The 71797-nt window shown below is 36.2% G+C and overlaps 6 protein-coding genes across 9 annotated transcripts in view; 2 read left to right on the top strand and 4 right to left on the bottom strand.

Moving 5' to 3' along the window:
• LOC113754473 (pyridine nucleotide-disulfide oxidoreductase domain-containing protein 2) overlaps positions 1-1594 on the top strand; it is a 7003-nt gene extending 5409 nt beyond the window's left edge. Inside the window, exons 13-16 of one of the 3 annotated variants that reach the window (XM_027298902.1) lie at positions 276-355; positions 576-696; positions 1030-1096; positions 1185-1594. In XM_027298902.1, coding sequence (XP_027154703.1) covers positions 276-355; positions 576-696; positions 1030-1096; positions 1185-1317 — 401 coding nt within the window. In that variant the 3' untranslated portion in view covers positions 1318-1594. The remainder of the gene's footprint in view (positions 1-275; positions 356-575; positions 697-1029; positions 1097-1184) is intronic. The other 2 variants (XM_027298903.1, XM_027298904.1) reach the window with 2 other exon arrangements.
• Positions 1595-17353: 15759 nt separating this feature from the next.
• LOC113751761 (DEAD-box ATP-dependent RNA helicase 35) lies at positions 17354-25638 on the bottom strand. Of its 2 annotated transcripts, none has more exons than XM_027295881.1 (3): positions 25288-25638; positions 22147-23069; positions 17354-18369 (listed from the first exon to the last, which is right to left on the bottom strand). In XM_027295881.1, the coding sequence occupies exons 2-3, from the start codon at positions 23052-23054 to the stop codon at positions 17505-17507; spliced, it is 1773 nt and encodes a 590-aa protein (XP_027151682.1). In that variant the 5' UTR covers positions 23055-23069; positions 25288-25638; the 3' UTR covers positions 17354-17504. The 2 variants fall into 2 exon arrangements, with proteins under 2 accessions (XP_027151682.1, XP_027151683.1); XM_027295882.1 differs by having other exon boundaries at positions 22147-23060.
• A 6594-nt stretch (positions 25639-32232) lies between these two features.
• Positions 32233-34659, bottom strand: LOC113751442. The gene is made up of 4 exons (XM_027295456.1): positions 34648-34659; positions 34071-34213; positions 33757-33823; positions 32233-32811 (listed from the first exon to the last, which is right to left on the bottom strand). The coding sequence occupies exons 1-4, from the start codon at positions 34657-34659 to the stop codon at positions 32728-32730; spliced, it is 306 nt and encodes a 101-aa protein (XP_027151257.1). The 3' UTR covers positions 32233-32727.
• A 1673-nt stretch (positions 34660-36332) lies between these two features.
• Positions 36333-38062, bottom strand: LOC113751441 (phytochrome-associated serine/threonine-protein phosphatase-like). The gene is made up of 4 exons (XM_027295455.1): positions 37948-38062; positions 36983-37093; positions 36821-36871; positions 36333-36470 (listed from the first exon to the last, which is right to left on the bottom strand). The coding sequence occupies exons 1-4, from the start codon at positions 38044-38046 to the stop codon at positions 36333-36335; spliced, it is 399 nt and encodes a 132-aa protein (XP_027151256.1). The 5' UTR covers positions 38047-38062.
• Positions 38063-57012: 18950 nt separating this feature from the next.
• On the bottom strand, positions 57013-58151 carry LOC113751439. The gene is made up of 2 exons (XM_027295451.1): positions 57645-58151; positions 57013-57522 (listed from the first exon to the last, which is right to left on the bottom strand). Exons 1-2 carry the CDS (start codon positions 58149-58151, stop codon positions 57013-57015), a joined length of 1017 nt encoding a protein of 338 aa, XP_027151252.1.
• Positions 58152-67025: 8874 nt separating this feature from the next.
• On the top strand, positions 67026-67895 carry LOC113751522 (18.5 kDa class I heat shock protein-like). Its single transcript, XM_027295559.1, has one exon. It carries the CDS (start codon positions 67209-67211, stop codon positions 67689-67691), a length of 483 nt encoding a protein of 160 aa, XP_027151360.1. The 5' UTR covers positions 67026-67208; the 3' UTR covers positions 67692-67895.
• The last annotated feature ends 3902 nt before the right edge of the window (positions 67896-71797 follow it).

Here is a 71797-nt window from a genome sequence, read left to right as displayed (position 1 = left end):
ATTTATTGTGTTGTCTTCGTCTGTATGACTGGAAATGCAAGGGATTAGGGATTCAATGAATTTTTGGGTCAGGGGACGTAGCACTGTGAACTTGATAATTTTCTCTATCAAGCAGTTGGAGGTAGATGAGTTTCATTATTCGTATGTTGCAAATTTGAATTTTTCATTTTCTCAAGTAATTTATTCCTCTTTAACTTACATTATAAAATAATTACATGCTACTAACTTTACTGTGAGTACCTGGATATCTCATTGGAATTTGATTCATCTCATAGGTAAGCATGTCATCAACTTATTTATTCAGTACACACCTTATAAACCTTTGGATGGCAGTTGGGAAGACCCTGCATATAGGGTGAGCGAAATTTCTTAGATCAGTTCTCCTTTTCTGTACCTAGTTGATAATTTTGGCTATGCACTACCGTTAAAATTCGTACGTTGTTGGCTTCTTTCTTCTAATAGTCAACTTGCTTCAGTAATATTCTATTACTTACATTTTCTTCAAGTTTGTTGCTATTTTTTTTTTAACAGTTGTAGCAATTTCCCTGGTCAAGTTTGTGACATATTTGCTGTAGGAATCATTTGCACAAAGATGCTTCTCCTTAATTGATGAATATGCCCCTGGCTTTAGTTCGTCAATTCTTGGATATGACATGTTGACCCCACCAGATCTTGAGAGAGAAATTGGTTTGACAGGTACCTTCACTTTTGAGTTTCAACATATTGTTTGGGAGAAGCTGCGGAGACCATGCAGCACTGATACCGGTTCTCTATACCCACATGTTGACATTATATCCGCATTATTTGATAGTGGATACTTGTAGACATACATACAAGTTTCTAAATTAAATTAAGAAAACAGCTAGTCACTCGGGGATGACAGTCATAGAGAATGCATTTGAACTATTTGGCTTGATTTTTCTACCTGATTAATACATTGCAAGAACGGGTTCTTGGTATTTGCTATTAAGATAACAGTTTATTCTTATGATGCTTAGTTGCTTATTCAGCATTTTTAAATTTTGACAGGAGGAAATATTTTTCATGGTGCCATGGGGTTGGATTCTTTGTTCCTTATGCGACCTGTTAAAGGATGGTAACAAGCATGTAACAAGTGCTACAATGAAGAGTCCGCTTTCAGAATGCATTGTCATAATGTCATATGCTATATTTGCAATTTGTAGGTCGAATTACAGGACTCCAGTACAAGGCCTATACTTATGTGGAAGTGGAGCTCATCCGGGCGGAGGCGTGATGGGTGCTTCTGGTCGTAATGCTGCAGGCGCAGTCATTCAAGACTGGAAGCAGATGGCTTGATTGATCTCCTAAATTCATTTCAAGGCGTCACAGATGGAAGCATCCATCATTTTTTGGCCTAGGAAGCTTATTTTTCACTTGTAGATTAGCCGGTGAACAGTGGCTACTTTACCTTTCCTTGTTTCCTCTCGTAATAGGACAAAACCTTTTCGACACCCTGAAATCTGAAAAGTTCCATCTCGGCCAAATTAAGGGCGAGTGGCTTAATTTTTTCCCTTGTGCAAATTGCAGACAATTGCTTTCTGAAAAATATAGCATGCAAATGTGCTTTTGCAGAGCTGATTCTAGTTTGTCTATTTTCACTTTTTATTTTTTGACACGAGCTGATACTAATTACTAAAATCAAACTTTGAAGGAGAGGGACAGGCATTCTAGTATTCACAAGACAAGCCTTTTCAGTCGCTAATCAAAGGTATCATAAGGAAAAAGGAGTTCATTTTATCATATTGTTGCTTCCAATCAACAGTCTGTACACGCTTACAATATAACCATCACTTACATTTACTCCATAGGAGCACTTACCCTAGCAACCAGTTCTGAATTTGTCAAGAGAGAGAGAGAGAGAGAGAGATTGTCCCTTTAAATCTACAATTCTTGCTATTGAACTTTTAGAATATTTTACTTTTGGGTTGCAATTCTAAATCAGGGCAAATTTTATTCAGAAAAAAAGGAGGAAAAAAAGAAAGAAAAGAAGACTGAGAAAATTTGTAAAAAGAAAATTTTCAATTAAAGATGAAAATTGGGGCAAGTTTTTAGTTAATGATAGTTTACACTCGGGCAAGTTTTAAAAAGAGTAATTTCAAATTGATTTGATAATGCATTCAAAATTCGTTTTCGAAGTCTCCCATCACATGCACCGCTATTCGGCCCCTGATCCTCTCTAATAATTTTGAAAGAAGATTTGCTGATCAAGAGGAGAGCGACGTGTAGCATCTTTTCCAAATTCCTTAAAGGAAGCGTTTCACTTGTACTCCTCAGGTTCGGAAAACATGTGACTTTCGACTTCCCTGAAAAATTGTCTGCTTTTTTTTTTTTTTCTCTTTTCTTCTTCCTAAAATTGAAAAATCAAAAGATTGTAAAAGCCGCTCAAGTAAGCGTGTCATTGCATGCACTCTATATTTATTTAGCTTGCATTTTAAATTTCATTTTTGACAATCCAAATTTTGCATTTTTCATATCTCTCACTGGTTGTTTGGAAGTCCAATTCCATCAAGCAATTTAGGCTTGAGGTGTACTTTTCATATCTTCCACTAGTTGTCTGAGTTTGGGTTCAATCTCACCAGCAATCTCACTGGTTTAGGCAAATTTGGTGAGTTTGGGTTCATTTCTCCCCGTTAGTTATCTGGGCTCACATCCAATCCCACCAACAGTTTAGGCCTATGTGCATTTTTATTTCTCTTACTAGTTGCTTGGGTCCGAATCCAATCACACTAGCAATCTAGGTTTGAGATGTATTTTATAATTTTTTTTTACTAGCTGTCTAGGTTTGGATCCAATCCTACCAACAGTTTAGGCTTGGGTGCATTTTCATTTTTCTTGCTAGTCATTTGGATTTGGATCCAATCTTACTGAACGGTTTAGGTTTAGGAATCATATAACTTTTTAATTTACTGTTGATGAGTTTCGGTGTCTACTGCGCACTATTCTTTCTCCTACTTGATGAGTCTTAGCATCCACTGCGCACGCTTCTTCCTCATACTCGGTGTAGTAATTGTGATCCACAGTAAAATTTTCTTAATTTTAGAGTTATAATTGCGTTCCACCATGCAAACTTTTCAATTTACTGTTGGCGAGTTTCAATGTCCACTGCACACTCTTTTTCCTTCTTTTTGGCGAATCACGTTCACCCTTCTTCCTCCTACTTGGTGTAGTCTCAATGTCTACCACACACCTTTCTTCCTCCTTTTGGTGGAGTAAGTTAATCAATTGATAGAAAAAAAGAAAAAGAAAAAGTAGTATAATAACTAATAAGGTTTTTATGACGGGTATGCACCCATTAACATAATTAAAATTCACCTAATCTACCATTTATATACATATACTAGAATTATTACCCTCCCTTTTATTTATATACTTTCCCTATTTAATGTTACATTTCCTCCGTTGTATTTATTTACTTTCCCTAATTAATCTTATATTTTAAAAAATATGACACTCGAAATATTTATTAGCCGGTGCTCGATACCCGTTAAACAGACCCTAACTAATAAGTATGTACCTTTGAGTATTACTCTTGCTTTTGGATCTAACTTCCTTGAAATATTTATTAACAAGTGTCTGTTGGACACCCATTAGATAGACTGTAACTAATAAGTATGTATCTTTGAGTATTAATCTTGCTTTTGAATCTAACTTCCTACAAATTTAGGGTTTTATGTACCTTGATGGCTCATTTTTCATGGTTTTTCATTACAAGTGCCACGGTAAATTGCATTATTTTGGCGATAGAAAGATAAGTGCTAGCAGAAGATTTGTAATATTTATTTTAGGGAAAAGGTCAAGTATGCCATTTAGCGTGTAAATTCCTTAAAAATACATTCATTATGCAGGTTGTTTTTATTTATATTAATGAGTGCCCATTGTTAACCCGTTAGAAAATCCTTTTTTCTTATACTTATCTGGACAATAAAGGCTAGCAATGATGCAACGTCAATTTAAATACACATCCTACTAATATTATTACCATGTGTGGTTACAAATATTGACAAGATAATGATGGTATCTGTCATATTGAATTCAAATCTTGAACTTGAGTGTTTTGAAAATATGGTAAGACATTTAATTGATAATTATGTAATTGCCATAAATTTTTTCATCTAATCCTTGGCCATTGTCATCTTCAAGTTCTACTCTTTTGTCTTCTGTATAAAGCAGTAAGATTTCTGAATCACATCTACAGTTGCTTAATTAAGCATTTTTCTTCTTTTTAGAACTCTTTGAAAACCAAAAATCCCTTTGTAATAAATTTAATATACAGAAAAGCTTTCCGTGGTTTCAAAACATACAAAACAATACCTCATGCTTTAAATTAAATTGTAAAGGTGACGGAATCCGTTAAAATTAACGGAAATGACTTATTGGAACCTAAATAAAAAAATTTTATACCTAATTTTTAACAAATATACCTGTTCTACTCCTTAACCCCCAATTTTCTCTCTCTACAGAATGAAACAAATGATTTTATTGAACTGTCTTTTGCTTAGTTATATCAGGGCATTTTTGTCATTTCGTTTGTTCCCGTTAATTTTAACAAATTCCGTTACCTTTATAATTTAGTTCAAAGTATGAGGTGTTGTGTTGAACGTTTTGAAACCATAGGGAGCTTTTCTATATATTAGGTTTATCACAGGAAACTTTTTTGTTTTTGACCCAAAAACATATCATTATTATATAGGAAAACCGGAACAAGGTTTAAGGTACGACTTCCAATGAAATAATTGTACGGGTTAAAAACAAAAAAATCCCATGTGGTATACCTAATACACAGGAAAGCCTCCCATGATTTCAAAACATACAAAACAACACCTCATGTTTTGAATTAAATTGTAATACTAACAGAATCCGTTAAACTTAACGGAATCCGGTAAATTTAACGGAATCCGATAAGTTTAACAGCCGAGACCGTCATTTCCGTTAAGTTTATCGGATTCCGTCAGTTTTACAATTTAATTCAAAACATAAGGTGTCGTTTTGTATGCTTTGAAATCATATGGGGCTTTTCTATGTATTAAATATATCATAGGAGGTTTTTTTGTTTTTAACCCTAATTGTACTTTTGTTTACCAGTCTAGCGTTCAGTTTCGTTCTCGATCATGGAGTGGAAGGCAAAGGTTAGGCAGGAAAGATAAAAGTACAAACCCAAAAATATCAGCCACCGCCAAGGTATTTGCATCAACTTGAAAATACTACTAAATCAGCTTAAGTGTACATTTTCATTGAGCCAGTTGACAATCTAAATTCTACCGCAGAATCACTATGAAGACAGGGTTACATTTTTTTTTTCAATACATTAAATTATTATTTTCATGCATTTAGATGAATTCAAAATGTATTTCATTGCTAACTAATTAAACGACAACGCAAAAAAAGTATCGTCATCTGTTTAAAAAGTTTCAAACTCCATTTCTTTTTGTAAAAATGATTCAACATTAATTTGACCATCCGGCATTGAAAGCAGTTTTTAGCATTCAGATACAATTAACAAACATTCTTAGCAATCCATTACTCCCTAATAGTAGACAATTTGATTCTTTAAACATGTGAGGTCAATTAGGACCGTTTGATAGCAGTTTTTTCATTAAATATGTGAGGTCAATGCTTGAGTTTTTGAACCAAACGCCCCATGTAATAGATTTTTCAGATCCTAGATTTCTGCTCATATTTCGCGGTGAGGCGGCTATCGTTTATCTGCCCAAGCTTTATATAAAACTAGAGTGCATGATGTGAGTAGATTATACTTTAAACGGTTTTTGAGTCGATGAACTTCGAATCTAGTGTACATGTAATCATCCAATTTAAGAAAGAGTTCTTGTTAATTCATGGAGTTACAATTATTTTATCTCATTTTTTTAAATTTGGAGTTTTATAATGTAATTTTATCTATTCTTCTATTCTTCAAATCTACAGTATCTATTTTTCAAATCTGTTCTTTGGTATTTGTGTATGTTTGATGATCTAACTTCAGATTTTAATGGAATTATGATGTTTTATCAATATATATATATACATATATATATATATAGTGTGCATATGGTGTTCTTTTGGCAAATAATTTATACATAAATTTTGTGCTAACAATTGTTCTGTTGTATTCTTTCAGCTATAAAGAGGAGAAGGAATCAGCTGACATACCTTAGCATACAATGTACTACTTTTTGGAAAAAATGAAAAGTCGGGAAAAAAAATGCAATGAATAGAGAGGAAGATGGTGGGAGCACCCAAAAAAAAACGACGATGGGAACGGCACTATTCTTTTCATTGAGACGTTGATTTATTGGAGGGAAAAATTGAAATTTTGTATTATAATTAGGGAAAATCGTTCAAAACGTTCGTCACATTTTATAAAATAATTTTTTTTGTCCCTTACTTTTAAAAGTGTAATTTTATGTCTTTTACAAATTCACATTGGTTAAGTTTGGTCCCTACCTAGATTTCCGACTAATTTTTGGTTGGAATCCACCACATACTTTGCATGTGATCATTTTTTAGGGACAAAATTGTTAAATTAAATTTTATATAATCAGATTTTTTTTCGTCCTTCACATTTTACAAAATGAATATTTTTGTCCCTCACATTTTAAAAAATAAATTTTTTCATCCCTTACATTTTATAAAATGAATTTTTTGATCTTTCATTAATCATGTGTATTAATAGTTTCTTTTTTTTTTAAATCCATATATATTTCTATTTGATTTCACTTAAACAGTACAAATAGCATGTAATATATTATAAGATGAAATCAAATATAGATATATTACATGCTATTTGTACTATTCAGATAAAATCAAATAGACATATACATTAGTTTTCAAAAATAAGAAAAGATTATTCGTATACATGATCAATGACGTATGAAATTTTCATTTTGTAAAATATGAGGGACGAAAAAATTTATTTAATGAAATGTGAGAGACTATGGATCTGATTATGTGAAATATGGTTTGACAATTTTATCTCTAAAAAATGATCACGTGCAAGACATGTGGTGGATCCCGATAAAAAACTAATTGAAAACCTAGATATGAACCAAATTTGATCAATGTAAATTTGTAAGGGACGTAAAATTACACTTTTAAAAGTAAGAGACGAAAAAAGTCATTTTACAAAATGTAAAGGACGTTTTGAACGATTTTTCCTTATAATTAATTTTGTTAATAAGCTAATTTGCATAGGGTTACTCGGGCTTATTTCTTAATTCACCACTTAAGATCTTCATCAAGCTAAAAATCACAGTGACGGCAGGTTTCTCTACCCAAACAACCCCCCCCCCCACCACCAAAACAAAACTTTTCAGCCAAAAAAAAAAACCTTTCACTTGGCAATCCATTAGGTTTTTTGACATATCAGGAGAAAAGAAGAGAAAACTACAACCTTGGGTTGTGCCAAAACATTAAAGATGAGAAAACGTTACCAAAGTTTTGTTGTTTTGTTTAAAAGGTTGGGTAAAAATGAGTTTCTATTTGTTTCATTGATTTTTTTTTTATGGGAGACTCTAAACCTTTTCTGATAAAAGAGAATAAAGGAAAGGTCTTAAAAGTCAAATTAAGAATCTCACTATCTGATTAATGTTCATACAAGACCAGTGACCTGTTAAACCAGACGATTTTTGATGAATCAGGCTAGTTTTGGAAATTTTTTTGAAATTACTTTTTTACCCAATTTTTCAATTTGACCAGCCACGCCAACATGGATATTGTCGTCTTTTTGACAATTAGATGAGAAAAATTAAAATAGATTTGAAAATTAGGGTTTCTTTCTTTCTTTGACACTTATATTTATTATTTATAGTTGCGTATAATATCAATATGGATTCTAAGGAACACGTGTGGTGTGGGTATGACTTGTGTGTATAAATTATGAAATATGAATAGGTTATAACTTATTAATATTTAAGAGTTTTTGTTCTTAAAATATGATTTATATGTTTATTTAATTATATTATATAGTGTGATCCAACGATTCAATCAATGATCCAGCAATTAAACCACTGACCCGCCAATCCAATCCTCCTGTCGGATTGATGCTTGGTTTGGTTTTAATAATTATGCTAAAGACATACCTGCCGGCCCAGAAGGTTTTCTAGCGGTTGATTGCACTTTAAATCCATATCCAAGCACACAGTGTCCTTAATGGCTCCTACCACAGAAATCCCACAAGTTTCGGTAACGGTTTATAAAATCCAAATCCAAGCCCATAGTGTCTTTTATGCTGCCTATTGAATAAAACAACCAATGTTACTGAGGTATAATGTTGACTTAAGGGAGGATAGTTGCAGGTTCGAGATCTCTCACTTATGTTAAAAAAAAGGATAAAATATTAAAAAAAATTTTGTGATTTGTTAAATATTCAATTTAACTCCCTTTGATTTTAAAACCTATAATATAGTTCTGTGTGATTTCAACTAAATTAAAAATTGGACGGAAAGCATCCAATCTAACGGTTATACGTGAAATATAAATATTGCCCCTATATAAATTAACTCCCTATGATTTGTCGAATGTTCAATTTAATTCCCTTTGGTTTGAAAAATTACACTATAACTTCCTATGATTTCAACTAAATTAAAAATTGAATGGAAAGCATCTCAAGTATGGTAGGGGCAATATTGACATTTCACGTAAAACCATTAGATTGGATGATTTCTGTTCAATTTTCAATTTAGTCGAAACCACAGAAATTTATAATATAGATTTCCAAACTAGAAGGAGTTAAATTGAACATTTGTCAAATCATAGGAAGTTTTTTGGTATTTTATCCTAAAAAAATGTCAACTTAAGGGTAGATATTTATGCTTGTTCTTCCATAGTCAAATGTTTAAAGAAAGAAACAGAAAATTAATGTTAAGATATAACAAGCATATAATCGTCATTCTCCCTATCAAATTCCACCCTTTTCTTGTTAAAAAAACAATTAAACAAAGAAGCATTTGTTACAATGAAGCGTTTCCCATGTACTTTTCACTATGGACGACCACTCCCCCCCCCCCCACAACCCAACCCGAAAAAAAAACTCCCCTGATAAAATGTATTGAAATCAAATAAAAATTATTTGTCCAAAATTATAAATCTTTTTCAAACTTTTCTTTAATTCAAAACATTCTTGTTCTAAGTGAGTTCCTACTCTCAGAAGCACCAAATGAGATGCGCCAACCAAAGAAAGTAGGTGCAAACTATATTGAACACTCAAATTGGATAGTTGGCAATGTGGACTCAATCACTCGCTTTAAAACCGGATTAAAAAGAAATGTTCCGACCCCATTGCAAAATATCTTTTAATTTTCAAAGATCTCTTCAAACAGTTATTTACCTGTAACTGATAATATGCATTAAATCTATTTTTGAATGAAAAGGTCAGCTGCAGATGTAAAAGAATTTCAAGGCAGAGGTTTTTGTTGAGAAGATACAGGCCGAATCCACCACAATTAGGTTTGGGCCTAAACCATATAAGTTTTTGGGTGACATACCCGAGCTGCATTGTTGGACCAAAGGCAGCATGGGCTGATGCGGTGGCGGAGCTACATGTAAGAATTGGACCACTTAATTTTGAGAAAAATTAGTTTTTAAGTTTGGAAAATTCAGAAAATTTTAAAGTTGCATCTTATTTGCCCCCACTAAATTTTAGTAAATTCTCTTTTATATGTACATTGACCCCAAAATAATTAAAAATTCATAATTGTTATCATCACAAGAATTTCTGATCTACTTAAAGTTAATTGTGGAAGTTATTTCAAAGAATAAATTCTTTCAAAGTTTCCAAATTCAATTAGAGAATGATTTTCACTTCTAAATTTAAGCATAATATGAACTTCAAAGCACATAAAACTTAGGAAAAAAAGGTACGTTTAACATAAATTTCCATTCATTTTAACTATAGACGAATCTAATCAAATTGAACACTTTAGTTTTCAAGTGTTTTTTCAAGCTTATTTCTTATTTTAACTAGTTTGAGGTTGTGTTCAAATTTAGTTTGTTTATATACAAAGTAGGTTTCAAATAAGTTTTTATTGTGCCGAGCTTAAGTAGCTTGAATTGGCCTATAAGTCAATTTTATGCTAATAAAGCCAAGCTCATGTCGAATTTAAAATTTATTGATTTAAATAGTTTACTTGGTCTTTCATTTCTAACTGTATTTTATGTGCTGTCAGAGATTGGCCCCTTTACTAAGGTCTTGGCTCTGCCACTGGGCTGATTCCAAGTTGTGAGGAATCAATTCAAGCTACCTGTGAAAAATCGAGTAGACATAAAACTGTTTTAAAGTTTAAATAACCATAATCAACACTATAGTGATCCAAGGCTGTGGGTTCTGCAGAAGAAAGAAAACTTGATGCCTACGATCTTTGTTGCAGCACAAGCCTTTCTTTAATTTGGAGTTAATTCGGCAAGCAAAAGTTGTACATGGTCAATATGCTGAGTTGCTACTTTTTGAGGAGCAACTTGTGAAGGATAAAGCTTGAATTCATCCTTGATCTGTAGCCATCAGGCTCAGTGGCCATTAGGGAGGGGCTTAAGTCCCTCCTTGGACTGTAGGTGACGGTTCAAATTTCATTTGTAGTGAAAAAAATTTAATGGTTGTGTCAGAGCAGTCCCTTGATCTAGTTGGGTCTGTATACCCACTAGTCTCTTACCACAGCCTCCTTAGACTCCCCCTCCTCTCTAGATTAAGATGGAATAGGTTATACAGATGTATCGTTGCTGATAAAAAAAAAATTGAATTCATCCGTTTAAAAGTTGCTGATACAAAGCTGCTTTTATCCATAGAAAGCTGGTTAATTAGTCACGCAACTCGGCTTGACATAGAATTGTTGCTCTAAATGATAAAAATATAGTTAATTAAAGCAACAAGTTATGAGCACTTGAAGGCCATAGTTGTTTAATTTTTACCAGATTCACTTTAGCAACATGGGGAATCTTGACTACTCCGGGAAACCAAAGTAAGGTTGTCATTTTTGTTTTTTTTTTTGACTAAAAACTATGAGTGAGACAGCGTCCAAAGAAGTACTCCCTCCATTCTATTGTTCTTGCAATGTTTTCAGTTTATTGATGTTCCAAAATAAGTGTCATCATTTCAAATTTAACACATGTTTTTCAATTTTGTCATTTAAAAAGCAATTTTTTGAAATCCCCATACACATCTATCAAGATAATATTTTGAATTCAAAAGATACATATATAAATTTATCAATGCCACCTCATCTAAGCATAATGATTACTATGCCTCCATAAAAAGTTGGATTCTCAAAAAATAACTCTAATATCGGGACAAAGGGAGTATTTGTGTTTTTTTTTTCTTTAGGTCAGTTGGAGGCCGAAGCCGAATTACATAGTTCTAGTTCTGCTTTGGGTTACACCTATAGAATCTTCAGCTAAACATGATTTATAACCATATATTTTGTGTGTTTAGAAGAAGATGGCGTTCCTATTTGCATTTCGCTACTAGGCTTTTGCAAGAAATCGGCACATGAACTCCTGCCATAAATGACTTATAACATATCTCCAATTACGGCTTCTCAATTCTTTAATCTACGAAATCAAATTGTAGTAATAAGACTCCTCGGTTGCATGATCTACTATCTATATTAAGTGAACACCCATTTAAGAATCTGTTTCAGCCTCCAAATGTCTCGCATCAGTATCCCAAACCAATTGAAGTCTTTTCCAAAAGCAAGAAGTACCAGTACTGTTTTGTTATAGGGTTAAAAACAGAAAAGACTCGTGGTATAGCTATCATACAAAAAAGTCCCCTGTAATTTCATATCATATGCATCGGTATCCCATGATTTGAATTATTCTGAAAAGTCGATGGAAAGCGTCAAATGTAAGACGTTTGTATTAAACGCACTGGAAAGGTGCATATTTCTCACGAAAAATAAGTTTTTATCACTAACTTTCACTAGATATACCTATTATACCCTTCACACTTTCCTGCAATTTTGGCCGAAGACCCACAACACGGAACTTTCGAGATTGATGAGAATGGACGGACCTTATGGTTCAAATCCCACTTTGTTTTCTACTAGGAGGTGGTCTCCGCGCTACGCGCGGTGGATCAATGCAATTATGCCCTAACTTGTATTGGTTATTGAGAGTTGGTGTGATGTTAGAGTAAGAAGAAGCATGTAAACTATATAGGCTATTAAGTTTAGATTAAGATAAATATGGAATGATTAAGATGAGAGTTGGGTGTGGAAGTGAAATAGGCTGAAATCATACAATGAAAATTGAAAGTAAGAAAGGGACAAATGTAGGAGAGTGGTATACCCCCCTCAACAACCGCAAATAACACACACACCCAGCCCATAAGCGAAACTCACAGCCCAACCCAAAAGGCATGCTAACTTTCAGGCCACACTGAGAAACTTATGAGCTACGCACACACACCACTCACAATCGATGGACTGGGTGTGTGTGTTATTTGCGGTTGTTGAGGTGGATATGGAAAATTAAGGAGAGTGGTATACATGATAGCTGAAAATGGTAGAATGGTCCAAGCATTAAAAGTTATAAATGGAAAAGCAGTAGAAATGGCTTGTCAGTTGTTGATGTTGATTCCGTTTATATCTAAAGCTTGATCCATAAAGTAGAAAGTGATGATTTCATAAATTGCATATGAAATGGTGGATAATGGTAAAATATATTGTGAAAATTTTGTTGGTTTAGAAACGCATGCTACCATATTTCAATGTAAAATTTTTTGGTAAAATAAAAGATAGCTATATATGAAGTCGGTGAACTAGTGCTAAGATGGATAACAAGGTAAATGTTCGTTAAAAGGAAATTGTTAGTGGATGTAAAGTTCAATTTGTAATTGATTTTTACCATTTTTTAGTATTTTTATTTATCAAACCATGTTTATTGATTAACCACAGAGAATAAAGGAAATTCATTAGTATTAATAAATAAGGATAACATAGTTTATGAATAATGTTACAGATACAAAAAGTTAATGAGTAACTGTAATAATAAATTGGCTAATTATAATAATGCATATGAAATACAGGGTACCAAGGGAAAATTATAAGGATTCCCCAGTTGTACCTTAAAAGACTACTCTGAACACAAAATGGAGTAGGTAAGTTGCGGAATTTTGAAATAAATCTCTGTCTATCAATTTCAAGCATAATGCCAAAACTGAGCACTTCAGACTGAAGGACATGAAGCATGAGAGAAGACCTATGGGACTCTTATAAAACTCAATTACAGAAGTTCTTACCCCATTGCACCTACACACGCTTCTCCACTTCTCAAATTCTGCTTAGACCAATGCAAGTCTTCTAACGTTTCGGAAAAAAAAAGAAAGTAGGTAATACTAAAAAATAGCAAAAAATACTCATCTTTATCTCTCATGTAGTTGAAGTACTCTTTATAACAAGATTGAAGTATAAGATGCTACTGTGTGGCAAAAGCAAAAGATAAACATGCTAATTGCAATGCAATGCAAAAAAAAAAAAGCTTAAAAATGAGGCAAATTGTACTTACAACTTCAAGCATCTTGAGTTTTTGCAATTACATTGCTTCTTCTTCTTTGGAGTAGCATCTCTCAGCCCAATGCTACGCTGGTCTGGCAAATTGAATTTCGATCAATTTCGAAGCTTTTTCTCAATTAAAACTCCAAATTCACCAAAATTCAGTAATCATTTTGCAAACATGTTAGAAATAAGCGAGCACTTAGCTTTTCACATCACAAAAACTCCAAAAGGAATGACATAATTTTGAATATAACAGAAAAGAGCGCCAAATATTAATTAAAAAGCTTGTCAATTTCAAAAATTGAGAATCAAACTTACTTTACTTCCTGCGAAGTCGGCTGACGAACGATATCAATAAGAACTCTGGAACAATTCTCGGACAAACTCATATCCTTTTCCAGGAGTTTAAGAAGAAACAAAAACTGCCAAAACAAAAAGTAAAAAGAGGGAAAAAAGAACGAACATGTAACCTACAGCAAAAAAAAAACAGGTTGCAGAGTATATAATAGAAGATGGCGAAGAAACAAAAAACTGGTAGAGCAAAAAGCTATAAAAAAAAAAAGAGAGAGAGAATGATCAGCTAACCTGAAACAATACAAGCTGCTGATATGTAAGAGAATATGACAAAGAAAGAAAGTTCCTTACAGCAACCACAGACGAAGAAAGTTGCATGCAAAATGTAAATGGGAAACGGGGGAAAAAGTTAGAACACAAGAATAAAGACTCAAAGAAGACAGGAAATTTAAAATAGGCTTACCTTAATGCAACGGCAAAATACAAAACACCCATAAACAAAGTAAAGCTGAGTTAGTCCACGAATGACCGACCAAAAAACAGCATTATAGATGAGATAGTTCAGTAAAAGAAAAAGCTCACCTGACCAATCTGTATCAAGAAGAGCAAAAACTTTTTGGAACTCAAAATCTGAGCAATGCTAGGACACTATCGGGAGATAGTATCAAAAGTGACGCAAGTTCTGTAGTACTTGAACGTCCTGATGGTTTTGGAGCTGCACAAATTGATCTTTTGCTCACAAGCTCGGGACACGATGTATCAATTGTTCTTCCAACTGAAGAACAGAATAAGATGGAATAAACAGCATTATAGATGAGATAGTTCAGTGAAAGAAAAAGCTCACCTGACCGATCTGTATCAAGAAGGGCAAAACCAAGAAGAGGCTTCGAAGGAACAGAGCAATAAAAGAGAAAATAAGAACTGAGCAAAGCAACTGCCAAAGACAATCATGTAAGAAAATAAGAACTGAGCAAAGCAACTGCCAAAGACAATCATGTAAGAGAGAAGATAGGATGTCGTGCTATAAACAATGACACAAAAAAGGAATGCAAAGAGTAAACACATCACTAACCGTTAGCATAAGCAGAAAATCCGGGCAACAATGCATGGCTTTACCGGCAGCGATGGGTTGGACAGAGCAAAGAAAGTGCTACAGTCAAATCAAGAAACTCCTTTCAATAGCCGCCAACAGTAATGGAATTATGTTTTTTCACAAATACAACCCAAGGGTAAATAGAATTTTACCTCTTGACATGAGCACGAAGAAGATGAAGAACACCGTAAAACCAAAACCAATTTCTTGTTATGGGTAAGAAAAATGCGATAGGAGGGCAAAATTGTAATACAATTGTCCTTCAACCAAACTGGATTATTACAATGACCACAATCAAGTCCCAATGCACCTGGGAAAAGGGGAAAGACAAATGCCAAAGCGGTCCAATAGGATACAACGAAAGTGAAGGCAAATAGTTATTATAATAAATTAACAAATAAAAAAAATGTAGCATTCTTTTAAAAAATATAATAACAACATTTCCATTCGGAATTTTTTTTGGCACAAACACGTGCAGTTATCACGTCCAAGGACGACCACAAATTGTCCAATAACGTTTTGCCACATCACAAAAAATGGAACGGTCTTGCCACACCCCTACACATTTAGTACATATGTGTTAATGATAAAATCATGATGGCGTGAGGCATGACTGCACTTGCTTATTACTAGGTCAAAATACAGTTTTTCCTCGGACTATTGTGAACTGATGGAACTATAAAACCCAAAGCCTTGGAGTTCATCAAAATCAAGGTAGTTAATTGAAAGCGTATATATATAGTTTTGATCTCCATCTTTAATTAAATAATTTACTGAAGTCGGTAACAGAAAAGAGGGGAGGAATGAAGATCAAAACTATAGTCGGGTGTAGTCGGGTGTAGGCCCGGATACCCCAGTGATGACAAAAAAAAAAAAAAAAAAAAAAAATTCATCCATGCTTCTAGATTGTGGAAACATACATGTTGAGAGAGAGAGACCTGGGTTAGTTGTCTGCTTTCATGGTTTCCACGTAGTAGTGTAATAGTAGCAGGGTATCTGGCAGCAAAATAGAAATCATGCCAATGCATAAGTAACATGTCATAGTCAAAAACTAAGTCAAGCAGTAACTACGGGAACACTGAAATAGAAGAATTTACTACAGCAACTTACTTAGAAGGAGAAAGTGTCCACTTGGGAGGCGGGGCTGTTCGTGAAGGAAAAAGAAAACATTACCTGACATAACTCAAACTCTTATTAAACCCAGAATGAAAAATCTTGTCTATGACTTTTCCAGTAATCCTTTTCGTATGAGTCAAATCTTTCAGAGTTAGTCAAAACTGTCTCTGGTGGTACCACTTTAGGGTATTAGCAGTTTTTTGACAAAGCTAGACAGAAAATCAGTAAAATTATTGTAGAAAAGCTTTAGCAATTCTTGGGAAAATTGGCAAATTCCTCAGCTGAAGCTAAACATAATACTCAAACTAATGTTTCGGCACGAGTTATGAACTCATTATTGAAATCGTTAGCAGTTACTTTTCACAAAATAATAATCCCAATGGCTGATGAAAGCTAATATGTACAAATACTCAGAAATATTGCATGTATTCACAATTGCTAGACATCAATCATCAGAGTACTGGCATCAACCAGGGGCGGATTTAAGGTGGGGGCACGGGCTCCCAATGTCCCCCTTAAATTCTTATAATACTTATACAATTTTGACATAATTTTAAATGTGCCCCAGAGTTTTTTTAGAAAAGATGTGAAAGAATGGGTCACAAAATTTAGTTTAGTTACTTATATTGAGAAAAATAGACTTCGTGAAGTTCAAAATGAGAAAATTATAAACCGTTATCAAAATATGAAAACTCGTTGTGAGCAATTGTAAATAGTTTAGTTTATTTTTTAAATAAAATTATTATTACATTAATAATTTTGATTTTGTCTTTTTATGTTTTTCATAGAATATACGTATCATTTGTACTTGTTGGTGAATTTATTTATTTTTTGCTTAAAAAACTAGAAAAAGAGTAGATAAAAAATTTTAGCGTTATTTTTGCTCTTACTAAGATTTTTTTCTAGCTCCGCCACTGGCATCAACATAATCATAAAAATTTCATTCTAAAAGATGTGTTTCGCATAATCATCAGAGTACCTCTCATAATGCGCCTAAAAGATGTGTTTCGCATAAAGTTCACAAATGAAACTGTAGGCACATATTCCAGAGCAGAGCAAAACCGCCCGAGTTCAGCATGCCCCATAATTCAGAGATGATCTTCATCAAGGAGTCAGGAACGAGATCAGCTGAATGTCTAGTGGCCTTACCTCGTGTGTAATAAAAAAGTGACATTTTACACCTAAGTCACGTAACGTTCAACTGTACAAGAACAGCAAGGGAGTATATGATTGTCCGTGACGCCATGTAAAGGAGGGCGAGTGCATAACCGTTCCCAAATATTATCCCTCAACGGATTTGCAACATGGTCTTTTACCATTTGACAATAAAAGGAAAAGGAAATAAAGATGCACCAATGTCTAGGGCTTCCACAATATTAATCGCAAAAAAGAGAAGGAAAATTGTGATACATCATTACGTTAACAACTACAACAAAATATATTCTACCTTCAAACAGTTTCCATTTACAAACTCATTGGCACAATCCAAAGGAAAAAACTCAAATTTCCCCGCGATAGCCCCCAGATCCATAGTAGTCTCTTCTTGAACTTGCTATTTGTGTGCTCCTTTGATGTTCCAACTTGGGACAATCACGGATCCGATGACCAAGTCCGCCACAGTAAGCACAGCCTTTGACTCCACTAGCATTTGTGATTGCATCAACATCCTCCATTGGATCATTCAATTCTGCCAGCACTGGAGGTATTCTCTGTTTTGCCTCCTGTAGCAAATGCTTCAAATCTAGAAGTGTAGTTTCACTCTGATTTTTGTTGATAAATGTCGTTGCAATTCCTGTTTTCCCACATCTTCCAGTACGACCAATCCTGTGAACGTAATTTTCTATTTCTGCTGGCATGTCGTAATTAATCACGTGCTGAATATCTGGAAAGTCCAAACCCTTTGAGGCAACATCAGTGGCAACCAACACATCTTTCTTGCCTTCTTTAAAGGACTTGATAGCATACTCTCTCTCTTCTTGATCTTTTCCTCCATGAATTGCAACTGCTTCAACGCCCTTTAACAGAAGATATTCGTGAATGTCATCAACGTCAGCTTTATTCTCACAGAATATCAGAACAGGAGGAGGTGTCTTCTGCAAGCACTCAAGGAGGTAAACAATCTTTGCCTCTTGCTTAACATACTCCACCTCTTGAATCACATCAAGGTTTGCCGCTCCAGCCCTTCCCACATTAACCACAACGGGTTTAACCAATGCGCTTCTTGCAAACTTTTGGATCTTTGTGGGCATTGTGGCAGAAAACAAAAGAGTTTGACGCTGAGCTTTAAAGTGATCAAAGACTTCTCTTATGTCATCTTCAAAACCCAAATCCACCAACCTATCTGCTTCATCTAATGTTAAATACCTGCATAAGAAACAAAGTGGTAAGTTTGAGGTCCAATATTTAAGAGAATAGAAAAGTAGAAAGAAGCAGCTAACAATGGTGTAAAACATAACTCTATATGTTCTTACTAGTTTAAGTGCCATCCGAATAAATAGCACAGATCCAAAGAGCAAAAACTACACCCATTTGAAATTATGAATTCTACTCTTTCAAGAAACGTAGATCCTAAATCAGCACAACTAGAACGAATGCACCTATCACTATGTCCCACTCACCAAACCCAAAAAATAAGAAAGTTATATTTGCTTAACCACCAGCACCCCACATCAATGTCAGTTGAACTCATTCTTCAACCATACACACCATCAGTTATAAACGTAGCAATAAGTACAAGTTTCAGCTGCCATACACCTAGTTTTTGTCGTTAGACACCTCTAAGATCCATTGGAGTTGCAAGCAACAGGTATACTACCTTGACAGACATGAAAATGTAAATTCTCCAGAAATCAAGAAAAACATCATATTAGTTAGCTCATGGATCTTCTAAAATCATATGCAGCCACCAGTGTCTAAAACATCAGGTAGAAGTTTTAGTTAAATAGTTTAAAGCTGCTGAAGGATTACATGTTGGTCAAATTCCAACTCCAACTACTTGCACCAGTATTATGTTATTGTCTATTGATTACTTACTAACTTTTTATAGAAATTTTCAAATTGGAGAACCAGGAACAGAGAGCTCCCCCCCCCACCCCCCGCGCCTCTTCTTCCGGCCGACTCAGGTCTAATTCCAGCATTGAATAGATTGGCGGAGAGAGCAATCCCAAACCCAACGGATCATTCCTTTTTAGGCAGAAAGGCTTCTTCCGTCAGGTGGATTAACAACTCTACCTAATTATCAGCTCTCAGATGACCACTACCTGAAGTAGGACCCCTTTTTCTGTTTTCACAGGTCAAATGCTGCTGTATTATACCAAAATAGTTTTTTAATGACACAGAAATTTTGGTTTCAAATCTTTCTTCCAGTTCCCAGTAATTCTCCAATGATGTCCAGAATACATTATCTATACCAATTTTGAAGATCATATTGTAGCTTTATATTGTGTATTTACCTCCAAATCCAGATACTAGCAGTAGCATCTCGTGTAGATAATGATGATATCAACATATACTCTTCCTAAGCAGTCCATTATTTCAAGAAACAAGCTTTTTGTAAAAAAAAAAAAAGTAACAACACTACAACATAAACATTCTTTTTACTATCATTTAATTCATCACTTGGATTCAGAATAGAAACTTTTGCAACATAGTGAATACCAATAAGAACTGCTGACATACAAAACTTTTCTCTCCATGTGAGAGTTCAAACTTTTCTCTCTCGGGAAGAGAGCTTCTTTCTCTCTGTTCATGAGAGTTCAAACTTTCAAAAATCTAGAGATTGGCTCCAAAAATTTGCGCTTGAACCAGGCATTTGCTAGCAAAAGTATCTAATCTGCTAACAAGGAGGGATTCTTAGAGATACTAAACCTTTGTTTTCTCACTGAAAGTTAAAACCAGTTCAGACAAGCGAAAAGGAGGCATCATAGCTGAACCAGAAATAAATACGCATTAAAGTAAGGAGCACCAAAAGTTACGAGAAGAAATGTGGACAAGTTAGCTCCTGGTAGTGGAACAAAGAGGTGGATCACTTCCAACTAGCTGAGTATCCAGGCCACCAATTAATGCATGAGCCAGGTAGCTTTAAATCCAATTTACTACAATTCCTTGCAGACTAAGAAGGTGCATTAATTCAGGTATATTAGTTTTTAGCTTCCTACAAGCAGCTTCTTTGGGAATTTTTCTTCTTTTCCTTTTCTTCTCTGTTAAGCTTTGGGTTGTTGTTTAGTTTAGTTAGGATATCAGTGTGACAATCCATAAGTATTTCCTCTGAATGCGATGGCGGAAGAGCTGTCAGACATATTAAGGAAGTATGCCCTGTCTGAGGAGGAGTTAGGTGGAGCAGCTTTGGATCTTGGAGATGTGAATACTGCAATAAGAGAATGTCAGGCAAGCTTGGTAGGGAAAATAGTTGGGGAAAAAGTGGCTAATTTTGTGGGAGTAAAAAATTTGGTTAACACTGCTTGGGGGGACCCAAAGGAATTGAAGATTGTTGAACTTGGTCCCAACCTTTATCAATTTTTCTTATCATCTGAAAATGAGCGGGAAAGGATCTTAGGGGAAGGGCCTTGGATTTTGGATAATCAAATCCTGGTGATAAACAAATGGACTGAAAGGATAGAGGAAGATGACGGGGCTTTTAGAACTACACCACCTTACCAGGGGACATACGAGCCAACAATGCAGGAAAGGAACCAAGAAAAAGGTAAGAGGGAAGGTGAATCCGGGAGTATGGCAAGAGGCCTACTAGAACTAAAAATCCCAGGAGGAAATGGAAGGATCACACCTATTGAAGGGGTTGAAAAGGAGAGTAAAAAGCAATGTAGAGGGGAGGTAACAGTTCAGGATAACCTTAAGCAACAAGGGGATGAGAGCCAAGGGCAACTAGTGAAGGTAAAGGAGAATAAGGAGATAGAGGATAGAGAAGAAACAGTACAAATGGAAATGGATACTGGAGAACAGAAGCAAGAACCAAATATCAAGCAGGTCAAGGGAGGAAAGAGGCAGTATAAACCACAAGTTAGAGCCAGACGACCTTTGAGAGAGCTGAACGGAAATAGTGTGATGTTGGAAACTCAAGGAAAGAGAAAGAGTAGCCAGATAGAGATGGATATGGAGGATATTGAGATGACTGAGCTGAACTTAAAGAGGAATAAGCAGAGTGAAGGAATAGGAGGTGAAGAGATCATATCTGAGGGGGTAGAGGCCAGCCTAACCTGGCCTCCCCAAGGAATATGAGAGTGCTGGTGTGGAATTGCCAAGGTGCAGGGAGCCCCTTGACAATTCCCCAGCTGAAGGAGGCTAATAACCTCCTCTCCCCAAATATGATTTTCCTTAGTGAGACTAAGAACAAAGCAAGGTTTATAGAGAATGTTAGGAAGAAACTAAGTTTTGAGGAGAGTATAGTAGTGGAAGCTATGAACAGATCAGGTGGTATGGCTTTGATGTGGAGAAGGGAAGTTAAAATGGTAAAGGTACTCCAATCAGCTTTCACCTTAGAAGCTCATCTGAATGACCAGGAGTCACAACAAGACTGGTGGTTTATAGGTTTGTACGCTAGCTGTGATGCTCTTAGTAGAAAGGAACATTGGAAAGTTATTAAGGAAAGAAGCAAATTGTGGGGGGACAAGTGGATCATTGCAGGGGATTTCAATGATATCATTGCAAGTGATGATAAGTGGGGTGGGAGAATCAGAAGGGAATGGACTAGAAAGTCTAGAAAGTCCTAATGGTTGTATGTCCAATTGATGTCTACACATTCTACATTTAACCAAAGCATGCATTCATACATAACAATATCTGAAAAGAAATTATGCTCTTCTATTTTCCAATAGAACACCGAGATCACAAATCCTCTCAACACTTAAGCTTGACCTCTAACATGGCAAAGTATCATGCAAATCAAAAACTAATAGATGACATTAAAGAGCATATGCTTCTCACAGAACCAGTCGTCATCACAAGGACTAAAAACAGACACCAATTATATTTGGTGCCAAATATAACACAAAAAATACAGATAATATTAGCTTGGTACTTAGAAAGAAAACAGCTTCATAAAATGTGATTCACAAGGCAAACAGAGAGAGCAAAAAATACCAAGCACAACATACAACTAGTTAAGTCCAAGGAGAACAAAGTTACCTGCAACTGTCAAGATTCATTTTCTTCTTTGCAAGCATATCTTTGAGTCTCCCTGGCGTAGCAACCACAATGTGAACTCCTTTCTTCACAACCTCCAACTGAGACTTCATGTCAACTCCACCAATGCAAAGCAATGGCCTTAACTCTGGATAACCGTACTCCCTCATGGGTGCAAGAAACTGCTCCACAACTTCATAAGTTTGTCTTGCAAGTTCTCGTGATGGACAGACAATTAAACCAAATGGCCCTTCTCCAGGAGCAATTGGCATCATTATTTCTTCTTGAAGTGCCACCATGATCAGTGGCAAAACAAACACCAGTGTCTTACCAGAACCCGTAAATGCTATGCCTATCATATCCCTTCCTGCTAATATAACAGGAAGACCTTGAACCTGAATAGGGGTTGGTTGCACAATCCCCTTCGCTTTCAGCTTCTTCAAAATCGGGTCAGGAAATCTCATATCCTTAAAATTCTTAATTGGTGCAGGAATATCTTCGCCATCCACAATAATATGCCACTGCTTCCTTATTGCATCACACACTTTCTTAGACAGCCTCCTTATATTCAACGGCGGTTTCCACCCCGTAAACAATGGTTCCGTGTAAGTAATCCCTTTAGCCAACTCCCGAACAGACATCAAAGTTTTGCGATCAGAGAGATGCTCAATCATCTCTTTCTCCTGCTGTACCATTTGTTCAGTAGGGCTAATTTCAGGTTGTTCTTTTTTCAACTGTGAGGCCTTTACTAGCAAACTAGGCTTTGCTTCTACAAGCTTCAATTTTTCAGCTTCCTCTTCTTCCAGGGTAGAAGATTTACCTTTCCGTTGCAATATTTTCTGGGCTTCTAATGCCCTCCTCTTTGCAACTGGGATGTACTCAACATAATCATCATCTTCCTCCGTCATCATTATCTCCTGTGGAGTCTAAAATAGGCTAAATAAGTGAAAGAATTTGCGAAACAACAATGGAGTGTTTTATAAAAGGAAAGAAAAAAAATGTTGGCTTTTCTATCTAATTCGCTATTCTTCATAGGGCTCTATGTAAAACGGCAACCGGGTCCAAATCGGATGGTGGGTCGGTTGAGACTCGGATATAACAAAAAATTTGTTGACCCGAACCTGACCCGTCAATCCAAACGGATCAGGATACCTGACTCGAACCCGAAAATTTCAGGTTGGCGAGTTGGCAGGGGTTGACCCGAAATGACCTGAAACTTAATTTTAATTTATTAATTTACCACTATAATTTCTAATAAAACTAATTTCGCATAAGACTAATTACATAATCAAGTAATAAAATTTTAAATAAATCATTCCAAACCAAATCCAAAATAAATTAAAACACCGTAAAAGTGTTTTATCCCAAACCAAATACAAAATAAATTAAAACATTATAAAAGTAAAAAAATAATATAATACATTATTTGTCCAAATATAATAATTTCAACTTCATACATGTTAAATAAATTCATTTAGGATTAAGTGATTAATGTCTTTGCAAAAAAAAAAAAAATAACTTAGTTTAGTTAGATAAAATAATTTTTATGTTTATTAAATTATTTTTAATTCGTAAACGGGTTATCGGGTCATATCAGGTCACCCACGGATTGACCCGAATTCGACCCGTTTTCCTTTCAGGCGTAGTTATTAAAACCAACCCGGACATTAACCCGGCAAGAGGACTGGGTTAACGGGTCAATGGTTCAACCAGTGGGTCACTGGTTGAACCGTGGGGTCATAATATATAATAATATATATATAATATAACTAAAAAAACATGTAAATTATAATATTGTACAGAAATTCTTAAATCTTAACAAGTTATAACATGTTCATAGTTCATTTCACACACATAATCCATAACCATATGTGATCAACAATTCATGAATTCAAACCAAAATCAGTAAATTACATCTGTATGTTGCCACAGAGCTAGAGAAAAAATACCACAACTACTTAAGCTGGCAGCTTGGAGTATATTAACATCTGTCCACTTACAGCTGTGCATTCCAAAAATATATGCCACAAGAAGAATCAAATGAATAGCAGTTCAACAGCAACTGTAACTTGATTCATTTGTAAGCCATTCTGTTATGTGGTCTTAATACAAGTTCCATAATTGGTTAAGGCCGGCAAAAGTAGTTGAAGAGAAAGATGTCTCTGTCCTAATTCCAGTTGCAAACCACCTTGTTGAAAATGCAAAATCAATCATTTAAACAAAAAGTGCAGGCAATTTATATGCAGCTCAAAATCTATCTCTGATCCACAGAAATAAAGTGCAACATTTAAACAAATATAAAAAAGCCAAAGGAACAAGAATTTGAGAGAACATAAAGCTGGCTCCGCACCAATCACGTATCACCACATTAAAAATCTGGGCCTATGAGTGTGTATCTGTCTCTAATGCACCTAGCATCAGTAATTAACAGTATACATACATAGACCTGGTTCACAACATATTTTTCATGAACTCAAAGTTTTGAAGATAGTGAACTTACTCTTTCCAACAGCTGTACAACTGAATCAACAGAAGTGAACCAACCAGTGTTACACAATTATACTGAAGAATTTGCACCATTCTTCCCACAGAGCTAGAGCAAAAATTATGCTTTGGATGCTTATGATTAATAAGTGATGTTATCATTTATTAATAGCTAAGGACTGCAGAACAATTAACTGCTCCAAATTTGGTCCAATATGATTTCTTGAAATCTTTAGCAATGATATCGTGCCTTCTACCAGCAAGTCTTTAGCTTTAGCAATGATATCGTACTAACATTTTGTCAACTTGGCATTGCAGGATTTACTATTTAGTCCACAAAGACAAGCCTGACTCCCGTACGTGGCACTTTCACCTTTGTCAAATACACGAATGATTAAAACCAGCCAACTCCTCAATGCAAGAACTTCATCCTACTGCAATTTGTTTTCTTCCCGATTCAGCTCGAATGGATAGTCAAATTAATGCTATTAGGGGACCCAATGATAGATCTAGATAAGATTAACAATAGCCGAATCCCTAAATGGGCAGGGAAGCTACAGGGAAGCTATCACCATTCATTACAATTATAATATCACCATTGATGCGCAGGGAAGCTGAACTCTAAAATTGACTATAGCTAAAAGCCTAAAAATTACTTACTTGATTCACTGGTGCCGTGGTGTGTGCCCAGCTGCAAGGCTTTACTGGCTTACCGGCAACAAACAAAGCTTCAAGCCTTCAATGGCAGCTTCGGTGGCAGTGGCAGCTTCGGCAGCGGTAGCTTCCTGGAAGAATTCTGGAGTTCCACTTCGAAGCTTGAACTTCGAACTTCGAACTTCCAATTGCTTGCCTCAGACTCTCAGAGCAACTAGCAAAGCAAAGGAAAGAAAAATTAAGCTGCTGACAAAACAACAGCCGAATCCCTAAATGCTCAAGAAGTTCTCAATTGGTTCTCACTTCTCAGAGAAACAAAGAAGAAAAGAATCCCTAAATGCCTAAATCCCCAATGACGGCCGAACGCGGAATGCCCGAGTCCCTCTTCAATTTTTCTGATTTTCTCTTCTAATTGGCTAAAAATGTGGCAAAAAGATGATAATACCCATGTAGTGTGAATGGTCAAAATAAAAAATTGGGTAAAACGGTAACTTCAAAAAAATTGTCAAAACCCACCGAGTTTATCAAAAACCGCCAGTTTTAGCGGTTCTATGGTTCAACCGTCCGGGTCGAGCGGGTCAAGGCAGGTTCTTTGCAACTCCAATCTAACTAGTAATGCGACCCGGTTTCATGGCCGGGTCACCGGGTCGACTAGTTCGACGGCCGGGTCACCGGGGTAACAACTTCTAACTCTCAAATTGAAAGTGATGATGAAACTGATGATGATCTTGAATATTTCATTATAAAATTGTATGATAGTTTGAAAAAATCTTATGTTAGAAACAAGAAATTAAAACATAAAATTGACCTTTTTCTTCATAACAATGCACGTCTTTTTCAAAAAAAACAAAAAACTGAAAACTGAAAATGATTTTTTAAAAAGAGTGAAACTGTTTTACACTTTGAGGTTGATAGAAAAATAAAGTTTTGTGAATTATTCAAAATGGAACAAAGTGACTTGAAAAAAAGAATGAATTATCTAAATGAATTGTTTCAACACAAGAAACAAAATTATTTTCAAAGGAGTGAATCAAAATCTCATTTTGGCATTCATGAGAAAGATTCAATTCTAGTGCTAACGAATTTATCATTTATAAGAGAAGACAAATAAGATTTATTAAACCTGTTTATGCAAATAACTCGTTGGTTAAGTGTAGTTTTTGTTGTAAAAAAGATCACATGAAAAGCAATGGCTATATGAGGAAAAACATGAGAAGAAGTATGAAATGCATGTGAGTAGTTAGACATGATACTAATTCTCAAGAGTGAATCTGGTGAACATCATTAAGGAATCAATGTGGTTCATAGACAGTGAATGTTCAAAACACTTAACCGGTGATCCATCACAATTCATCAAATTCAAGCCAAATTCAAGTAGCAAAGTGACATTTGGAGATGATATGAAAGCAAAAAATTGGAGTAGGAGATGTTGATAAGAATGGTCAGATTTCTGTTCATAATGTTCTTTTGATGTTTCTGATATTTTGAACTGAGTTTTACTTGATACTTTTTAATGATTAATGGATGTTGGTTGATATGAATGTTGGTCTCATTGATGTTCATTTGATGTTCATTTGATAGTTTTTGTATCTTTTGATATTATTTTTCTGTTATTGGCTGATGATGGTTGCCACTGCTATTATTTTTTTATGACAATTACTCTCTACGTTTATGATGACAAAAAGGGGGAGAATTACTAAATTGATGCTAGTTTGGGATGCTATGAGTAAGGGGAGTTCATTTGATGATATTATATGTTAGTTCTATATAATTTTGGATGCGATGAGTGAGGGGGAGTTTATGCTTAATTTTCTTTATCTCCTTCTTTCCATCCATTGTTTTGTCATCATCAAAAAGGGGGAAAATGTCAATCTTGATCCCTATCTTTTGATATTTATAAAATAATTGGATGATACTAATATTTTTTTAAGAAATATTTTCAGTTATGAAGCAACCTGAATCAAAGATCAAGAGTAATCAAAAGAGATAAAAGAAGTTGAAAGCTGTCGGACGCTTATGAAGATAGGATCGGACGTTCGAAGGAATTAAGATACTCACTCTAACTCACTGACCTCATTCGGGTACAAAACATTAGAGCACCGGACGTCCGATAAACAATGTGGCACTTCGAATGCAAAGCGTTGGAGGTATCGGACGTCCGAAAGAACTGAAGAAAATTTTTCAAATTTATCATCTGCTTTCGGACACAAGCACCGGACGTCCGATAGAATTGAAGAAGATTTTTAAACTCATTGTCTGCTGTCGGACGCATGTTTCGGATGTATCGGACGTCCGATACTCCCAACGGCTAGTTGATTTTTCAACTACTTTCTATCTGTTGAAAGTATTAATGAAGCACTTTCTTGGTCTCCTATAAATAGAGTATGGTCAGAAATTTCAAATAACTTTTGCACACTGAAGATACAAAAGATCTAGAATAGTTTTAGTGAGAAAACACTCTCCAAGAAAGATTTGTAGTCTTGATAGTGTGAAATTCATTGTAAACTTTTCATTTGTGAGTGAATACTTCAATAGTGTAGCTCTGTAAGGGTTGTCCTGAAGGATAGTAAAATTTTTTAATTTGACCGAGCGAGACTTGGGGCAAGGAGGAAGTGAGTTTAGGGATGGACACGGGTTGGATATCCGCCCCATTCACCATTTGACTGACCCGACCCTCACCTTACGGGTCAGCCATTTTCTGACCCTTACCCGCCCCGTATATCAGCGGGTACTCTATAATCGGGTACTCGCTGAGATAGGGTCGGTCAGCGGGTACCCGCCCTGACCCATTTATCATTTAATTTTTTAAAAAAATAATTTATATCGATTTAATTTTATATTTTATACATTCATCTAAGATTTAATAAATTTTTTTTCTAAACAAAGGTTTCCCACCAAGAAACAAGCATGTGAAGAGAATATAAGACAAAGAAAAAAAATTAAAAGAATTCAAAATCAATAAAAGTTTGAAATAAATAGCACAATTTTTAATATATATGTTCCATATTAATTAAACTTTTTTCTATAAAATACAAGATCATGGCCTCTACAAATGAATCTTGTAAATAAATTATAATATCTCATATTTGTAATGTAATTTGTTCAATAAAATTATTTATTTAGTTCTAACTTATTAATTTATAGTGTGTGTATAAAAATAAAAATAAAAATAAAAAATATATATATGCTGGGCGGATCGAGTACCCGCGGGTTTTTAATTATGTGACCCTAACCCGTCCCACATCAAATAATAAAAATCGAATATCCTAATTTTCGGATCGGATCGGATCGGATATGACGGGTTTTCGGATTAGTGGATAATTTTGCCCACCCTTAAGTGAGACTTCTTTTATACACAAGATTGGTTGTATTTCATCAATTTGAAGAAATTTGTTTTGTGAATTGAATTTCGAGCTCAAGAGGAGCTTGGTAGTCAATTGGTTTGCAACTCTTCTTTTCTTATTTATTGATTATTAACTTGTGATTCTTAAATTGTATATCTCTTCTACTTCTCTAAAATGATATTGTTCCTTTATTGATTGATTCATTGGGTGATTATTTAGAAAAAGAGGGTAAATTTTATATTGAGCAAAAAGTGCCCATAACTTGATTAGTTTTATAATCAATCTAATTCACCCCCTCTTAGGTTGTCTTCGATCCTTACACGAATTGAACGTAAAACCTAGAATTTAGAGCTGTTTCGAAAATAGGAAAAAAAAAATGAGAATGATACTAGAGATAACAGCCATAAGGGAGAGGAAGGCAATTGAAGAAGTATAGCGTCTGAATAAATTATGTGCGGAGAGGTACGAAGTTGAAAATTCTTTGAGAAAAAAGTGGAAAAATAATTAAAGAAGGTGAGATTTCAGCGAAAACAAAAAAAAAGAGAGAGAAGAAAACAAAAAGGAGGGAAACGTTATGTTTGGGACCTACAAGTGAGACGGAAAAGAAATGGAACGAACGGATTTTGAAGCATCTCAAGTGCGAAAAGTAAAGGAAAATGAATTTGTAGATCTTTTTCCGACCAAAAAGGGGCAGAAGGCAAAGGAAAACGCATGGGAAGCTTACAGAACTTTCTTTCAAATTGTCCATTTTATCCTCACGAAACTTTATTGATATGTATATCCAGAATCGTTCCCTTCTAAAAACTCTCAAATAATATCAAAATTTCTTCTCCTTTCCCTTTTTTTATTTTCTTTAATAACTTATCATTCCATTGCTCTTCTTTTCTTTTTTATCATAAACTCCCAAACTAGCCTAGGGTTATAATGAGGCTCGGCAGTGATTTACTATATTATGAGGGGTGGGTTTTATTGAAATTTATGGAAATTTGATTAATATACAATTGAAGGACGTGGTAATTTGGATTAGACATCATTTACTTTTATATTGGATTGAATTTTGTACTCTACCTCTTCCCTTTATCTTTTTATCTTTTTTTTTCCTCAGCTTTGAAATTAAAAGTTTCAGCAAGAACAATCATTGGATTAAGTGGTTAAACTCATTATATTTTCTCAAGAATTTGATCTTTGCTTTGCGCAAGGTATTGTAGGTAAACACTAAAGTAATCAGTTTGGATTCACTATTTTTTCAAAAACTAGTTTTTCAAATACTATAAAAAAATTTTAAAAAATACTCTAAAAAGTAGTCTAAATTTTTTTAAATATTCAAAAAAATCCCAAAATATATTTTAAAAACTCTACTACCCTTAAATATTCCAAAATATACTCTAAAAACTCTGTTACAATAAAATTTCTCAAAAATACCCCCAAAAAAAGCTAATCCAAACGGAGAACTTCAATAGTCAAACTTTTAGGAATAAAATTCAGATGACCTAAAAGTTTATTCATTTTTTAGAATACCCCCCATACAAACAAAAAATTGCTATTTTCATGTTCTTTAAAATAGTAAATTCCAAGTTTTATGAGATAAATTCTGTTTGTGGTGTTCTCATTTACTTTTCTATGTCCTGTAGTGAATTTTATTTTTAACCTCAAAAGTTTATTTAATAACTTATGAGAGAGTACATCTCAAATGGCTATTTCAGAAAAAATAAAAATAAAAAATAAAAAGCGGAAGCAAAAGAAACACACTCACATTTATAAGTAAATATTTTATTTTGTCAGTTATTTGTTTGCATACTACGTTTCAAAATAGTTCATCAAGAATACTATGATCTATCTCGAAAGTAGAATACAAATTACACCACTTGTCCTAAAATTTTAATAAATTATTAACAATCTCAAGACTTGAAAATTTCATGTTGAATTTCTTTTCTCTAACATCTAAGAACATCACTAATTTGAGGAAGATTCAAAAAAAAAAAGTGTTGCCTCGATATGGGCGGGTTATGTTCAAGTGGCCAATTACTCCAATTTTAAGAAAATGTAATTTAAATTGTTGAATTCTCCTTTACAATCTTTTTGGGCAAGATTCTCTATGTGTCTCCATACAATGATATTATGTAACTTTCTATAATCAACTAAAACTTTAGTTGAGGTTGTTTCTTTTGAATTAATAATTTAGTAATCTTATAGCTAAGAATATCTTGAGACATTTTGTAATTGATCCCCCTTTTCTTTTAGTGTATAAAAAGCAATACTAATCAAACTTTTGAAGCAAATTTTATTGAGTAACCATGAATTCTATAATTAACTCTGAGCCCTCTCCAAACACCCCCCACCCCCTCCGAAAAATATTGCTATTGGCAGGGATTAATGCATTTTCGTTCCAACATGATAGTGCATATCATCTCTCTATATTTGACTGGCCTGGATTCAAACTCCTCACTAGCGACAAGAGTCCCCAGGCGTAACCTACTACCCTTTAATTTTCTAGTTCATGCTCTTCAACAGAGCTAAGAAACAAGTGAATCTTTGGCTTTGTTACCTGAACAGCTTGAACAAGCCAACGGGTTATCACATGTGGGTTACCTTATTTTCTTTCTTGTTCATACTTCTTAATTTGAGTTTTCAAACAAAGAAACAATTAGGTTTCTTTCTCTACCCTCACTTCTTAATATATATGATGACAGGAAAGGTTTGGCTGACCATAAAATACAATAAAATTGGCGAGAAAAACTAGGGTGAACGTGGATTGGATACCCGCCTCGTCCACCATATTGGCTGATCCAATACGCACCTTGCGGGTCAACCATTTTCTGACCCTTATCCGTTCCGTATATTAACAGGAACCCGATTATAGGGTACCGAGTATCCGATGAAACGGGTCAACGGATATTCGCTCCGGTCCATTTATCATTTAAATTTTTTAAAATATGACTTATACTAATTTAATTTTATATTTTACACATTCATCTAACATTTAATAAAGATTTTTTTCTCAAAAAAAGTCTCACACCAAGAAACAAACATGTGAAGAAAATACAAGAAAAAGGAAAAAAATCAAAAGAATTCAAAATCAATAAAAGTTTGAAATAAATAACACATTTTTTTAAATATATGTTCCACATTAATTAAACTCTTTTCTATAAAATATACGATCATACTTCTACAAATGAATCTTGTAAATAAACTATAATCTTTCATATTTATAATGCAATTTATTCAATGAAATTGCTTATTCAGGTCTAAAAATATTATTTTATAATGTATATAAAAATAATATATATATATATATATATACACACACACAAAGCAGATCGTGTACCCACGAATTTTTAATTATGTTCCGCACATTTAAGTAAGTACTCAATCCTCTTTAGACCCAATCAAATAATATAGATTAAATATCCTAATTTATGGATCGGATTAATACGGCTGATTTTCAGGTTAGTGAGTAATTTTGCTCACCCCTAAGAAAAATGTACCTGTAGACAATTAAAATTGTTTATTTATTGTGTATCTGCAGCCGCAGGATAGAAACTGCAAACTTAACTAAAAAGGAACAAAGAAAAGTTCCAGTTAAGGAAAATGCACATGCAAATATATAGACACCAAACAGGGGAAGAAAAAATAAATAAAAAAGATCAATCGAAACTTTACAGAAATTAAGTCCAGATATAGATCCTCTCAAAATGATAAGATCAACAACAAAACAATGGTCACTGAAGAAGAAATTATTGCTCTCCTATAGGCAACTTACCACCAGCCTAAAACCAAAGCTTTGGAAAACTATTTGTCTAAGCCACAACGGCAAACAATTAGTCTAGCTCACATATGGAAACAACGTACCAATCATCTTACATATTTTTTAATTATAAAGATCAAAAAGTAACAATCTCCAAGCATCTCTAATACACAACACAAACTATGCAAATGCAATTTCGGCCTAATAATCACCTAGGTGCGCAGCCGTCTTCTGAGCTTGTACTCAGCGCCACTTGAGAAACATTCTTACCATTTCTTCGTAATCCCCACCGGGAAAATCACACCACCACCTCTTAAAAATATTCTCATTATCAATAGACCAAGCACTAGTATCCAACTACAAGAAGTGAGGTACTCCTGTCCTGGGTCCTCTCATTTGGTTGTTTTCCTCAGTTTCAGTGAAGAACTTCACTTCTCTCTCCTGGAAACACAAATCAAGAACAGTTGTGGAGAAAAACGAGAAGCTCATTAAGTTTTGACCAGTTAAAAAAAGCATCAGATAGAAACAACAATCTAAACAGTGATTTGATGATAGTAACACAATTTTTTATTATTAAAACAGCAAAATCTCCCCCTGCCTATGCTGCTCATACTGGGTAGTGGGTTCTACCAGGGGCCGATTTTTAACTACCCTGCAATCCTGTATCAGAATATAAAGTATCCCCTTTCCCCTATGATTGTTGTATTGCAGGGGATTGTCAGAAACTATCTTCCCGTTATAAGCAAAGAAAGTGTCTATTTATGTGTCAACTGCTAATAGTCTATATGCAAATAGCTTTTCTTATTGTCCGAGTATGTTTCTCAACTCTTTTTGTTTTCTCAATTTTGAACAAATGTATGATTCAAGTATTCAAAGTGATATCACATGTTTTGCCTTTACATCTGCTTTCTATAAATCATGCTCCACTTCATTAAATCACCAAATTTCTTTTATCCTTTTAACAATTTCCATAGCTCCTTTGGTTCTAACGAAGAAAAATTACTCCCCTCTTATATCATTTCTGTTGTCCAGAGTCCTTTCTAACAAGTCTCCAAAATATTCACCACTATCATAAGTCAAGGTTCATTATCACCAGAATTTCTATATTCCTCCCCCCCCCCTCCCAAACTTATGTTCATTAGAGTCGAGAATCAAAGTTCAATATATGTAAAAAAAGGGGAAACTTCGGCATTGTTTGGGAAAAAAAATTACACATACAAGTTAAATCACTTTTCATTGCCTATGCATTTGGTCGAAGAAAATGGATCTTAGAAAGAAAAGATGACCGCTTTGATCCAATTTTATGACCAAAAACATGTATCACTAAAATGGACAGTCACGGAGAAAAGAGAGGTGGAAACAAGCATAAGAAGTTGGATTTGGTACCATATTCTCATTGAAGCTCAAAATTGACGCTACATATCCACGACGAGTAATTTGGTGCAGACCATACCTGCAAACAAATATATTGGATGACGTAGTCTAAACTACAGAATCAAGTCAAAATTTCAGTGGCAGAAATGAGAAAAGAACTCACAGTAACTAGTCCTTTGTCTTGAAACATGTATTTTAGGCCTTCCTGCACTAGTTGGTGGGCCTGACAAACTAGGTCAAGCTTGTTAATATGATTGAACTGGAGAAAGAGACAAACAGTTAGCACAAGATGAATGATAAAGTGCACACATTCACACATGGCTTACCTCAGAAGTAACCCTGGATCCAAAGAGCCAGCCTGCTCCTCTTGGACTGACTGCCCATGTTTCAATATCTTCAGGGCCACTCCACATGAGGTCACAGAAGGGCCCTTCATGGGGAATTTCACATTCCTTTTGATGACCCTGATCTGCCAGGCCAATAACAAAACAAAATGTCAGTTCTTTAACCATACCAATAGTTATGAGAAGGAGAAAAGTTTCAGGAACTCGTACTTCAATAATAAAAAGGTTAGAGAAAAATATCAACCACTGTTGTCAAGATCAGTTTATCAGCAATCCTATAGTCCAAAAGTTCCAAAGAATCCCCATGCCACAAAAAAGTACTACAAGTACGTAAACAAAGCAGAGAATAGGTAAAATGTCATTAACAGACTGCTAAAATTCCATGGTTACCATAAACTTCAACAGGAAAGGACTTGAAAAGCTGTAAAGCAATTAACTTCCTAGTTTTGTATGAAAAGTGACAAAAAAGTTGTAGCTGTTGACTCAAGGGCAAGCTCTGGAGAAAGAAAGCATTTATCTTTGACTATTGCACAAGACTGAAAAAAAGCCCATTGAACACCTTCTGCTCCATTGCCAAATTACTTCATATTTTGGAGTCGATTGGTGGTAAATTTGGTCTGAACCAGCCCTTTACCAATAAATGCAAGAATACAGTCCAACAAATCGGACCTTATGAAAACCAATGTTTTCAGAACCGGACCGGACCGGCCGGTTCGACCGGTTGGACCGCGAACCGGCCATGTCACCGGTCCGGTCTAATGCTAAAGCCGGAAGTTCATGGAGAACCGTTGAAACTCGGACGAACCGTGCGAACCGTTAAGAACCGTGAACCGGCGGTTTTTTAAATTCTTCAATAAAATATTAAGAATGGTGTAGCTAAGATTTGAACTTGGGTCTCCAAGTTTGGATATGACAATCTCACCGCTAGACTGTAGTTAAGTTTGTTAAGAATTCTACTTGACTAAAAAATATATTAAAACATCAAGTTCTTCTCTTATTTTTTTTTCAATTTTTTCTTCTTAACCATTTTTAACCCAAATATCCACAACAAGATTTTCTCAAGTCTTCACCATTATTATCAGGTTATTATCTTTAGCAAATTGTAAACAAGTTGAAAATTTCAACTTTTCTTGTTTTCCAACATCTTAGTAAGTTTAATTTTTTTCTTTTCAAGGTTTTTTTTCTATATTATTATCTTTAGTTGATTTTTTGCATTTTCTTCTTTTTCCCCTCAATTTTCATATGTTTCCCTCATTTTTGTTTTATTTTTATTCGATTAATTAAGGATGAAATTTTTGCAAAAGTAGTGCACATCCGTGTAGGAATTGGGTAGGAATTACAAATAATAACATTGGGCTGGTCAAAAATATGGTAGTTGGCACATAATCGAAGCTATTGATAATTGAATTTAAAATAATTAATGGTATAGGATCATTGAATTTAATATAACATGTTAATTAGTAATGTTTAGTAGCAATTAATTTTTTATGTGTTTAACTGTATATTTGTTTTTCAAAAATTTTTAGTTTTTTTTAGTTTGAGCAATTAGATTTATATTTTTATAATAAAATTTTAACTTTTTCAGCTTAAGTTGATGAAATTGTGAAGGTGGTGTGGTTGCTTATCATGCCACTGATAAAAGTTTGCTATTCAAATAGTTTGTCTTAATTTGAACTCTTTTATGGATTTTTTTAAGGGTTGTAAAAGAATTTCAATATTTAATTTATTTATTTTTTGTGTTTTTATTTGTGATAATTGGTGAACATTTGGATTGTATCTATTTATGTTTATAATGAATTTATGAAAACTTATGGTGAATTATGATATTTTAATTATATTTATCATTCCATGTTTTATGTATAACTTTTAGAAAATTTATTATTATCAGAACTTAAATTAAGTTATGTTGGTAAAGTTCAAGTGTAGAATGAAACCTGCTTAGTACTTAACAAAAAAAAAAAAAAAAAAAAACAGTGAACCTTTGAACCGGCCGGTTGGACCGGTCGAACCGCGAACCGGCCACCTCTCCGGTTCACTGACCGGTCCGAGTTTAAAAACATTGATGAAAACAAAGAGAGGGGCAGAGTTTCACAATCCTCCCTTTCAGTAGATTTATGAAAGGTCTCTTGTGATTGTTTCTCCAAAGGAGTTTTAGCACACACTGCCTTGTTGACATGTCTATGAAGAGAAGAACAAGCCCAGAAAATAACTAGACTTCGCCCTGTATCATTATTGGGTTGCTGATCATATTATCACGAAAGTACAAGTGGCATGCATCACAAACAATGTAACAATATACCATTTCATAATCAGTACAATTTTCTCTTTCTGTTCTCTGCAGGATTGGCAGCTTAATGATGCCCTAGTAATGTCCAAAACATCCTACATAAGATAACAACTGGATCGTGATGATATAGAGCAAGACAAAGAGCCAGAAAATATGACAGGATTATCAACAATTTCTGTAGTTATTTCTTGTGGATTGGGGTGGATCATCAAACTAAAGTTATTTATTTCCTAAATAAGCAAGATTTCCAAGATACTTCAAAGCATGGTAAAACAAAAGTTGCACAAATATCATGTGCTATACGTGCAAATTGCCAAGTATTTTTTTCTGGCTTAAAAAACCAAGAAAATATTTCTCATCAAAAAAGATGCATGACGTGCCTAGTGCAGCATGAAGCTGCAGGAAAATATGCACAATAAGTATGATGAGTTTGCTGAACCCAAACCTGGTCAATAGTTCTAATGTCCGGAGACCGGCCACCATGGACGCATAGTACCTGGGATTCATGAAACATCTCAGTAGAGTAGAAATCATAATCAATATACGTTAAGCAGTAACAGGCAGACCCCCACAAAGACAGTGAGGGAGAGAGATGCAGCCCGCTTACTGTTCCATCTATAGTAGCTGACGGTGTTAGATAGTCAAAAACGTCAGTGCAATACCGCCATGCATTAGCATTTCCGTACTTTCTCTGGCATTCATCATAGAATCCATGCACCTATAAAGATGGAAAATGAATGTCCTCAGAACTTTGCACTAAAGGAAGGTGAAATGCCTATAAATAGGGTGTACGTGTTTTAGAAGCACTAATTAACATGCATCTCAGATTAACAACGAAGGAAACACTTTCCATGATAAATTTAATGAACAAGCTATCAGGATAGAAAGCAAAACATGATTAATCATCTATTTGGAGCCTTGAAGCCACCATCCTAACCAAATAAAGATCACTCTTTTCATCAGAGAAAGCAAAACAAAGTGCCAGGCCAATTACACCAGACAACCCAAAAAATTTCTCAAAAAGTTCTAGTATTTGTACCCAAAGTTCCTCAATGACTTTAGTTCAGAAATTGACCCTAAAAAACTAGAAGAGAGGGGGAAAAAACCAAAATCTCTCTGAGATATAAGACTTTACTTCAGAAATTGACCATAAAAAACTAGAAAAGGGGGGAAAAATCATAATCTCCCTCAGATATAAGGTTTCTGTCTTCCAAGAACTTTAAAAAGCTCAAAAGGAGCATAACTCCAAAGAATATCACGCAGATCCAGGATTACATACAACAAAATCATATCATGTGACACCAATGGAATTCATTCCATCTATCCACTGTCATAGGATGAATAACACTGGAGAACTAACAACCTCTCAAGTAAACAACAAAGATTTTTCCTTTTCTTATTTTTTTTTTTTTGGAAAAGAGGGGGGGGGGGGGGGTATACATTCAAGCCAATAATTCAACTAGACATCTTGCATGGATGTGGTTCAAGAACAGGGGTTGCAATCCATGCTTCTAGATTGTGGAAACTGGAAACATACATGTTGGAGAGAGAGACAGAGAGAGAGAGAGAGACCTGGGTTAGTTGTCTGCTTTCATGGTTTCCACGTAGTAGTGTAATATTAGCAGGGTATCTGGCAGCAAAATAGAAATCATGCCAATGCATAAGCAACATGTCATATCAAATGTCATAGTCATAAACTAAGTCAAGCAGTAACTATGGGAACACTGAAATAGAATTTACTACAGCAACTTACTTAGAAGGAAAAAGTGTCCACTTGTTGTGTGTGTGTGTGTGTGTGTTGGGGGGGGGGGTAAGGAAAAAGAAAACATTACCTGACATAACTTAAACCCTTATTAAACCCAGAATGAAAATCTTTTCCAGTAATCCTTTTTGTACGAGTCAAATCTTTCAGAGTTAGTCAAAACTGTCTCTGGTGGTACCACTATAGGGTATTAGCAGTTTTTTGACAAAGCTAGACAGAAAATCAGTAAAATTATTGTAGAAAAGCTTTAGCAATTCTTGGGAAAATTGGCAAATTCCTCAGCTGAAGCTAAACATAATACTCATACTAATGTTTCGGCACGAGTTATGAACTCATTATTGAAATCGTTAGTGGTTACTTTTCACAAAATAATAATCCCAGTGGCTGATGAAAGCTAATATGTACAAATACTCAGAAATACTTCATGTATTCACCATTGCTAGACATCAATCATCAGATTACTGGCATCAACATAGGGGTGAGCAAATTCGGTTCTTACCGAATTCATAACCGATTTCAAATTCAATTCGGTAATTTGAAATCGGGTATTTGGTAATTTGGTACAAATTCGGTACGTACCAAATTCACCGAATTCTAATATGGTATGAAATAGGTAATGAGATTATGAATTAGGTAATAACCGATTTCGCATTCAAATTCGGTAATTGAAATCGGGTACCGCATTACCGCATTCGAATTACCGAATTGGTATATAAAATTATATAATATATAGATAAATGCTATTTAGTATTAGTATATACTACTAATACTTTATTATATTATATAGGTAAATGCTATTAATAATAATTAGTATATGGTATTATCAATTTATCATCATATCATGTACTTATAATAATAATAATATATAATAATGTACAATATATTATTTTAGTATTTGTTAATTGTTATATGACTATAATAATACCAATATATAGTAATACATAACAATATAAGATAACTATAATACTTATTATTTTATACATGAGTAACATGACTAGAATTAGATAATAATTAACACATATATGTATAATACTAAATATTAAACAATAAACATAATTAGTAATTAGTAATTAAATTTAGATATTGGTAATTTGATACATCATTCATGTTTGAATTATTGAATATTTGAATGCGTAATCTCTAACTTGCAAGTATTAGTGTACTCTACATATTTAACATAAAAATTCATATTATCTATTCACTAATCTTAATTCTTAAGACTTTAAGTATAGATAAGACAACTAAGTAATTAGCAGTGTCAGTGAATGCATATGAATTGTAAATCCATGTACTAGTGTATTGACTTTCACAATAATATATGTAAGTAAATAAGTTTTATTTTGATTTGAAATAAATTATAAGTTTGTAAGTAATATAACTTATCACTACTCATTGTAATTTGTAAGTTTGTAACTAATATTACTTATTATTAATCATTGTAAATTATAAATTCATAAATTATCACTAATCATTGTACAGTCTAAGGTTTATTCTAGTTTAAATTAATCGCTTTTTATGTGTTCCTTAAATCATAGACTAATGATTTTAGGCATAAGTTATCAAATAAGTTAAAATTCATATTATCTATTTACTAATCTTAAGGCTTTAAGTATAGACAAGACAACTAAGCAGTGTAAGACTGTAAGTGAATGTATGTGAATTGCAAATCAATGTATTAGTGTATTGACTTTCACAATAACATGTGTAAGTAAATAAGTTTTTATTTTGATTTGAAATAAATTATAAGTTTGTAACTAATATAACTTATCACTAATCATTGTAATTTGTAAGTTTGTAACTAATATTACTTATTATTAATCAGTGTAAATTATAAATTCATTGTAACTACTAACTAATATTGCTTATAATTAATCATTGTAAATTATAAATTCATAAATTATCACCAATCATTGTATAGTCTAAGGTTTATTTTAGTTTAAATTAATCACTTTTTATGTGTTTCTTAAATCATAGACTAAGGATTCTAGGTATAAGTGATCAAATAAATGCCAATTAAACCACAAAATGATTAGAACATAAGTAATGTGTTCAATTATGAATAAATTTAGGGATCAAATCAGTAATAATTTATAAATCATAGATGAATTCGGTTTAACCGAATTCATTACCGTTTTCGAATTTGAAATCGGTTGCGGAATGAATTCGGTTATGCCCAATTCGAAATTGAAAACGGTTTAAATTTTTACAGGTAGAATAACCGAATTCACCGAATTCAGTGCACCGAATTACCGAATTTGCACCGAATGCACACCCCTACATCAACATAATCATAAAAATTTCATTCTGTTCCTTAAAACTAGTTAGCAACGCTAAGTACCACATGATTGATATCTAAGACTACTAAAACCAATTTCTCAGTCCACAATATACACATCTCCCGTCATAATCACTAACATCAATCCATTAATCTCAAATCAAACCCTTACTTTAGTATGCAAGTATACAATAATTGGGTATTTTATTTCGAGGTAAATTGATTTGATCTCAACTAAAAAGCCAAAAATCAAAAGCATCATACAGAAGAGTCAATGGCTACCACTGTAATTGATAAATTTTACTTATATTTGGTATTTGGTGCTAATTGCGGGAAGGTGGAGCAAAAAGTGCTTAAATGAAGATTTTCTAGTGAAAACATCCAATTTTTGCACGTGGGTGCAGCTAAGCTCACTGTTCAAAGTCGGAAAGTCGGGATTGATATGGGAAGATCTCCATATCTGAATCAATTTCCTTATTTGATAGCTATCATGCCCTTCCTGATTTCGTGGGATTATTCTAAAGTGATTGGGAGAGTTTTTAGGAAATTAAATTGTAATAGGAATTTGATTAGTATTAGAAAACCAATTAATTAAGAGGAAGCCAAAAAAAAGTAGAATTCAATAGATCATCTTGGAGGTGGGACCAAAAAGAGAGTATTCTTACTTTGCCTTTTTCCTTTTGACCGATTTTGAGAGAAAAGAATTAAAAGTTTCAACAGATGCTTTTTCGCATGACTAGATCTCCATTAATGGAGAACTAACTTCATACTTCTAGACAAAGAATAGCTGAAGATTGGGTTAACCAATTACTGTGTGATCTAAATTATTTTAATTACTTTTTTTAATCATTAGTATTTGTATGTTTTCTATTTTTCGTAGCTATGATTATTGTGTATGATTGAATAGTACGCGATATTTAATTATTCACGTAATCTATTTGCTAATTAGAGTGGTTGAATCCATAATTGTTTGACGGCTCTAATCTCGGTAGCGACTGGCATAATTGGATTTGTGCCAGGGAAGCCTATAATCTAATTTAAATAAACCCTCGTAGCGTGTTTATTGATTAGAGTTGGGTTTCTCTAGTTTTTAATGCAATTAGGAAATTAAATCATATGGTCGTACGTAGGGTTATCTCTAAATTAGGGAAATAGTCAATGGTCGTACCTTGACTATCGAAATAGTAAAGAGAAACTAATTGTCAGATCGTATCGGCAATTAAAAACCTATTTATTAATGAATGTTGGAGTTATATTTGAATTAATGATCAGTTACATGAACCATCTATGAAGTGTGTCCTTGGCTAGAGTTTTTTCCATTAATTGTTTTTCTTAATTATTTTTCACAGTTGATTAATTTGGTTAACAATTCATTAGTATTTAATTCTCAAAACTCCTGTTTCTCTTTGACTTGAAAAAGAGCGAATTGTCGCCAGTCCCTGAGGCAATGACCCTACTTGCCACTGTCTACGAATTAATAATTTGCTGTCAACTAGTCAATTCTGGTATATCGGATTAAGCAAATTCTTCGAAACCAGGATGAATCAAATAACTCATTGCACATCTAGAATCCATACTCCAGTACTTGGAATTGATTGTTGGCTGTCTTTGATGATAATTAGTTTTATTATTGCATAGGCTAGACACCTATCAATTTTTAGCGCCGTTGTCGAGAACTGGTGCCTGATTTTTTAATTCCTTTTTGAGTTAATTTTATTTCATTTCAATTTTATTTTTTATCGTATTTTTGCTAGTGTATGTCTCGTTCTTCCCGCACAGGTGAATTAATATACGGCCCTGAGATTGAGAAGACAGCACGTAGACAAAGACAAGAGACCAAGAAACACAAAGAAGGACAGTCATATACTGCAAGCGATTCATAACAAGAAGAGTATATGATAGCAAATAACAGGACACTAAGGGAATTGACTGCTCCTGACTTAACTCAACAGCCACTTTGCATTACCTTCTCTAATCTGAATGAAAATACTTCTTTTGAATTAAAATTTGGATTAATTCACTTCTTACCTTCTTTTCATGGTCTTTCATGTGAGAGCCTCATCAGCATCTACAAGAATTTAAAGTAGTGTGCTCAAGTACGAAACCTCCAGAGATAACTGAAGAGCAGATTAAATTATGAGCATTTCCTTTCTCTCTCAAGGACTCGGCCAAGGATTGGTTGTCCTACCTGCCGGCAGGAAGTATTACCACCCGGGTTCAAGTGAAGAAGAAGTTTTTGGAGAAGTACTTTCCCGCCTCCCGAGCTGCTAGTTTGAGAAAAGAGATATGTATCATTAAGTAGCAGTCAGGGAAAACCTTATATGAGTACTGGGAGTGGTCCAACAAATTGTGCATCAGATGTCCCCAACATTAGGTAAGTGACTAGTTGTTAATTCAATATTTTTATGAGGGTCTTACTTTTTCTAACAGGAACATCATTGAGGCCGCAAGTGGTGGAGCACTGGTGAATAAAATCCCTGAAGAGGCATGGGAGTTGATTGAGGAAATGGCGCATAACTCGCAACAATTTGGCCCCAGAGATAATATTCCCACTCGTCGAATGAATGAGATGGAAAGTTTGTCTATTCAGCAGCAACTGTCGGAGCTGATTTCATTTGTCCGATAATTGGCTGTAGAAAATACACAACAAGTTAAGATTTGTGGGATATGTACCAACATAGGATATACTACTGATATGTGCCCAATGCTCCAAGAGGAGAGTCTTGAACAAATCAACATAGCTGGCAACATGCCTGCACCAAGGAAGCAATATGGTCCATACTCTAACACCTATAACTCGGATTGGAGGGATCATCCGAACTTGAGTTACGGAGGGAACCACCAGCAAAATTTTGGTTAGAATAGATTGCTAGGATTCCAGCCTCAATATTAGCCGAAGGCCCATTCCTCATCCTCTAATGGAGGAAACTCTTTGGAAAATCTAGTCAAGAGTTTGACGGAAAGTACCACCCCTCCAGCAAAGTACTACTCAATTACAACAGGAGACAAGATTTGGCATGAAAAATCTGGAAAATCTGATAAGCCATATGGCAACTGCAATCAACAATTTAGAGTCTCACATTTTTGGGAAGTTGTCATCTCAATTCGAAGCAAACCCAAAGAACGTGAGTGTCATGACCTTGAGAAGTGGTAAAGAAGTTGAAGGGTCTCGGCCAGTAGTCCCTAAAGATAAGAGTGAGGAGCAAATATAAAAAGAATTTGAGAAAAAAAGTGGAAAAATTCAAATCTCAAGATAATTTCTGACTATCGTGTGAATCATAAGTCTAATCCACCACCTTTCTCTAGTAGGTTGGAGAAGCCGAGAAAACAAAACAAGGAGAAGGAGATGCTAGAGATGTTTCACAAAGTGCAAATAAACATTTCTCTACTGAACGCGATCAAGCAAGTGCCCAAGTACGTAAATTTCTTAAAGGGTTTGTGCGTCAATAAAAGAAAGTTGAGAGGAGATGAATGAATTGTGGTAGGAGAGAACGTATCAGCAGTGCTGCAAAGGAAGCTACCTCCAAAATGTAGAGATCCAGGTATGTTCTCAATCTCATGTGGAATAGGGAATAATAATATTAGAGATGCAATGCTAGATTTAGGAGTTTCTATTAACGTGATGCCTAAATCAATTTATGATTCCCTAAATAGGACCTTTGAAAGAAATAGGGATAATAATTCAATTAGCTGATCGTACATTTGCCTATCTAAATGGGGTAATTGAAGATGTTTTAATACAAGTAGATAGATTAAATTATCCTGCTGAATTTTATGTGCTTTACATGGATGATAGAAGTGCTCCAAATCCATCACTCATTATATTAGGAAGGTCATTCTTGAGTACTGTCCACACTAAGATTGATGTTAGTAAGGGTACTCTCACACTGGAATTTAATAAAGAAATAGTCCACTTTAATATTTTTGATACAATGAAACATCCTGTTAACTCTCATTCTGTGTTTGCAATTCATGCTACTAATCCCTCAATGCAAGAATTTCCTGAATTCGATTGTAGGGGTAACTCCAAAATTGCTGCGAACAAGTATCCTGGGATGAAAGCAATTTATAAGGTGAAAATGAGTAAGAAATTAAAGAAGATGGTTGCACCCAAAAGCTAATTGGATCCCGGAGGAATGTCACTGAATACAAGAAAATTTGAATTACATCCAGATTGAGGAGTGGTGTTTAACGTCTAGCCAAAGACGTTAAAGAAAGGCGCTGCTTGGCAGGCAACCCAAGGCCCTTTGTTTTAGTTTTCTTATGTTCTTGGAGTTTTTGTTAAGTGTTAGTTGCGTTTAGTGGTTTGTTGCTTTTGTGGCAGGAATCTAGTAGTTGAGCGTGCCCGCATCTAGTGATCACACCTAAGGAAGCAATTTTTAATTTGACGGACAGAAGACTACCCACTAGTTAGGCATGCCCACGTCAAGTGGTTATGCTTAAGGAACTTAATTTTCGAGAATTGGTCAGAAGACTCTCCAATAATTAGGAGTGCCCACATCAGGTGGTCACGGTTAAGGAAGTTAATTTTAGAGGGTTGGTCAAAAGACTCGAGGGCAGTTAGGCGTACCCATGTCGAACGCAGTGGTTCAACAACAAAAAAAAAAGGGAGGCTGCCCTTTTCTTTCACTTTCTCCTCTTTTTCTTTCTTTTTCTTTCTCTTCTCCCTCCTCTGTTCTTCCTTTCCTGCTGCCGCTGCTATCTCTCCCTCTCTTTGCGAATGTACGCGGCTGCCAATCACCGCTTGCACGCCATCACTGTTGCTTGCCACCACCCATAACCATCTCCATTTCCGCTATCTGTTGGCATCTCCGATTTTGGTTTGGGGCAGTGAAGGTCCACCATATTGGCTTCATACCACCATTCCCACCTATGCCATAGCTGTTCGAGACCCTCCATTACGTGCTCAGGAAAGTTTTTTTGTCCTTTTTATTTCATATTCTATTCTTTATCTCTTACATTAGGGATAATGTAAGATTTAAGTGTGGGGGGAGCAGCATATTGATAATATATTGAAAAAGTTCAAGTGTAGGCATTTTGTTGGAATTTTTTTTGTTTGATTTTGTCGAATTTTATCCAATTTTTACCTATCTTTGTGCATATTTGTGATTGTTCCTGACAAACAATGATTAGATGTCTCAAATTTTCTATTGTTAAGATTTTACATTCTAAGGTGTTAAGTATAACATGGTTAAGTTTAACGATATCTCTTTGGTGAATGTTTGAGAGTTTGTAACTTTTACACTTTTTGGTTAACTTTTCTAAGTATTGTAAATATTTGTTTAGCATTTTTTGTGCAAATTGATTCAACTATTAATCTTAGTTCTCCATGTTTAAGAAATGAAGTAGGCTTGTGTGGTCTTTAATTTTAGTTTTGGTGCTTATTTGAATCATGTTTAGCTATACTACGCTAGATATCATTGCTTAGTAATTGGGAGTGTTCACCACAAATATCGACTTTCGTATCAAAAAGTGACGATAACTATAAGTATATGGTCCTTTAACGATAAAAGTTGAGTAACCAGGTTCCTTGATTTGGCAAATATCGGAGTTCACGTCAAAACACTTAAATGGCTAAAGACTAAGCATTTCCCCTGGAAAAAAAAAACACTCAAGTGTGGGGATATTCGAGAAAAGAAAAAAAAATGTATATGTGCTAGTAGTGAAAAATATGGAAGTGTTTGAATGAATTGTTAGCCCGCTGATCCTTGAATTTTAATGTTGAAATTTTGCTTAATAGTTGAACGTTTTGTTAATGGATGCTGGTTAAATATTTTATATTCTTAGATTAGTTAGTCATGAATTGGAAGAGTCCCTGATCTTGAAAACTAATTGGAGAGATATTTCTTGAAAATTGCCACTAATACTTGACATGTGTTTTAATTGTATCATGGCAATAAAAGATTTCAGCAATAGCCATTGTTTGAATTTGATTGCTTGATTTGTTGTTCTCATGCTTGAAAACAAGCATGGTTTAGGTGTAGGGGAAATTTATAGGTTACATTTCTATCATTAATTTTATGATTGTTTCCCTCGTTTAGATTACCAAATATTATTTTAGTTGATAGATTTTACTTATATTTGGCATTTGGTGCTAATTGTAGGAAGGTGGAGCAAAAAGTGCTTAGATGAAGATTTTCTAGTGAAAAATATCCAATTATTGCATGTGAGTACGCCTAAACTGACTGTTCAAAGTCGGAAAGTCGGGATTGATATTGGGAAATCTCCAAATTCGAATCAATTTCCTAATTTGATAGCTATCAGGACCTTCCTGATTTTGCGAAATCATTCTCAAGTGATTGGGAGAGTTTTTAGGAAATTAAATTGTAATAGAAAACTCCTTAGGAATTTGATTGGTATTAGGAGACCAATCAATTACGAGAGAGCCAAAAAAAAGGAGAATTCGGCAGATCATCTTAGAGGTAGGACCAAAAAGAGAGTGTTCTTGCTTTGTCTTTTCCTTTTTGACCGATTTTGAGAGAAAATAGTTAAAAGTTTCAACAGATGCTTTTAATGGAGAACTAACTTCATACTTCTAAACAAGGAACAACTGAAGATTTGGTTCAACAATAACTGTGAGATCTAAATTATTTTAATTGCTTCTTTCATTCATTGGTATTTGTATATTTTCTACTTTTCGTGGCTATGATTATTGTGTATGATTGAATAGTGCGCGATATTTAATTATTCATGTAATCTATTTGCTAATTGGATTGGTTGAATTCGTAATGGTTTGCCGGCTCTAATCCCGATAGTGACTGGCATAATTGGATTTGTGCCAGGGAAGTGTATAATCTAATTTAAATAAACTCTCGTAGCATGTTTATTGATTAGAGCAAGATTTCTCTAGTTTTTAATGCAATCAGGAAATTAAATCCTATGGTCATACCTAGGTTATCTCTAGATTAGAGAAATAGTCAATAGTCGTACCTTGGTTATCGAAACAGTAAGGAGAAACTAATTATCAGATCGTATCGGCAATTAAAAACTTGTTTATTAATGAATGTTAGAGCTATATTTGAATTAATAATCAGTTACATGAACCATCTCTGAAGTGTGTCCTTAGTTACAGTTTTTTCCAGTAATTATCTTTCTTAATTATTTTTCACAGTTGATTAATTTGGTTAATAATTCATTAGTATTTAATTCTCAATACCCTTGTTTCTCTTTGACTTGAAAAAGAGCGAATTGTCGCCAGTCCCTGAGGAGACAACCCTACTTGCCACTGTCTACGAGTTAATATTTTGCTATCAACTAGTCAATTCTAGTATATCGGATTAAACAAACTTTTCAGAGCCATGGTGAATAAAGTAACCCATTGCACATCCAAAGTCCCTACTCCAGTACGTGGAATTGATTCTTGACTGCCTTTGATGGTAGCTAGGTTTTTGTTATTGCACAAGTTCGGCACCTGTCACAATTGTAGCTCCTGATACAAGCAGCTAGCTTAATAAGCTTTCTTGAATCTAACATCAATTTTATAAAAAGTAGTCCGAGCATTCCAGAAATGTCGCTCATTCTAAGCATCTTTCGTGGCAAATGAAGCACTATTTTCTTCAGATCAGATCTTTGAAATTGAAGAAGGGGAAAGGAAAGGTAGAAGTTAAGGAAGGTTGGGTGTTGTCAATTAGTGGAGAAAGGAGCCAGGAGCAAGAGGAGAAGAACGACAAGTGGCATAGGGTAGAGAGGAGAAGCGAGAAGTTCTTGTGCAAGTTCAAGCTACCAGACAAGGCCAAGATGGGTGAGGTGAAGGCTAGTATGGAGAATGGTATGCTTATCATCACCATGTCGATAGAGGAAATGAAGAAGCAAGAGGTTGAGGCCATTGAAATCTCCAACTAAATGTTTTATGGGTTTCCCAACATTATGGATGTTTAGTTTTGGTTGTATACTAAACAACATTTTTGTGTAGTGTATACTAGTAATATGTTTGAAAATGATTAATTAGAAAAAAAACAAAAGTGTGTAAAACTTTAATTTCTTCTTCTTCTTCTTCTTTTTGTCAATTAGTAGGATTTATGCTATCATATTCTATAAATGAGGGAAAACTCAACTGACTAGTATAAGGGACAATGATCAATTGTGTGTAAAGGGTGAACAGAATTTGTGTATGGAAATGGAGCATCTTTTGATGGCTGGTTTACTCTTTCAACTTTCTATCCATCCTTAACCCCTGTGTGTATTAAGAAGATTGAAGGCATATCTCTTTTTCATTGTTTTATTATCTTTCATCCCTTCCTTCACCCTTTCCATCCTCAATTATCATGCCTAAAATTTGAATCCTGAATCTACTAATGAGGAGAACTCTTAAAGTCCTCTCTTGATTATTGGACTAACTCTTGTGATTCGAAGGCATATCTTTGTTTCTAAACTACTATTTCACACTTTCAAGTATTACAATATTAGAGTTCAAATTCCAACTACACGTATGCATACTAAAGCTCAACATCGAAGAATTTGCCTTTGGGTATAATAATGCAACCTGAAGCCAGTGTTGGTAAATTCGGATCGGACCAATCAGCCTTCTTCTCGATTTAGTTAGTAGTACAAAATTGCTTTGGTGATGGAGACTCAAAGCATAGTATGAAGGGTGATAGCCATTGCAACTAGAAAAGTAGTTAAAATTTATGTATTATAACTTACAAATAGAAATGACATATCACTTCAAAGGCACGAAGTTGTAATTGCTAGGGTTTCTATTGTAATCGCTAGGGTTCCTCCATGGCAAACTTGTGGTTGTAGGGCTTGTATCCCTCCTCCCCAAGAAATCTTTTGCAGACATTGTTTCGCAACACCTGCAGAGTGTTGCTCCTAAGGCCTCTAAAGCTTTTAATTTTTCCCCTTAACAGCCTTTAATAGTTCATAAGCCTTCTACCTACAAAGGTAAACCAACGGGTTTTTTTCTCTGAAAATGATATTCATGCCCTTTCCAGCCCTTTTTGCTTCTCATTGGTTGGGAAGTTTCTAAAAGAAGACCGAGTATGGATGCGTTCCAGAAAGAATTTCAAGCGATTGGTTTTCAAGGGGTTTTTTTGCTGGGTTTAATAGATCACGACATGTTCTCATTAATTCGAGCTTGAAAAGGATTATTTGCGATGTTGGTTGAGGGGCATCTGGTCTTTGCAAGGGCTCGTAATACCCATTTTTAAATAGACACCTTCTTTCTCTGAGAGACCGAATCACCATTAGCTCCAGTGTGTGTATCTTTTCCATGACTTTCATTTCATCTCTTTAATAAGGGACCTTTTTTCGATTGCTAGACTGATTGGGGAACCTTTAAAGATTGACACTTCAACAATCTCTCTTAACCAACCCAACGTAGTGTGATTTTGCATTAAGGTGGACTTGCGACAGTCCCTCCCAGATAAACTTTGGATTGGGAATAGAGCTTCAGGATTCTGGCAGACCGTGAAATATGATAACCTATCAGATTATTGTCCATTGTGCCAGAAGCTAGGCCATAAATCTGAATCTTACCGAAGCTCGGGTAATGTTGTGGAGAATAAAGTTGATCAGGCTCCAAAAAATAATGCATCACACCAATCTAAAGCTCATGAAGATAAGGCATGGATTGTGAAAGAGAAATTGCAGCGGGAACTTCTGAGACCTGATCAGTTCACCCGAACTCGTCTAGTCTATCAACTGAACAAAACCAGCAGGAAGGTAATGATCAGGTAGATGCTATTAATTATGTTTGCGCACCGAAATCTGATAGTGTCTACTTGAACTTCTCTTGTTTATCAGCTGGACATTCAGCCAAAGAGTGGTGATCAAGTGACAGTTGTTAATTGCAGCAACGAACAATCTCTTTCGGTTCCTTTCTGTGCACTGAAATCTCCTGCAGTCTAGTCAATCTCTTCTGGTTTATCAGAAGACCAAATGTAGGGGGAAAAATGAGTAGATGGCTGTTGTTAATCTTGCTGTTAACCGCAATGTGCAGCCTCTCTCTCTCTCTTTTTACTATGACTGTAGACTCGATCGAGCAAAACGATTTCCTAAGAAGAACTTGTCTACCAAACAGACTTATGTTTTTTACTGGGTTTTAGATATGGATAAGCCGTTAACCTTAGCTAATCAACTAGCTAATTTGCACATTCAAAGTCTAGATAGATGCAAGGCTTGCTCCTATTCCACCTTTTGAAAACCTGATTGATCAAGAGATGTTAACACAGCTATACCAAACAAAACGGGCAAGGAAAAAATGCTTTTTAAGACGACCCAGGACGATTCTTACTCGACAAGCTGTTGAGGCTTCTCAAGCTATAACGTCTCCTTTGATTTAATGATTAAAGTGCTCATCTGGAATGTGTGAGGTGTAGCAGGTCGTGCAACATCCCATAGACTAAAGAAATTACTTCTGGAGCCTATGATTGACTCTTCTATTCTATCTGATTTTGTGACGACACTTGAATTTCATCTAGGCCTTTTTAATATATCCAACAAAATTTGGGTTTGTTGGAAACATTCATTTGCTATGAATGTTTTAAAAACTGGTGAGCAGTTTCTTCATTTGGTTGTTACACATGAGTTTGTCTCGGTAGTTTTTCATTGCACCTTTGTTTATGCGAAGTGCACAAGACAAGAGCGACAAGAGCTTTGGATTGCTTTATTGTAAATAAAACAAATAGTTGGGCAATGGCTATGGCTCTTGGGAGGTAATTTCAATGTTGTCGCTTCACTGGATGAATACTCAGGAAATTTCTCCCAAGATATTGAAGCAATTGCAAACTTTAATTATTTCATTCATAGTTGCTTGCTTAGGCAGACACAGGTGAATGGAAGTATGTTTACATGGTCAGGTACTCACAATGCGCAACAAATTTGGAACAGGCTGGATCGAGTTCTTTACAATAGTAAGTGGAAATGCAATTTCCGAACCTCTATGTCCACCATCTCAATAGTACAACTTGAGATCATACATCTTTGCTTTGCTTGTTTGGCAATCCCTATCGGTCTGGTCCAACATCATTTAAATTTCAACACATGTGGATCAATCACTCCATATTTAGGGTGCAGTTCATTAGAATTGGAATTTGCCAATTGAAAGGTTATGGGATGTATGTCTTGGCAAGTAAATTGAAGTGATTGAAGAAATGTTTGCAAGCTTGGAACAGAGATACCTTCAGTAATGTTTTTGACAAGATTGTTTAGGCAAAGGAGCTAGTTCGTCAAAAAGAAATCCAACTTGAGTTGGAGAATACAAAGGTAGCCCACCTTGAATGGAGCCAAGCTCAAGCAAACCTCCTCCAAGCCTTGGTGAATGAGGAGCTTTTTTGGAAGCAGAAAGCAAAGGTCAAGTGGTTAAAGGAGGGCGAGTCCAATTCAAAGTTTTTCCATTAATCCTTGAGAGAGAAGAGAGCACAATTGCGTATCAATCGAATCAAAAACTCTCAAGAGGAATGGATTGAAGATTTGGATGCTATAGTAGATAAGAGAGTGGTTTTTTCCAGAAATTATTATACAAAGATTAGCAGGACTCCGATGATGACCTTGCAGAGAAGCACGCAGCTCAACAGCTTTTGCAAAATATTCCTTTCCAAGTTACATTGCAGCAGAATCCAAATCTTGTTCAAATGTTGTCTTTAGAAGAGGTCAGAAATGAGGTGTTTGGGTTGGATGGAAATAGTGCAGCCAGTGCAGATGAATTTTTGAGGGTATTTTTCCATCACTGCTAGGACTTCTTGGCTCATGACGTATTCAATGCAGTTCAGGAGTTCTCTATTGGAGTTCCAATTCCTAAATCCATTGCAAGTATGCTCATAGTGCTTATTCCAAAAAAGGATGCTTGTTTCTCTTTTATGGATTTTAGACTCATTAGTTTGTGCACCTTTATGAACAAAGTGTTCACTAAAGTGCTATGCAATCCTTTAAAGCCTTTGTTACCATCTTTAATATCAATGGAGCAGTCCGCTTGTGTTTGAGGTAGTAAAATTGCTAATAATATATTATTGGCCCAGGAGATAGTGTGTTCATTGCACAAGAAGGTACGGGGAAAAAACATTATTTTCAAATTGGATATGATGAAGGCTTTTGAGAGGGTCTCTTGGCCTATTTTTGTCTAAATTGATGCAAAAATTTGGCTTTCAATCCCACTTTGTTGCTCTAATTTTGAATAATTTAACTGCAAGTTGATTCTCATTGTTGATCAATAGGAAGTCATGTGGTTCTTTCCAAGCTTCGAGTGGTCTTAAACAAGGGGATCCACTATCGCTATACCTATTTATCTTAGTAGCGGAAATGCTTAGTAAGGGGCTCAATAATCTATTTATGATTGGGACTATAACTAGTTTTGGGCTGCCGCGGGGATGCTTATTAGTCTTCCATTTGAACTTTGCAGATGACATTATGATATTCGCTAGGGTTGATAGGAAGTGTGACTCCTCCCTAAGGCGAACCAAAGGGTATTGGCGGGACGCCTACCCAACTCTCGCCAGGACTCAGTACAATTCTCATTTAATCTTAATACCATAATAACTAATAAGACAAGACGAAGTAAGAAAGAGAAGTCGCTTCCATATATAAATATCCAATCTTACACCGCAAGTTCAAAATACATCCACTTTCCAAAATATACAACTTCCCAAAAGATGTCTAGACAAATACATTCCAAAATTCTCAAGTAGGCTTTTCCATAATCCCTTCCAGTTCACTTCTTGTTAAGGAAAACAAATTTAACGAAGTGAGCGGGTGCTCGTGAGGCCAAGAAAACATGCAACACACGTAGTTCAAATAACAATAACACTTGAACAAGAATGAAAGCTGTAACATTCAAATAATTAACAATTAACAATAAAACACATGTGATAAGGATATAGGAGTTCTCAAGAGCTATTTTCCACTTGCTCGATCCAGTACCTCCACGCGTTGACACTCCGTCAACCAGGTAGGTTATAAGTCTGTAGAATTTCACTTATTCTTCCCCGTTCACCGTTACTCCCCCTGCTCCGGGCCCGGACTTCTTTTATATAAGGCAATACTACTCGAGTATGCCAAGCGAGATCTCTCCAATAGATTAAACTTATACACTTTTCCCATGACTCACCAACCTTCTCGACCAAACCCATGCCGGCTCGAGTCGCAAGGTCGGTCGATGAGATTTGCGCATCCCCCACTATTATCACTATGAGTCAAGGAGATTTACTCCAATCGACATATGCAACCATAGCATAATTAACCATTGCAACACTTCACTTAATACACTTAACAATTCACTTCAAACAATTCAAATACACTTCACTTAAACGACAACAAGTGTTATAAAGTACACACTCGATCTGGCATATTCAAAATACTCAATTAATAATAACAATTAAGCATGTAACAATTTTTTACACACTTGACACTCACCAAGTCAAGATAAGAGTGAGTGAACGAGCAATTAAGTCGTTAGGCATCCGTTTTGAGATTCTCTTGCAGATCTCCTTGAGCGCTTGGATACACTCATTTAGACTAATCAATACCTCAAACAAAGAATCTTAACCACTCAAAATAAAGGTTCAAAAATGCAGATTTATTAACACGAGAAAAACTTATTTCCTCCATGAAATTGAGTTTAAAACGCTCAATCATTATCAAAAGATAAGGAAAAAGTTTCCAAAACTCATTTCTCATCAAGTTGGAAAATTTCAGTTTTGCATGTCAAATTTAGGAAAAATCAGAACTTTTTTTTTTTTTGATCTTTTTTTTTTTTAATTTATTTTATTTTATTGCAAACAAAACCACGGTACATAGAGCCAGCGTTGTTCGTCTAACTAACCCTGGTAGGACTACCCCCGGTTACCACAAAGACGGACTGAAGGAACTGCTAGCCTATCTAACTGTAGCGCAGACCGCGCCTTCCGTGGGAGATCTGCCCTAGTTGTAAAGATAACATCTCGCCGTAGCCCCGATGATGCTAGGGCATCCGCCACTATATTTGCTTCCCAAAATATATGGGCCACCTTAACTCCCAGTTGCGCCACCAACCACTGTATATGACGAAGGGTGTTGACCAAAGGCCAACGAGCAGCTCCGCAAGACGACACCAGGCTCACCAAAGTACTTGAGTCCACCTCCGCCACCACCTGTGTTACATGCCGCTCATGGCATAGTTGCAAACCTGTTAGCAGAGCCTTCGCTTCTGCCGTGATCACATCGGCCTCCCCGAATTCTTTGTAGAAGGCAAATACCAAGCTACCATCTGTGGATCGCACTATCCCTCCCCCCGATGCGCCGGCCTCGGCGACGCTCGCATCTGTGTTCAACTTGAACGCGTGCCCTACTGGTTTTGACCACACGATTGCTCGGGGCACAACGTGCCTCCTCTTGGCCCTTCCCAAAGCCGCCCACTCACAGTCAACGTCCCCCTTGAAATTGTCCCGCCTCAACCGTCCTCCTCTACCCATTTGCCCAATAAATGAGGACACCTGTACGATAATCTGGTTAGGGGCCATGACTGCACCCTCAAATCGAGCTGCATTCCGAGACTTCCATATAAACCAGAGAATCACCAGAGAGAGGAGAACCCTAATGTGGTTACTCCTCACCCAACCGTGGGAAAAAAACCAACTGGCGAGTCGCGCATGCACCTCTCCGCCTTGCGTCAAAATACCAAACCGACTAGCGAAATAACCCCACACCTCTGTTGCCACTGGTCCGGTAACTAAAAGGTGCTCAACTGACTCTGTCGCACTCCCACAACAGGAACACCGAGATACCAAGGGCCTTCCCCTTTGTTGTAAGATTCCATCCAATGGCACCCACTGCCTCAGGACACGCCACCCAAAGAAGGAGATCTTCCTGGGAATCACCGGACTCCATACCAGGGAGTCAACAGAGGAGATGTTCCTATTTTTGCGGAGCTGCTCCCAGGCTGATGTGATGGAGAACTCACCTGTCTGAGACGGCGCCCAAATCATCCGATCCCGCATGCCAGGAAAGACACGTAAGTAGAATCTTTTCCAAAATATACCCTGGAACCATGTTGCGCAGGCGCTGCCTATCCCACCCAGTGTCTATGAAGAGCTCCCCCACCAAGAGGTGCGAATGGCTTGCCCCAGGCACCAGCTGGGCAAGCGGGACGTCAGCGCACCACCTGTCATGCCAAAAGTCTACGAGTCCATCGCCCAGACACCATCGAATGTTTCCTTCCGCGAATTCCCGAACCTCCAATAGACGACGCCACATAGCCGACGGCCGTGGTATTGTAACCAGCTCTGGGTGTACTCCTTTCACATACTTGCAATGCATGAAGTTTGACCACGGCGACTCGTTCTCTCTCAGTTTCCACCACAGCTTGCAGGCAAACGCCTTCGATAGTGTCTCGAGCGAGCGAAACCCCAGGCCCCCTTCTTCAACCGGGTAACACACTTTCTCCCAAGCCGCCCAATGAATGCGCCGGGAATCCGAGCTATCCCAAAGGAAGGCGTTACAGAGTCGCGCCATTGCCCCCAGCACCGCCCGTGGAGGTTGGAGGACTTGAAGCCAGTATAAAGGTATCGAACTCAGCACGTGCCGTATGAGCACGATCTTGCCACCCATAGACAGCAGTTTCGAGCTCCAATGAAATAGTCTCTGCCGCATCTTGGCCAAGAGGCCATCAAAGATCCCACACGTAATCCTGCCACGAGTTAGAGGGATGCCTAGGTAAGTGAAAGGAGGTCTCTGCTCGTTGAAACCAAGGATGGACCTTACTAACCCCAGATGTGCCTCTCCCAGCCTTGGGGATGGAGAAAAGGAACTCTTGCTGACATTCACCGCTTGGCCCGAATATGACTGGTATGATTGGAGGAAGTCTCTGATTGCCGTTAATGCATCTGAGGAGCATCGTGTGAAGATAATCGTGTCATCTGCAAAGGCTAAATACGGAACCCGAGACCCAGCTGCCATAAAAAATCTACTTGTCTTTTCCTCAAACAACTGCTGGAGTCCCCTGCCAAGGAATTCAGCAACAAACAAAAATAAAGCAGGGGAAAGGGGGTCGCCCTGTCGCACCCCTCGGGTGGATTTGAAGAGGCCTGACGGCTCCCCATTAATTAACACGGAGAACCAGGAATTAGAGAACGTTCTGAACAGCAGGTCCACCACCACTTCGTCAAAGCCAAACTGTCTGAGCATAAAAAGCAGAAAGGGCCATTCCACTCGATCGTATGCCTTTTCCATATCTAGTTTTAAAATTAAGTTGGGCTCCACTAGGTGCCTATCGAGCTCTCCCATCAGCTCCTGTGCCAGTAGGATGTTGTCCACTATTCCCCTCCCAGGCACAAAACCCGCTTGCCAAGGGGAGATCAGCTGAGGCAGTACCCGGTTAATCCTGTTAGCGAGCACCTTGGATACAATCTTGGAACTCACATTGCATAGATTGATCAGACGGAACTCCCGCCAATGTGAAGCTCCCTCTCTCTTCGGGATTAGGACTAGGAGTGACCGTGACCATCCCCTTGGCTGTTGTATGCCTTGAAAAAAATCTTGGACGGCCACCACGAGGTCCTTCTTAATAAAGCTCCAACAACTTTGATAGAAGCCTGCCCCAAACCCATCCGGCCCTGGTGCACTGTCCACATCCATTCCGAACACCACCGTATGGATCTCTTCCTCTGAAGGCAGACACTTTAGCATTTCGTTATCCACCGTCGCCACCTTGGGAACCCCAAAGGGGAGGTCTGGCAGAGGGCCTTGCCTGCTGGCGGAAGAAAATAGTTCGGAGTAGAACTTCCTTTATCTCGTCTGCCGCCTCATGCCACCCCCCGTCCTCCCCCCTGATGCGCGATATGAAATTGGAGTTACGCCGTTGTCTGACCGCCGCATGGAAGAAGGCAGTATTTGCATCTCCCTCCTGGATCCACTTAATACCTGCTTTCTGTCTCCAAAATGCACACTCCACCGCCAACTCCCTATTATATCGCGCCCGCGCTTCGTGAAGTCGAAGTTTGTACTCATCAGTCCGATGCGTGTCATAGTCACCCTCCCGTTGTTTAAGCTCCTGTTCCGCCTGTGCCACGTTGGAGGTGACATTGCCAAAGACCTCCCGGTTCCATTGCTTTAGATGATGGCGCACATTCATCAGCTTGTTGAAGAATTTGACCATTCCTACCCCTCGCACCTCCGACCCCCATGCCTCATTCACCACCTCCTGAAAGAGAGGATGTCGCCGCCAAATGTTCAGAAATCGAAACTTGGCCGGTGTTAGTCTGGCAGTCATGCATTTTATAAGGAGGGGGCGTGGTCTGAACGACCCCTTGCCAAGTGCGAGACCTTCGAGACTGGATAGGCATCCATCCACTTGCCATTCACTAATATGCGGTCCAGTCGCTGCCAGACCGAGCCGTTTGTCCAGGTGAATTTTGGGCCAACAAACTCGAGGGCAAAAAGCCCACACTTAAACATGGAGTCGTTGAACTCCTCCATGTTCCGTGCATTTGCCGGTGCCCCTCCTTCCCGCTCCTCCATTGCCGAAACCACGTTAAAGTCCCCTGCTGCCATCCATGGTCCGCTAGTCGAGACACGCTCAGCCACCTCTTCCATGGCTTCCCACAGTGGTCTTCGCCCTACCCTAGTACATTTCGCATAGACCCCAGTCACACAAAATGCCGCTCCAGAGGCAAGCACAACGCGGGAGTGAACCATTTGGTCCGCGTATTCCACCCAATCCACGCTCAACATGTTCCCCCAAAATACCCAAATCTTCCCACTGACAAAGCTACCGGCGTGGTCAAATTGCAACTGTCTACGTACCCTGTCTAATTGAGCCAGTTCCGACATAGGCTCCAACAAAAAAACCAAATGAATAGTGTTTTCGCGACACAACTTATGTAAGTACCGCAAGGAATCTCGGCGAGAGGCCCCTCTTATGTTCCACACTAACAAATTAATCGGATCTAACATGGGACCGTAATGTATAAGAAGTTTGAGGCTCTGGTACCTGCATTGTGCCCTCCTTGCGTGGTCTGCCCCGTTTCCTTTTAGGTTCACCCGCACCCTCCAGCTGTATGACCAAGGTCGCCTCCTTGCTCTCCATCCCCGCCCCCAGCTGCTGTTGGCACGGGCAATTGACTTGTTGCTCCGCCTCAGAAAAGCGTCGATTCAACACCGTCTGGAACTCACGTAGCTGGCTCCATGACCCGACGTTTGCTCCCTCATGCCGAGCTGATCTGCTGCGCAGTAGCCGGGGACCCCTCCCGCTGGCCAGGGAGGCCGTGGCACTTGCCTGCCAGTCCTCCTCATCCGACGTCTCCAACAGTTCCAGTGCAGCAAAAGTGTTGGCCTGCTCGACGGCCACATTCTGTGATATCCCAAGCTCCATTCCTTGAACCATGGTATCCACACCTGGCGGGCTGTCCTGTTCCTCCCTTTGTGGTGCGGCCAGCAGCACCGGATGGCATTCCCTGAGCTGGTCTTCTTCCCCCACAGGTGCTGACAGTTGGTCCCTGTCATGGCTCTCCGCCACCACTGCCTGGCTGGCTTCCAACAAAATTCCAGAGCTAGATGCCGCACCCAGTCGCGGCTGCCCCAGAGCCTGGGCAGACCCAGCCGCATGCGAGTTCGTTTGTCCCTCCGCCTGGCTGTTTCCCACCAGCACATGTCTGCCAGCCAACTCTTCCTCCGCTGGGCCTTCCAGAGTTTGGGTCCTGGCAATCTTTGGCACATATGTGCGCGATTGCACATGAGGTTTCTGAGGTTCGTTCTGCCGACGCAGTGAAGGATTTTTCCTGAAGCAGCCCGCTTCCTCATGACCAAAGGTGCTGCAGAAATTGCAATACACAGGTAAGTTTTCCCACTCTACCGATTGCCAGAAGCCGTATTCATCATCTCCTATCCACACCCGCCTCACTGGTGTCGTTGCGAGATCCACCTCAACCAGCACCCGAGCCACCGAGGGTCGTCGAAGGTCACTGGTCGCCGCATCCACACGGAGAGGGCGACCCAGCGTTGCCGCGAGACGCAGCGACTGGTGTTTCTGAAAGAAGGGAATCGGGAGCTCCGGGAACGCAACCCACACCGGGACAACCGCTAATTCATGATGTGCTCTGAAATCCAGCGACCACTTGGATAGCGAGATGGGTGAGTTCTGCACATACCACAGCCTCCTGGCAAATAACCTCGTGTAATCATCGTCGAGAGAGGGCCTGATGAGAACATGTTTGGGGTCAAGCAGACCCACCGTGCAGATTCCTTTCAAGCCTATGGATGTGATAAACTTCCTGATTGCTTCCATTGGCGGTCGGCTGTAGGGGAAGCGTCCCACCAAAGCATTCTGGAAAGGTTGTGACAGCTTCTCTATGTCTTGCCGAGAGAGACGTAAGGCCGGCTCACCTCTGTAGGAGGCCACCTCGCCCAACGCCCTGCTTTCTGGTGGTGCTGACGAGACCACCGCTGCAAAGGACAACGGTGCTCCGCCAGGGGAAGGCTTCTCCGGTGGCTCCATGGCCACCATGCAGTTGCGGCCGAGCCGCTTGGTGAACCCTAGTGCAGACGGTTTCCTCCGAAGAAGTCGCTACCCTAGAACTTTTTCGCTTGTGTCTATTAATTTCGTACTTTCAGGAAAAATCAGAACTTACTCTCAGTGGGTCCAAAAATGAAAAATTTTATACCATTGGAATCTTGTTTCAAAGTACTAAAAATTTCTAGAAGACACTTTTCCAAGATTCTAAAACAGAAGGTAATCAAATTTCAGCTCAAAGTGGCTGATTTGAGCACACAAGATAGTTTCAGTCATGTTTTTCGACAAACTTTAAAAATTTGGCAAAATTCACAGAAAGTGAACTAGCCTCTAAAACTTGTAACACAATGAGAATTTCAATCAAGGTTTCAAACACAACAAACAAAACTAAATTTGGAGTTTTGAGTATCAAGATATAGTAGTTCAAAGTCAGTAAATTTTTACTACTAAACGGTGAATTTTCCAGATTTGAAAGTAAACTTTGGGATATCATTTGGGTATCAAAATGGTTTTAGAATAACACCAAATTAGGTACAATTCAACTTCCATATGAGGACTACTCCTCTATCAAATTTACCCAAAAACTCGTACGGGAAGGTAGTTGACAAAACTACCAAAGTTCAAGAAATTTCCAAAGCAAATCTCTCTTCTTGCTTTCTTTTCCTTTTCAAACACTTTGCACTATGAAATTAGTCCCATTTTCGTTCATTTGTGAAACCAAGGTCCAAGAAATATTTCATAAGCAATTGATAGTTGATTGACATCAGAATTTCAAAATAAAACATTTCACAAACAACTAAACCAGTCGGCCAGCAAAAGGAAGGGTTTTCCAGCTTTGCTGCAGTTTGAAAATTGAACCATATTTCACTCAATACAACTTGGAATTGAGAATGGTTGGCGGCATTGGAAACTAGACTCAAACTTTACATTTCATCATAACAAGTCATTCTCAAAATTAGTTCATAAGTGAGAGAAATTGGAGCCACAAAGTGCAGCTTCTACCTTTCTCTCAGATAGACCATTAGAACAGGACAGTAAACTTTGCCAAGTCACTACGGCTCATTCATTTCGAACTAGAAGGTAAATTTTATACCATTGGAAAGCTAAAAGTGTCTAGTTTCAAATTCCATAAATAGCGCTTGATTTTAACTTTTTGTATGAAGAAATATGTTCGATCAAAATGTTACTGTTCACACTGCCTGAACACGTTTTCCAGGTTTCTTCAATTTTCGAAATCTCAAATTTTGCTTAACTAATTCAAATGATTTTTGGTAGAAACTTTCTACACACCATATACAACATATATACATCAATTTCACAGTCATTTGAACATCAAAAATTTGAAATATAAGCAATGCAATAACAGGACAGATTTGGCCAGCATTCCTGCGCAATTTTCCTTTGGCCTTTCCTTCATTTCTCACCATAATCTTTTCATCTAAACACTTAACAATCATATTCAAGCAATTACACCTCAAACCAGCAACCTAGAGGTCACCACAAGACCGCGAGCCTAACATTTAAAGCAAAAAATTAAACATCTCAAGTCCGCTAGCCTAAACCATGCTTAGGGTTCAAACCCTTGCAAATGAAGCTCCAATTTTTGAAGAAAATGGAAAGGTTCAAGGTTGATGAAGGCTACCTCTTATCTTGTGAAGAACCCAGAAATTTTTGACCGAAAATCTCCTAAGAAAACTTGCAAGAATGTGTCTTCCTCCAAGCTTAAGTTGCTCTCCAGGTAGTATGTGAGTTGTGTGAAGAATTTGGAGTGAAATGGTAGCAAGACTTGGAGTAAAAATGATGAAGCTTCTTCCTTCTTCCTTCTTCCTTCTTCCCTTGCTGTTTTGGCCGGCTCTAAGAGAGAGAAAAGAGAGTGTTTTGAGTTGTGAAGCTTCTCTTGGAAGCTTAAGGGATTTGTGGCCAAAATTTGTGCAAAAGTCAACTAGAAATAGTACACGCGCGGGAGTACTGTACCACCGTTTTCTCTCTTGTTTGTTTCACTTGTGCACTAAACCTCCAATGTAATTCCTTTAACACTATAATTATTCACTCTTAGTAGTCTAGTATAAATTTCTTAATTCTCCATTTACCCCTTCCGACTCGATATACGCGAACTTCCGATTCGCGCGCGATAAAGCGAAATTTAAAAGGAATTCATATAACTATAATATAATTAACTAATACTAGGGTAAATAATTATAAAATGACTATTTAAGAATAAAAACATGAGTTCCCACACGAGTCTAGTATTAATTCCTCAAATTCTCAATTGGTTTGTACCGGCGCAATTTTCGAGAAACTTTCGACGCGGGCACGGTATAAGCTTAATTTTAACTCACTCACATCTAATCTTTCAATTAACTTTTCTTAGTCTACTATTGATCATTCTTAATTCTCCAAGATTATTGCACTCTCGAATCGAATTTTGCCTTAAAAAACATGTACTCGTTATTCCTTACTAAACAAGCCTTCGAAAAATAAATTTTGCTAATGAAATGTTTTAAAAACATAAGGAAGACATTGTTCCATACAAATGGATTTAAAATGGTTGAAATAAATTATTCGGAGAAAATGGGTGAATAAATAATTAAATAAGCTAGTAAAATAAAATAAAATAAAGAAAATTTTTGAGTCCTCACAGGAAGTATCTTAGAGGTTTGATGTATTTCCTAACTTTGTATGAGCACAGCTCTGGTTAGAGGATGAACAAGTTGAAGAGTTTCTTTGTCCTTTCCAAGAAGTGCTCTATGGCTAAATCAAGATTAGTATCCTCTATTACGGGTATGCATTATAAGCATCTCCCAATTGATTATTTGGGATGCAAACTTTTCAAAGGGAGGACAAAAGCAGTATATTTCTAACCACTAGTTGACAAACTTAATAGACGTTTAATTGAATAGAGGGGTCAGCTTTTGACTGTTGGAGGCAGAATGATACTTATTAAGCATGTTTTAGCTACAATTCCTTTGTATACAATGGCTGTTCTGAATCCTCCGAAGCACGTTTTGAAACAACTGGAACAATTGATGTCCAGGTTTTTTTGGGGGTTTCGGACAGGGTAAATAAAAGGCGTTAGATCTCTTGGGACAAGTTATGCTATCCGATGGAGGAAAATGGCCTTGAATTTCAGAAACTGGGAGATGTTCAACTAGTATTTGGTTGTAAGCTTTGGTGGAAATTTCGTTCTGGATCTTCCATTTGGGCTAATTTAAGGGCTTCAAAATATATCAAAGGTATTGATCATGCCTCTTTAATCAACTTCCAGCATTCAGATTCGCGGATTTGGAGAAGGATGTTATGCACTAAACAAGTAGTGGAAGATAATACTCGCCTGCGTGTTCGAGATAGATCATGGTCTTTTTGGTTTTATAATTGGATAGGTGAGGGGCCTCTTGCCACTAATTTGCCAGTCGTCCCATTTCTGAAGGTTCGAATTTCAGATTTCTACCATAACAGGATATGGCATTTGGATGCATTGTAGTCACTTGTTTCTAGTGAACTAATAGAAGGCAAATTTCTTTGTCTAACGATATGAAAGATGAGCTGGTGTGGTGTCCTGTAGCATCTGGCCTTTTTTCAGTTTCATCTGCTTTCAACATAATGCGTCAAAAGAAGCCGACAATGATTTCCAAGAGGTACATTTGGAGCTCTCGAATTCCCCTAAGAATATTGATGTTTATGTGGAGGCTTCTGAATAATGTTATTCCATTAGTTGATGTCCTTGGGGGCTTGGGTTTTAATATGCCCTCAAAATGTTCTTTTTGTACAAGTTGTGAAACAATGGATCATCTATTTTCGAAGTGTCCCCTAGCAGAGGAAGTCTGGAATTATTTTGAGATATTCCAAGCGATCATCACCTCGATATTCTTTATCGACTGCAGGGCTTATGGGCTGGTGCCTCAAGTTATTCAATGACTGGTTGTCTTCTACCCATATTGCCATCGATAGTCTGTTGGGAAATTTTGGAAAGTACGGAATCTCCATTTCTTTGAAGGTGTTGTCCTCCCAGCTACTCTGATTTGTCATCGAGTTCTCGCTGAAGTTCAAGCTATGTTGACAGCTTGGCCTTTAGCTCACAAGGAGGCATCTGATGCAAAGCTTCTTCTACGAGTATGGTTTCCTCTCTTATTCCGAGGAATCCTCGGTCAGTTACTTTCCTAACTGGGCAAGCACCATCATTCCCTTTTTCCAAATTAAATGTGGATGGCTCTTCGCTTGGGAACCTTGGGCCCTCAGGTGAGGGAGGTATGCTCCAGGATCATTTAGGCTTGTGATTCTTGTGTTTTCTACGTTTTATGGACATTGCACTAGTCTGGAGGCCGAGGCAAGAGCCTTACTGGAAGGTCTAGCTGTTTGCGCAGCACTTGGTCACATTCAGGTTTTGGTTGAAATGGACTCCAAGATTCTGCTTGATGCGGTTTAAAGACATGCTAAGTGTGCATGGTGCATTGATGCTTTTTTTTTTTTGCCAGATTTTTGGCTGCTTTTTTTTTTTTGCCAGGTTTGGGCTGCTTCTCAGAATAGGCAGTTTCATTTTGTTCATGGTTATCGGGAGGTCAATTCTATGGCGGATGCACTTGCTCAACTCGCCAATTCTAGCCAAGTTTCCACTTTTTATCATCCTCAAGATTTGCTGCAGCTTGTAAAAGGCATAGTTAATCTAGATAGGATGCATTTTCCTTATTTAAGATTTTCATAGACTTTTACTTTTCAAAAACAATAAATAAAATTCCGAGGTTAAAAAAAATTGCTTTGGTCAAAAACTAGACAAAATCGTCTAAAACAGGCCAAATTAGTGACCTTGTTCAACTGACTGACCCGATTTTCAAACTTGTTTTGTTTTTCTGAAACATAATTTAAGTTACCTAAATTATAAAACTTTCATCTATTAATAGGAATAAGAAAATGCCACTCACCTAGTGTAAATATTAAAATGACTCGCTTTCCCAAATGATCTCTAAACTAAGAAGTTCTCATCCCTATCTTCTTATCAATTTATCATCAGTGATTCTAACTTGTATTATAAAACCATATTCCCAACAAAAAGATGTCGAATTGGGTATGATTTGTTTTAATTTAGTTTTTCAAGTAATTTTGGAGAATGGACATATTTTAGATATGAATTCACATTTTTATATATAATTTTTAGGTGTATATTTGATTGCAAGCTTAATATCTTTGTAACATTTTATGTGGATGGCCGAATATAACCAATAACTTAAGTTCAATATTTCTAAAACTTATAAAAAATATAAAATAATCATGACATCATACTGAGGTCAACGAATTTTTTAGAATGGTCCTACCTATCCGACCAATTGATCCCTAGCACAATAGTTTAGCCGAATCATTGTCTGGTCCAAATTTAACAACATTGCCTGCAACCAAAAGAAAGTTAATGCTGATGAACATTTAAGCAACAAAGCAAATTTCTTAAATTTTCAAGTGATCTCAGATAATAGTTACTATTACAAATTGGAGTTCTGTAGGCTTAGGAATAATTTGTAAATACCTGAAACGATGTGAAGTTATGGCAAAAAAAAGGGAACTTGAAACAGCAAATTATTTACTAACAATTAATACCTTCAAGTCCACCGAAACTCAAATAACAACTTATAATATGCATCTCCTCAAATAAACAAAGACCTCGAATAACAACTTTTGATCAGTTGGATTGCATTTTTTGTGGAGTTTTTAAAGAAAAATTACTGTAATATTTTTTTATTTTTTTTTGTCGGATATGATGTATGTGAAGTAAAAAGGTAATTGAAAAATGTATGAAAGAATAGGCTCATGAAAACTTTTTAAAAAAATTTTGTCAAAAATGCAATCCAAACAAGACTAATTTCTGACTTATCTCAATTTTTTTTCCATGGTAGAGTATTAATATGTTGCCGCCTTTTTTGATGCACTTATTCCTCTATTGAAACAAAATGTACAACTTAATCAGCAAAATATTACACTTAATTGATAACAAATTACCAATTTAGGACCCTCTATGTACCATCATAAGTAAGCGTTAAATTTTATAGCGCATCCTTTCGTTGAACAAGCCACTTCATCAGAAAGAGGATTTTTTGTCTCATTGCAGTTTGCTCCGGTCCCCATACGAAACTTTAATTAAACCAAACTGTGATAATTATATGTGACATTTCTACTGCGTAATTCTGTTGGATGTTTATTTACCAAAAAAAGACTTAACTTTTCACAAGAGAGAAATAAAAGACTTACTGCTCGTTTGAATTGCATTTTTTTTTTTGGAGAAGTTTTTGAGAAAAAAATTACAGTATACGTAAAGTAAAATGGCAATTAAAAATTGTGTCGAAGGAATATTCATGAAAGCATAAAATTTTTTCTCCAAAAGATCAGAATCCAAACAGTTAACTTCTCACAAGAGGGAAAAAAACACCTTTTCACAAGAAATCTCTGGCGTGATAAATGCCGAATATACATGTACAATTGAACTTGGGCTGTAACTTGTAATTCATCTTCTTGGGCTGATATGCACGCCTAGTGCTCCAAACAGATTGCAAAAGTCCATCTCATGCCTCCCAAGAATTAAGTGGGCCTTCCAATTCGAACCATCCAGAGCTCTCTAGATTTTTTTTCCCCCCAAACGGCAAATTGGTTCCTATCGTTAAAGGCCAAATAAATTACATGTAACTCCTTGTGGTTTTGCATAGCGGCAGATGAGCCTCTTAACATTTTAAAATAGTTATACAACTCTCATGTGATTTTAGTATAAAGTGAAAAAATGAATGAAATACACAATTAGTTATAATGATTATAGAAAAATGCTTCAAAGTGCTTATGATCAAATCATAATATCTACTTATTCCTCCATGGTTTATATAAATATTCATTTTATCCTATTCCTCTATTATTTTACATATGGTGCAAAAGTCATCATTTAATTTAACATTTAAATACACTATGAATTTCAACGAATGACGTTAGTTAGTATAATTTTTTTTTTTTTTGTTAAAATTTTACTTTATATAAAATCAGAGAGAGATAAAGTGAATATTTTAAAACACTAGGAGGTGATGTGATAATAGATGAAATGACGGGGGGTTATTTGTAATTTAGCCTTTGTCAGAAAAGCAACTTGTCCGGAGCCCTCTAGATCATGAAGGAAGATCGTAGAAGTTTATAGGGAAAGCAAAAGAATTCCAGATTAATCCGTTGGGCAATCAATTCACGAAAATCCTCGAAAACTCTGGGCTCTGCCTCTCCTCTCCTATAAATATGAACCTCCTTCAGCTGCTTCATCATCATCGACAAGAATTGATCGAATCTCACGGTACAATCAGATCTCTGTTTAACTTTATAAGATCTCAAAATAGTTAACATCATCGTCACCGTCAGTTCTCCTGAAAATGTCGCTGATTCCAAGCGTCTTCGGTGGCCGAAGAAGCAACGTTTTCGTCCCATTTTCACTTGACATTTGGGATCCCTTCGAAGGCTTTCCTTTCTCGAACACCAGTCTGGCGAACGTCCCAGATACAGCAAGGGATACATCTGCATTTGCAACCGCCCGCATCGACTGGAAAGAGACTCCCGAAGCCCATGTCTTCAAAGCCGACCTTCCGGGGCTGAAGAAGGAGGAAGTGAAGGTGGAGGTTGAGGAAGGCCAGGTCCTGCAGATTAGCGGAGAGAGGAGCCGGGAGCAAGAGGAGAAGAACGACAAGTGGCATAGGGTGGAGAGGAGCAGCGGCAGGTTCCTGCGCAGGTTCAGGCTGCCGGAGAACGCCAAGGTGGATCAGGTGAAGGCCAGCATGGAGAATGGGGTGCTCACCGTCACCGTGCCGAAAGAGGAAGTGAAGAAGGCTGATGTTAAGGCCATTGAGATCTCCGGCTAAATGCTTTGGGTTGCTAAGCTAAGCTCTGTGGAAACTGAATGTGAAACAAGAATAAAAGAGAGTGAGGTGTAGCGTGCAAAGTGGTTGTGAGATGTCTCCGTTTGTATGAATTTGTTTGTTTGCTGTGTGGATGATGATGAATTTTGTGTAAAGGGCTTTGTATTTCTTGAAATAAAAAGTTATCGGTAGATACCTGTTTCTCACTAGAGTTTTCTTCTTGGCTTAATTTATATTTATATCCACCACGGAATATATCCTATGTTCAGCGAAAAGAATTAAGTGATTTCAGATGCTCAACATTTTTAACTGAGATCTGGATGTGTGTTTGGAGGAGCAATTGATGTCAGATTTTCATGAAAGACGCTGAAGATGTGGGGAGAAGGGTCGAGATGACGGATTTTAGACCCCACGGAATCAACTCCGGATTTTATTAGAAAATTTACCGCCAGGATAGACCATCAAAACCATGGTAAAACAGTTTTGTCGATGGCCACTCAAGTTCGATTCATCTTTGAGATTCGGATCGACCGATTCAATCGTAAATCGGTTTTCTTAGTATAATAAGACACATTTTATTAACAGATTATTGAAAATTAAAAATCTTCTAATACGACTGACATATGAGTTGGATAGCAAATTAATGGTCAGAAATTATTTGTTATCTTATAAATATAATTTTTAACATTTTTTTATCTTTTAAATTATTTTTTAAAAATTATTTGCTTATCATTATTTTAAACACACTTATTGTTATCTTAATGGCAAATTTATTGCCGAAATAACTTTTTTTTTGAAACATATGTCCAAAGTAACATAATTTTAAATTTTATTATTTTATACTTTTTTTGTCACATAGGTTGTCTATGTGGCTAATAGAAATAGAGATTCTTTCACAATTAATATCTTCTCCGATTCTCTCTACGAGTTTTTTCACTTTTTTTTTCCTCACACTTATTGTTATCTTAATGGCGAGTTTATTTTCATAATAACTTTGCTTTTGAAATATATGTCCAAAGTAATCTAATTTTAAAATTTATTTTTTTTGTATTTTTTTTGTCACATAGGTTGTTTGTGGTTAATAGAAATAGAAGTACATTCTATCTCTCTTTTGCAATCAATATCTTCTCCGATTTTCTCTCTGAGCTTTTTCACTTTTTTTTCCTTTCATTATTTTTTGTTCTTTCGTTATTTTTCCTTGCCAAATGTAATTGTGAGAAGTCAAGATTTATATTAATAACATCTAAAACTTCATTATCATTCCTGATATTGTATATGTGGATGAAAATATTTTCTCAAATTGATAATTTCAAGATAAACGAAGATTATTCTTTTATCTTTTTTATTGTGCAGTTTTTGGAACATTTCTATGGCCTTCAAAAAATTTTGAATACTAATTGTTTTAACAAATGATTTCTCACACTGTGCGTTTGATAAAATATTAAGAGAAAAACTATGTAACAATGTTTGGTTTCTATCACATATACAAGCATGTTCATTTGTAGTGCATCTCTATCACATGATCAAATAATCTCGTATACTTGAAGTAGTTTTGCACATTTATTCAACATCAATTAATGGCTTGTGTTACTTTCAAGAAACTTTAGCATTATCTTAATTGCAATAGTTACTTTTTGTAAAAGTTTTTTTTAAGGAGTAAGAAGCATAACATAAACAAATATGATAGCCTTGACGTTTTTGTAACTTTTTCTTGTTATTGCTTACAATTTTCATTGCAATTTTTTATTTTGTAAATTTATTTTTTTTAAAATATATACAATAAGTTTGATACATTTAAAAAAATTACAGAGAGCAATAATAGCAAGGTCAATAATGGAAGAATTTATTTTGAATAATTATAAGAAAATTATAAAAGTTATTCAATTTTCTTGTGCCTCTATAATAAAAAAGTTTAAATTTTTAGTTTTTGTTGGAAACTATAGACTAGATTAAAACTTTCTTTGCTTGTTATTTTACATGGCAATCAGGTTAATTAAGTGGCAACAATAACATCAATTTGGGAATAAAATTTGAAAATAAATTATATTGGGAATATTTTTTAGAAAGAGTGTTATTTTGGCAAAAAAACTCTCTTAATGGCGAATGAAACATGCATTAAAATTGTAGATTTGTAATTTAACAAATATAAAAGATTTGAGAAATCAAGAATAGGTTTAAAAGGTATCATCAATTTTAAAATCGCTGCAGTCTACTCTGTATATGTTATAATCGTTAGATATGTTAATTAATAGTTGTAAGTTTTAATAAAGATAATGAGATCTATTGATATAGACTTGAATTTGTCAAATTCAAATTTAACAATCAAATTTGAAGTAAATTAAAATTTAAACAATAAGATAAGGAAAAATAATACAAAATTTCACTAGGAACTTTTAGGAGAACAAAAATTTTCACTAAGAACCCTAGGAGAAATAGATATCTCTCACTAGAGAAATTTAAGAGAGATTTTATTAGAAAAATAACAAAAATGAAATCTATAGGAGAGAGATCAGAGAAATCATAGTGGTCTCCCTCTCAAAAAAGAAGGGATTTAGAGAAAAGAAGTAGTAGAAAGATGTTGGAGAAGAGTAATAAATCGGCCTTCTTTTTTAAGTGATTTGTAGTATAGAATTATATTGGTCAAAAATCAGACAAAATCATCAAAAATCGGTAAAATCAGTGATTTGATTCGACTGGTTGGTCTGATTCTTAAACTTTTCTCTTTTCTCTTCTCCAAACATAATCTGAGTTATTTAAATTATAATACTTTTATTTATTAATAGAAATAAGAAAACGTTACTAATTAGTATAAATATTAAAATCACTCGCTTTTTAAAATGATTTCTAAATTAAGATGTTTTTATTCTTATGATCTCATTAATTTAACATTAATGATTTCAACTTATATGAATTTATTTTAATTTAATTTTTCAAGTAGTTTTAGATAATGGATATATTTTAATCTTGAATTTACATTTTTATATATAATTATTAGGTGTACATTTGATTGCGTGTCTAATATTTTTAGAACATTTTTCATGATCGGTCAAATATAACCAAGAACTTAATTTCAATATTTTTGAATTTTATAAAAATATAAAATAATTATAACACCATGCTGACGTCAGTGGATTTTTAAGAACGGTCCGATCTGATTAATTGATTTCTAATCCAATAGTTTAGTCGAGTCACTATCTGGTTCGGGTTTAACAGCATTGTTTACCGCTGGTATAAATCCAAAGTCCAAAACCCAAAATCGAAAAGATTAACAAAGTGCTCTTCTAATCTAAATGAGTTAGAAAAGAGTAAACATGAATTTAAGCTAGCAGTAATTTTTTTTAAGATATGAAAAGAAATTATCCGTTTTAACTAATTTAGGCGAGAAGTTAACTTAAGCACCTTAAGAATAAGTAAAGTTTCACTTCCAACATTATGAAATGATGAAATATATGTGTGTGTGTATCATTTTTTTTTCACTTTTTTGGGCTTAATTGAGACTTAATCACTTCCGAGAGCTGAATTAATACTTTTTATCTACTTTGAAGGGCCAAATTAAAATTCGCCCTTTTGTCAATGTTTTTTTTTTTTGAAACATCAAAACCTCCATTCATGTCAAATCTTGAAGAGCCGCAACAGTAACAGCCTTGGGAATGTTTACAAACCATACTGTACTTCCCTCAAGAGACAATGACATTCTAGACACGATATGAGCAGGAACATTGTTGGTCCTACACACATAACTAACTTTTACAAAATCAAATGCAGCAAGTAGTGATCTTATGCCATGAATTAAGTTACCTATCAATGACAAATCTGTTTCATTGCTATTAATACTCTCTACAATATTTAAAGCATCCCCTTCTAGCAAGAAATGTGTGATTCCAAAGTCTCTTGCAAATTCCAAAGCACTGAGAAATGCCAGGCAATGTTAGCCCTTTTGTCAATGTTAGTTCATATGTACGTTTGGCATTCCTCTGTTTTCGGCTGCCTTAGATCATTGCAGCCGTAGCATGTTTATTTGTTCTTATTTGGTCAAGCCCCTTGGCCTACGAATTGTGTTGATTTGGTTAACTCCGTGATGATTTATGTCATTACAAAGATCACGTACC

The sequence above is a fragment of the Coffea eugenioides genome, chromosome 11, assembly GCF_003713205.1.
Source record: "Coffea eugenioides isolate CCC68of chromosome 11, Ceug_1.0, whole genome shotgun sequence".
NCBI lineage: Eukaryota > Viridiplantae > Streptophyta > Magnoliopsida > Gentianales > Rubiaceae > Coffea > Coffea eugenioides.
Note: the sequence above shows the minus strand (reverse complement) of the source record. Positions and strands in the feature narration are given on the sequence as shown.

Bases quoted from the DNA above. Each gene is read 5' to 3' on its own strand.
- LOC113751439 (XM_027295451.1), bottom strand. From the start codon at position 58,151: ATGTCGGAACTGGCTCAATTAGACAGGGTACGTAGACAGTTGCAATTT. The intron at 57,523-57,644 runs GTCTCGCACTTG...CCTCTCTTTCAG, and splicing joins ATGCCTATCCAGTCTCGAAG to GAGGTGGTGAATGAGGCATG.
- LOC113751761 (XM_027295881.1), bottom strand. From the start codon at position 23,054: ATGATGACGGAGGAAGATGATGATTATGTTGAGTACATCCCAGTTGCA. The intron at 18,370-22,146 runs GTAACTTTGTTC...TTTCTTATGCAG, and splicing joins ATGAATCTTGACAGTTGCAG to GTATTTAACATTAGATGAAG.
- LOC113751522 (XM_027295559.1), top strand. From the start codon at position 67,209: ATGTCGCTGATTCCAAGCGTCTTCGGTGGCCGAAGAAGCAACGTTTTC.
- LOC113751442 (XM_027295456.1), bottom strand. The intron at 33,824-34,070 runs GTAAGCCATGTG...ATTTGTTTGCAG, and splicing joins GATCCAGGGTTACTTCTGAG to GTATGGTCTGCACCAAATTA. The intron at 32,812-33,756 runs GTACCAAATCCA...TTGTGTTTCCAG, and splicing joins TGAGCTTCAATGAGAATATG to GAGAGAGAAGTGAAGTTCTT.
- LOC113751441 (XM_027295455.1), bottom strand. From the start codon at position 38,046: ATGTTGCTTATGCATTGGCATGATTTCTATTTTGCTGCCAGATACCCT. The intron at 37,094-37,947 runs GTCTCTCTCTCT...CCATCTTTATAG, and splicing joins AAAGCAGACAACTAACCCAG to GTGCATGGATTCTATGATGA. The intron at 36,872-36,982 runs GTAAGCGGGCTG...CATGAATCCCAG, and splicing joins CAGCTACTATAGATGGAACA to GTACTATGCGTCCATGGTGG.